Source organism: Prunus persica, chromosome G2 (assembly GCF_000346465.2).
Source record: "Prunus persica cultivar Lovell chromosome G2, Prunus_persica_NCBIv2, whole genome shotgun sequence".
Lineage (NCBI taxonomy): Eukaryota > Viridiplantae > Streptophyta > Magnoliopsida > Rosales > Rosaceae > Prunus > Prunus persica.
The window spans coordinates 16,631,842-16,702,914 of record NC_034010.1 but is presented as its reverse complement, the minus strand read 5'-3'; the positions used below and the strand labels follow the sequence as shown (position 1 = coordinate 16,702,914).

Below are 71,073 nucleotides of genomic sequence, written 5' to 3'. Positions count from 1 at the left end.
GTATCTTTATATTGATGACTTGATTTACACTGGAAATTATGGTGATATATATTTGATGAGTGTAAGAAGTCTATGATGAATGAGTTCGATATGACTGATTTGGGACTGATGCACTACTTTCTTGGCATGGAAGTAGTACAATCAGCTGCTGGAAACTTTATTTTCCAAAGAAATATGTTCTTGAAGTGCTTGAAAGGTTTTAGATGATGACTTGCAATCTAGTTGGAACACTAACTGAAATTGGATTGAAGTTGACAAGAGATCCCGATGGTGAGAGAATTGACAATACTTCAAGCAAATTATTGGAAGTCTAATGTACTTACTTCAACAAGGCCAGACATCATGCATGATGTTAGTTTGATAAGTTGTTACATGGAGAATCCAACTGGGATGCATCTCAAGGCAGTTAAGAGAATCTTTCGATAATTAAAAGGAACATCTGATTTTGGTGTTCTTTACAAAAGGGGTGAAAAAGCAATTTTCTTTGGCTTCACTCACATTGATTATGAGGAGGATATTGATGATCGAAAGAGCACTTCTGGGCATGTGTTCTTAATGAGTTTAGGTGTTGTTTCGTGGTCCTCAAAGAAGAAGCAAAGTGACATTATCCACAACTGAAGCTGAGTTTGTCGCAGCTGCTTTGTGTTCTTGCCAAGCCATTTGGCTTAGAAGAATGCTTGAAGTTCTTGGTCATCAGCAGTAAGGTCCAACAATAATATTTTGGGACAATGTTTTTGCCATAAAGCTTTCAAAGAATTCATTTATGCATGGGAGAAGCAAATATATAGATGTTTATTATCACTTCTGGCGTGATCTCTGCAAAGATGATGTGATTGAGTCAGAGTTTTGCAAGTGTAAAGACCAAGATGCTAATATCCTAACTAATCCTCTCAAACAGCCAGTGTTCAAGAACCTCAAAAGCATACTTGGAGTTTGCTCTTCACATGTCGTTGTTAAAGGAAGGGTATCAGCACTGGACTATAGATGAAGTTTAAATCTTAAACTGTTTTTTGCGTAAATCAGTTTAAGGGATGGTGTTAAAATTTGTTTTTAAGTTATTTATTTTTAATAATAGTTGTTGCCTATAGTTAGGAGATCAGTGATACCTAGACTATAGGAAATCCTTAGTTTGTAGGAGTCATGGTTAGTGTGGGTAACCATTTTATTTTTCATGCTTTCAATCGTGGATTGTGGCTCCACAAAATCTGCTAAATGACGATCATGTTACTCACAGCAGTAGCTTTAGTTTCCCTATTTAAATTGTACTCTTTCATTCAATTCAATTAATCAAGTTTGAAACTTTCAGCTATAGCTTTTGTGTTCAACGTTTAAGCAAGTCTTAGAGTTTCAGCTTTATCCAACACAAGGATCGAAGTATCTAGGAGGGTGAGTTTTGGGAGTGGGTCTGGGTCGGGTCAAGCTTCGAGTTGACCAGTAGGTGTGAAACGTCGTCGTTGTCCAAGTCCGAGTCAGAATTGGAAGAGATGACTAGGTCAAGGGGAGAGAGAGAGAGAGAGAGAGAGAGAGAGAGAGAGAGAGAGAGAGAGAGAGGAGGCATGGTGGGCTTTTTGAGAAGAAAAAAACTCTTTTTTTTTAGTACAAGCGCTAGTCTAAATTATAGGGAAGGGGGATTTCTCACAAACACACATAACTATGATGCCGTAGGGATTCAAACCTAAAACCTCTGGTCTGCAAGTCAAAGCCCTCTTCCACTGGGCTAAACCCCGTTAGCAAAAAAACTCTTAAACCTTCACTTTTGTGTTTTTAAAAATGGGGTTTTTTTTATAGTTGTTTTTTAGATAGTTTTTCGAAAAATGAGCCTTACAGAATACAAATTATGGACTTTGGACTCAAAAACTGTTTCTTAGTTACAGAAATTATCAAAGTAAAACATGGCCGTTTCTGCACAGCAACAAAATACCAAAGGGCAAAAGCATACAAGACAACTCAAAAAACTAAAAGGACAAAACCATGAACAACAGTAGATGCTGGTTTAATTTCCAACAATTTTATTTAGATAAACCAACATGGTGATACATAAAACAGGCTTGCAAATGCACAATCACCAGCTCTTATAGCTTGGTTTGCAAGATGGGCAGATCCAAGTTCAAAACTTGCCAACCAAAAAACATAGAACCTAAAACCTAATATATGAGGCAGACAGAAACTCTGTGTTTTCATAACCTTTTGACTGTGTTTCCTTCTTCACTTCTCCTCTCATATCTATGCAGATCCACATTTCTTGATTCTTGCCAAGCAATTGTCTTTTGGCCTAGTGTGTGGCAAGTACATCAATGGGCCGTCCGGATTTGTAGGTTCCATCCTGCATCACCAAATTACAGAAACATTAGAAGAACATACAGAAAAAATAAAAATAAAACAAATAAATAAATTGTAGTTTTAGTCATGGAGAGGAATTTGGTTGCAAGATGACTCACTTATAGTTAAGGAGGAAATGGTGAAGGAAGATAGCGATTTCCAGCTTAGCAAGATCATTTCCGGGGCACAGCCGGCTTCCAGCTCCAAAGGGAAGAAAAGTTAATGGTTTGGGCGTGTAGTTCTGAGCCAGCAGAGAGCAGTTAAACAAGTCAGATCTAAGATATAAATTACTGTTTGCCATAATTATCAGTACATCAAAAGTGCTTCTGAACTTACATCCCATCGATCAGGGTTGAATTCCAATGGATTTGGATATATTTCAGAATCATAGTGAATGCTCCTGAACCAGACCAAAACTTTCCAGCCCTTAGGAACACTATAACCTGAAATCAAAGCCATTAAGTAAATTTTTTAAGGTGGTTCCACATCAAAACAGATAAATTGAACAAATACACAAATTCTGTTTCCTCTAAAGCAAAACATTTAGAACCATGCACTCACCGTTTATATTGACATCTTTCTTTGCCTCTCGAAAAACGGTAAGGGAGAATGTTACGACACGAAGAGTTTCATCAATCACCTATGGAGTTTAAAAGGGTTAGCTGGAATATGATGGCATGGACTGAAAAAATGGAAGTGAATTCACTATGTACCTGGGAAAGATACTCCATTTCACGATATTCCTTGAACGTCATGCCCTTCTGTGTTGGTGGCCTCCTTTTTACAATCCCTTCTTGCTCTGCCTGCATTGACCAAACATTTTAGCAAATCAGAATTCATTAGAGGACTAAATCGGAGTGGATTGAGTATGGGCTCATAGTGAAGGCTAGAAATTACTATGTATGATGAATTGTCACATTGCACCAGTAAATAAGTCCCCAATATTAAAAATAAATTTGACAAAATAAAAGAACTTGATCCAAAACTACGAAAATTCATGCACCTTAGCTTTCTGGAAAAATTTTGGGTGTTTTTGTAGGAAAACTGCGGCCCACATCATTGTATGGCCAGAAGATTCATGGCCCGCATTCAAATACATTAACAGAACATCTATAATTTCCGCATCTGTAAGTTTTCTTCCATCGTCATCAACAACATCTAGCAGAGCATCCATCATATCTTTCTTCTTTGCCACGTAGTTTCCGGCCTTCCTTTGAGCTCTGCGGTCGTCCACAATGGATTGAAATGTAGAGACAAGATTTTTCCGAGCCTGAAATGAAAATGACTCGGTTAGATGCTAAAACAAAATGCAAACACTAATGTCCATGTTACGAAAACAATAATTCCCTCACCTTAAGTGCTTTATGGTAAGCAAATCCCGGAAGATTGATTGCCATGGCTCTAACTCCATAGTTAAGAATTGTATATTCCTTCTCCAGAGCCTCCATGACTGGCTCGCTCTCTGAGCTGAGAAAGATGTACATGATAATCCTGAAAGTAAGCTTTCTGAGTTGAGTTAAGAACTCTATTTCTCCCATTTTGGACCATTTCTCCAAAGATGATATGACCCTCTCTTCGATATACGTCGTGTACACGGACAATGCTTCATAACCATTGACTGGAGCTGCTGTTAGCTTTCGTAGACGTTTGTGTTCTTCAAACGATATACTAGTGAATGAGTTCTTTCCAATTAGTTCCTCTGTGGAAATAGGCCACCCGGGTTTAAATGCCTCATCATCTGTCAAAACTTTTTTACTTGCTTCAGGCGTTGTAACGATGATACTTGGGCTCCCAAACATGAAGGTTTTGTAGATTCCAGTACGACCAAACCTGCATTGTTCATTGATAAGGCAATCTTGTTAGATGTGTGCGAGTGTGTGTTTCACTTCTAACTCGAAGTGACCAAAAGTGGAGAGCATAAAGAAACTCTTCCATTCACATCATCAAAAACATTGGTATAACTGCCAACGGGTCTAGTCTAGTGGAAAATGGCCGTGTCCTGTAGATCAAAGGTTTCAAGTTCGAATCCTTACGGCATCATATTACCATATCAAAATGCCTCCAGCATTTTATTTTGTAAAAGAATTGAGGGTAATGGTTACCAGAATATCGACAATGTACTAGATACTGTAAATTGATATTACTAGATAATTCATCTGGCCTAGAGAAAGTAAAGAAAATACATATAATTGTAGACGAGAGAGAGAGAGAGAGAGAGATGTGAACCTGGAAACCATGGAGTTGAGGAAGGCTTCAGGGTTGGAGGACTTGAAAGCTCTGAGAAAAGACCACATGTTGCCAATGAAAGGCCAGCCCAAGTCACCAGGAGGGAGAGAGTACTTCTTTTCACCCAGCGGGGTTTCATACTACCAGGAATTTGCATTCTGCAGAAGCCATTTCAGGGCCACAAGAGCACCAAGGCTGCACAAAAGGACCATCCACATGGAGGAACCAAGCTCCCTTCCCACTCCCAAAACCAAACCCAACATAATTGTATACCTTTAAGGAACCAAACTCTGCTCTTTTACTTTGTTATCACTATACTCAGAGAGAGAGAGAGAGAGAGAATAGAAGAAGCTCAGAGTCTACTTGTTCTTCTCTATGTTTGCACACCATTATATATTAATACTTTTGGGCATGGCCCATGAGAGAACCAAAAGACGTGAAAAATACACTTAAGGAAATAGTTAGTTGTTTTACCAAACCCAAAAAAATTAAATATATGGATAAAATAAAAATGAAAACAAAATAAAGGATATGTGAATTGGAAAACAATTTGTGGTTAAATGACATGGTGTATAAGGTAGTCGGCTTTACTCTTTATCTATATTTGGTTTTGTCGTGTGGTAAATGGCTTTAACTCTTTTTATGTGTACCACAAATTTTTTTTTTCTTTCTTTATTTGTCTGTGTGGCTTGTTTTTTCATCTTAATGCAATGTAAGAAAATAAATACAGTGTATATAGATTATGAAAAGAAATAGTGTAATGTACATAAAATCGCATATGAGTTGCTATACTGTGTGTATCTTAAATTTAAAATGACTAAATACAATGGATAACAACAATACTCTTTCACCATTAAAGAGTTTGGATCTCACGGCTTTCATTCAAATTAAAAATGGTTTTTGTTTTGCCAATGTTGTCTAGCTGAGTGGAAAAGTATCTTACTTACAGATTAGATGTCTCAGATTCCAACCTTCATAGTACCCTGGTACTTAGCAGTATATGTGAAAAACCCCCTTAGACTATCCCTTGTTTTATCACGAGTGGCCTCGTTCCAGTTCTCAAATTTTCAAATTATCACTTGTTTTACTCAACAGGGTTATTTGATCTACTTTGATGAACCTAATGTGAAACTAAAAATAGAAAGCATATGACCTTGTTGAGTCAAGAACGTTAATTTTCTTTTGTCCATTGGCCAGATAAGGTATTTTTGATGAAAAATATCCCTTTTAAAGCTTGTCACACGACCAATTTTAACATAAGTTTTTTATGAATTGCGATGATAAAGAACAAATTGATCTACATGATTAATGCCCGCATTTATTGATTTAAAAATTTGAAAACTAAAATGACGGCTTTAAAAAAACTCATGGACCACAAGGCACGACACAAACTGCTCACATTTCAAATACTTCATCAGCACCTTTTTTGTTATTTGGGGGGAGGGGGGTGGTGTGGGGTGTGTGGTGTGGTGGTAAAATGAGGGGCAAAGCCCAAAAACACAACTACACAGGAACAAAACCGTGCCTCCAATGGCCAATCTTATCCTCATCTAAAATACTCAGCCAGCAGACTTTTTTACTAATGCATTGAGTTCATCACATTTTGATATTTTACTTGGCAAGTTCGGTGTCATTAACATACCCTTGGCAATCTCTAGGGTCGATCATCGAATTGTAGATTGTTAACTCTAGTGGTTTTGTCGTTCACTAAGAAAATCAATGAACTAAATCGATTCAGCCAGCTCCTATTTCAAATACTGATTTTAAGATACGAAAACTTGTTTGATATTGAACTCTAAAGCTATTTCTGAATCTTAAAAATTTGAAACCACAAAAAATTTAACCATTTGATATTGGACCACACGACCCGCACCTGCAGCTCTCCAGCAAAGTGTACATCATCCCCTGCCACCGGCTTTTCCGAGTGGACGATGACCGATAGGAACACGAGGATCATGCAGCTCACCATTTCAGCACCATGCCATTCTCGAGCGTGAGGTCGCCAGACGAGAGCTTGACTAAGAGGTTTCAAATGTTGTGGAAGGTGTTAAGATTTGTTTTTAAGTTATTTATTTTTAATAATTGTCGTTGTCTATAGTTTGGAGATTAGTGATACCTAGACTGTAGGTGAATCCCTAGTTTGTAGGAGTCATGATTAGTGTGGGTAACCATGTTTATTTTTCATGCTTTTCATCGTGAATTGTGGTATCAGAGCCTCCACTGGACCTGACCAAAAAAATCCCAAATAGCAGCAGCTTTTTTTGTCTTGCAGCAGCAGGAATCTATGGTGACTGACAAGCCAACAGAGAACTTTGTCCAGCCAGCCATACCTTGCTTTGATAGTCATTATGACCATCAGAGCATGTTGATGGAGAACTTTCTAAGGTCCAAAGAATATTGAGATCTTGTGGAGAGAGGATATGAAGTGCCAGAAGAATGACCACTACTGACACAACAACAATAGAAGAAACTTAATGATCAGAGGCTGAAATATTTGAAGGTGAAGAATTATTTACTCTAGGATATTGATCATGCTATTTTGGAGACTATTCTCCAAAAGCATACAACCAAAAACATATGAGAATCCATGAAGAAAAAGTACTAGGCTCAGCAAGGCTGAAGTGTGCACAACTTCAAACTTTAAGAAAAGACTGTTGGAATAAAAAAAAATCACAAAAATCACAAAAATATTGGAACGTGGGATTGGATAGGTGGGGGGGAAGTTTGGAAAAAGGTGGGGGTCTAAACCAATGAAAACGTTTAAGAGAGTTTAGTGGCTCCTATTTTTGGGGGAGCTGATTATTCAGTTTTCAGTATAAATATTCTGCACTAAAAAGGGGAAAAGGGGGAAGAGAGGAGGGAGAACACGACAGAAAGAAGAAAACTGTTGCAGGAGGAAAATTGCAGGAGCACAAATACAAGAGGAGACATTTTCACAGGTATATGGATCCTGTCAATTAATTCTTGTTGGGTGGCAACCCTCAAATCATTTTTCTTGGATGATGAATCTATATTGGGTGGCAACCCTCAAATCATTTTTCTTGGATGATGAATCCATATTGGATGGCAACCCTCAAATAAAACTCTTGGATGATAAATCCATAATGGGTGGCAACCCTTAAATCATGAACAACAAATCCATGAGAGGATTCCTGTTTAACAAAGCTCTGCCGAGCAAAAGGAAATTCTTTGAAATGGAAATGGTGTTTGGAGGGTTAATTCCAAAAATGTACAGAAAAAAGAGAGCGTGAATTACCTCTTGGGCTCTCTCACCACTCTTCTCCATCTCTGCTTAAGAAGGCCTTTATTTTTCTCTCTGAGCAAACTACATCAAAAAAAAAAATGTAAAGGATGTTAGTCATGAAGAAAAGAATAGGCAGAGGAAAAAATGGAGATCTGTAAAAAAGAGGGGAAAGAAAATAGAGGCCATGTTTTTCTGTCACAGCCTCTCTCCCTCTCTCTCTTAGATGGTCCTCTTGTTGGGCACACAATCACAACAGACAGGAAAAAATTAAAGCAGGAAAACAGCCCCGTTTCGGGAGGAGGGCTTGGTGTTGCATATAGCAACAACAAACAAAAAAAAGACAGCCACCCGAAAAAAAAAGAAAAAGGAAAGAAGGTGGCTGTACGCCACTTGGTGGGTGTCGCTGGGTTAATAGGAGAGAAAGGTGCCAGCCAAAAGAAAACATGGGTATAAAAAAAAAGGGAAAAGAAGCAGAACTTGGGAAGGGCCACGTTGGGGCAGCCCATGCATTGAATGCCCCATCTGTTGGTTTCTTAGCAAACAACCAAAATACAGATCATGATGTATGACAATAAAAAAAAAAAAAAAAGAGGTTTGCTACAGTCATAAAAAAAAGAAGAAGAAAAGTCAAAGCAAAAAAAGAAGAAGGAGGTGGCTGACGCCACTTTATTGGAGATTGGAAGAAAAGAAAAACAAAGACACAAGAAACTTGGTGTTGCAGAGGAAAAAAAGAGGAAAAAGACAAAAAAAGTCTGAAACCTCTTGATGTGTTGCGGCAGTTTTTCTTCTGGTTTTCTCCCGTTGTTTGCAAAGGCTCTGTACCGATTGGGACTTCGTGTACTTTTTTTTTAAAGACTGAACAGTAACAATGTTTGCTCTTAATTCGGACTGATCACAAGTATTCCAGATAAAGATGGGACTGCAAGGTCTGATTTTACTGAGAAACAAACTCTACAAAGAGTTGGATAGCTATCAGGTTGTTTCAATCGCCGGCTGGATCAAAGTTTTCTGGGCTCTTTGCTCATGGGTTAACTGACAACAAACATCAAATGCCCAAAATAGGATCATGGGCTGTCAAAAAATAATTGCCCATTAACTCTCAAAAGCCCATTTAATGTGTGATCCAAATGTTTGCCCATTAAATTTGCAGATGCCCAAATTTCCTATCATATGATTAATGGATTAATTCAACAATCCTCGTAGCCATATTTGGACCCAAGTGCAAATAATGTCAACTTTAGAAAATTAGTGCATTAATTAAAATTGCTCATTATTTTTCTCGGACATTGACAATAAGAGAAATGATACAACACCATCTAACTTTTTCCATGGATCATCTATCCATGCAAATTTCAATGAGATGAAATTCAAATCTCTCAAATACAAATTCTCAATTAATGGGCCACACTTACCCATTAATTTCCAATTTTTCTCATGAGTCATCTACCCATAAAAATTCCAATGGGATTAAATTCAAATATCTTAAACACAAATTCTTAATTAGTGGGCACACTTACCCATTAATTTCCAATTTTTTCCATAGGTCATCTATCTATGAAAATCTCCAAATTGTCCCAAAGACACAAATTCTCAATTAGTGGGCCACACTTACCCATTAATCCCCAAATCAATTTCGAACTACGTTGGTTTGATCCCTTTAAAAGGGTACATAGGCAATCTAGAGTTTCAATCTAGACGCAACCATCCCAAACATATTTCTATATCGAATCCCTGGTTTATTCAGCTAAATTCACTCAAACACTCCTCAATCAAACTCATTCAAATTCTTCGTTTTGCGATGAGTCATTTATTCATCATGAATCTTTGAACTACGAGTGGCTTGATTCCCGCAAGGATACGTAGACATCCTGAGGTTGGACTTGGGAGCAGCTGCAAAATCAAACACACACGTTCTGTTTCTTTATGATGGAATCAGTGGGTTTGCCCTTGAAGCAAGGGATTGTAATTAAGAGACTTGCGTCTCAAATGGGTCGAACCTAAAATAATAAAACCCCATTATTTAATTAGTGGTGGTGAAATTATATTAGGAAGATCACAATTTTCCTTCAACATAATTTTTGGCACGCCCAGTGGGACCCATTTACCTTTTCATCTCCAATCATAAAGTGACTAATGTTTGTTTTATTTATTTGTGTTTTTCACAGGTTAACAAAACCAGATACGATGGCACCACAAGTAACGATTTTCTTCCACAAAATTGAAACTACCAAGAATGCGTGCACCAAACGAGTAGGGTTCAAAAAGACTTTCATTGTTGGTGAGAGCCTCATCAAGTGCACTGTGCCAAAGCCTATTCAGAGGGCCAGACCTCAGGTCACTTCTAAGGTCGTCAAGACCCAATTGAAGAAAACTCCGTCCAAGAACGCTCTCCGAAATGGAAGAAAGAGGGCTGCGCGTGCTTTAAGAAAGAAAGAAGCAAAAAAGGAGTCTATTGAGGCAATCTTATCCCAGCTTTCTGGGACAAGCCCAATAATGACTGAGGGCAAGAACACCTTAACCACCCTGGCTGTGCCGACTCCCAAGAGAACAAATACTTCCCGATTTGTCCAAATCATGATTGGATCAATTCCAGTCAACCTATATCCTACAGATTCTGTTCTGATGACTTCCACCAACGAAGCTAGAGATGAAGGTCAAAAGGACGACTTCGTGAAGAACGTCGAGGTCCAAGGGGCTGAACCTCCATCAAGCCTTAGAGCCCATGTTGTGGAATCCACATTACAAGAGGTTTACCCATGTTCTCCTAAGGGTAAAAGCAGAGCCATCGTCATGAAAAAGAAGATGGTGAACATACCTCATCCACAAAGGAAACGCGTGAAAAAGGTGAAGATAACTGATGTTTCAAGGGATCAAATTCCCGTATCACAAGGGGGAGTCCCAAAACCTCAAGATCAGTCGAGGACCTACGTGGGTCCATTGACTCGTTCTAAATCCTGAAACATGGTTGGGATGATTATTCCCGAGTTATCCAGTCTAAGCTCAACCTTGGATTGTTATTTGCAATGGAATCCTCTCTATGATGATCCTGTATCTCAAACTCAAGAGAATGATTGTATATCATCCCAAGGGGCCAAACGTCATGAGGGAGTGGAAAGCATGCAAGTCATGATGACTGGTACTTCTAATACTGAGGACCAGTTACCTTTAATCCAAGAAATGATGCAAGACCTGCGAAGGGAAATGCAGCAGAAGTTGGCAGAAAAAGACGCAGAAATAGCGTTACTATCCGCTCGGCTGAAAGGAAAAAACATCATAGGTGAGCAAGACATGGGCAAAACAAATGAATCGACCGCCCAAGAACAACAAACAAAAGAGGAAAAAGCTGAAAGCTCTACGAGCACAATTTCTCCAAATGACATAAAGTGTTTATTGCTGAAGGAATTCGTGAGTTCCAATTGTCTATAGCACCTCCTATTCAAGGGTATCGAAAACCTTTCCCTTCTCACTATGACGCCATACCATTCCCGAAGGGTTATCAACGGCCTATATTTGATAAATTTGATGGCATAAGTAGCTCACCCCATGAACATTTGGCACATTTTTACTCAGCATGTGGTGAGACATCTCAGTCAGACGCTCTTCTGGTGCGTCAATTTGTCCAATCCCTAAAAGGGTCAGCTTTCACTTGGTATACACAACTGCCGCCAGGTTCTATTCTGACATGGGACGACATGCAAAAAGCATTTTTGGCACAGTTTGTCAGTTCAAAGAAGAAGGTCTCGATCATGGACCTAGCTCAAACTACCCAAAAGCCAGGGGAAAGTGCTAATGACTTCATAATGAGATGGAGGAGCCTCAATCTTCAATGCCCGGAGAAAATTACCGAGCAATCAGCCGTGCAAATGTGCCACAACAACCTCATACCAGATATTGCGACTTTTGTTGCCACTGCTGAACCCCAATCATTTGATGCCTTAGTGTCAAAGGCAAGCAATGTTGAAAGACAAATTGCTCGTCAAAAGTCCGCGACCCAAAAAATTCAATTTGGGGAGAAGAAAAATGACAAGAAGTCTGCAAAAGGAGAGTCATTGGCCACTTTTGTCAAAACAGAAAAGAGAAATGACAAAGGCCAAAGCAAAGACCCACCCAAAAGGCTTACTCTCAAAGAGCGCAAAGAGGTTAAATATTCTTTCGACGATGAGGATGTAGAAGAAATCTTTGACCAACTTTTGGCCTCCAATAGTATTGCTTTGCCAGAATCAAAGTGTCCTGCTGAGGCTAACAAGACAAATGACCCTAGGTATTGTCGGTATCATCGCCTCATCAGTCATACGCTCAAGGATTGTTATATCCTGAAAGACAAAATTCAAGAGCTCCTCAACAATGGTGGCTTGGTGATAGACTCTTCTCCCCAACATCATTCAGCTGCGGCAAATATGATAGAGGAAAAGCTCACACCTACCACTACACAACTAGACGGAGTGAAACTTGCAGGTATTAATACTGACAATGGGGGTACAATTGTACATGCCTATCCAAATGCACCGTGGTCTAGTGATCTTCAAATTCCCGCTCTTCATGAGCTTATGACTGCACCCAGTCTAGAGGTATGGGAAGATTCTTCGGCCGACGAATCTGCTAAGGGGTGGAAGACATTTGTTAAAAGAGCCAAGCACATGGCCAAACATTTCCCACCCAATCACAAATCTGTTTCTCGTCTTGGTGTCAAGATTCGAGGCATGCCAGCCTTGAAAAATAAAAGGAAGAAGAAGAAGGTGCAAAAAAAGGTTCATATCCCTCAAGAGGATGAATATGAGCAACCCGCAAGGGTCCCTGTCACACTCACTGAATTCTTGCCAGTTGAGTTCTTCTCGAGTGAATCTGAGGTTGAGGAAGAAATTATCCAATGCAATATGGTTTATGTGGGAGAATATGAGGTTGACACAGAGGTTGATGAGATTAACCTCCGCTCCGGTCGGAGCATCCCATCTGCCAATAAACAACAAGAAAATGAGGAAGTTGATCCCTTTAAAACCGAGAAGAAGTCAAAGGCGAAAGAGATTAAGGTCTCCTTGTCGGAAAAAGCTGTTGCAAGGGAAGTTCCACCGTCCTCTTCAAAAGCAGAAGACCTTAAGCCCGACACTAGTAAAACAAAAGAGCCTTCACAATCACATGCACTTAAGTATGATATCTTGGCTCATCTTAAGTGCATCCCCGCTCCTTTAAGTGTTTATGACGCTTTACAAATGTCGAGAGAGCTTAGAGAAGCACTTGTAATGGCTTTAAAGAGCCCGGATTTGTACAAATCATGTTTCAAATCAGTAGATGTCCACACAACTGAAACCTCGAAGTTTTGTGCATCGTGTCTGGCAGCAATTACCTTCGGTGAAGATGACTTCTTACTTGGATCCAAATTCCATAATCGACCTCCTTATGTCACTGGCGAAGTTGGAGGCACGATCATCAATCGAATCTTGTTAGATTGTGGTTCGGCTGTGAATCTTATCCCTTTAAAGACACTCCATGCTATAGGGATGAGTGCCCGACAATTATCTCCATCTATGCTGACTATTCAAGGGTTCAATCAACTTGGGCAAAAAGCCATGGGTTCTATCGCACTGCAAATGGAAATAGGGGAACTATATTCAGATGCCCTATTCCATGTGATCGATGTTGACACTTCATACAATGTTCTCTTAGGACGCCCATGGCTCCATACATATGGCGTAGTCCCTTCCACACTTCACCAGTGCTTCAAATACTCGATGGATGGGGAAGTCACGAGCGTTTCAGCTGACATGGACCCGTTCAGAGGCGAAGAGGTAAATTACTCTGATGCGAAATTTTACAGTCCACCAGGTATCTCATTCACACAGCCATCAAAGGTTGATAAGGAGGAAAGAGTGATTGTTGAAACAGGAAAGGCACAAAAGGTAGAAGTACCCAAACCTTCAAACGTAATTCGAGTGAAGCTAAAACCTCGTGGTACGTCATTCTCAAAAGTGGAAGAAATCCCGACTGCAAAGGCTCCCAAGCCAAAGATAATTGTCAAGACTTCAAAAAAGGAGCCTAGTGAAAAGGAAACAAGCTCCTCGAAACAAACAATGGAGTCACTGATGATGGCAAGCTACATTCGTCCTCTTCATAAGATCAATCAGTCTATCCCAGGGGACGATTTGGTCATTTCGACTACTTTTGGCAAAAACAAGGGCCTGAGTAAACGTATAGTTCTTCACAAAAAAGAATCATTGCCAGAAACAACATTTACTCCATTAAAGATAAAACTTACAGGCCGTAAAACAAAGAAAAGCAATGCTGGCCTCACAGTTCAAAATGAGAGTGGTGTGCTCAAAGTGTTTCTTCGAAGGCCACAGCTGGAAGTTTCCGAGTCCGAGATACTCACTAATATGGAACAAGCTATGTTTAGAGAAGATGAGGTGAATATAAGACCGCTCCGCGTCTCTGTGTTCAAACGCTTAGGGAGCAGACAGCCATCCCGCATCTCAGTCTTTCACCGCTTGGAAAACCCTTCCAATTCTCAACAAGGGAAAGTCCATAATAAAAGGAAATGGAAGGTTAGGAGTCAAGAGAAAGCCGTGATCGAGAAGGTCAAAAGGGTGAAAATAAAGGATGACCTTGTCCAAGTCAATTGCACCTCTTTCAAAGAAGCAGTGGACCAAGATGATGATCCTCAAGATATCGAGGGATTCATTGACATAGTCCAACCAGCTCCACCCCAAATGGAGGAGGGTGGTTAAGCCACAATTGATGATCTGCAAGAAATTAATCTTGGTACAGTTGACGACCCAAAACCTATCTTTGTCAGTACTTCGTTAATGCCGCAAGAGTTAGAAGAATACACACAACTGTTGCAAGAGTACCGAGACGTATTTGCATGGAGTTATCAAGACATGCCAGGCTTAGACCCAAACGTTGCAGTTCACAAACTTGGGATACCTAACGAGGCTCGATGGGTGAAGCAAGCGCCACGCCGTTTTTGGCCAGAGCTAACAATCCAAATAGAAATTGAGATTGACAAGCTTATTGCTGCCGGTTTTATTCGAGAAGTCCACTATCCCACTTGGTTGTCCAATATTGTTCCAGTCCTAAAAAAAACTGGGGCACTGCGTATATGCGTGGACTATAGAGATGTCAATGACGCATGCCCAAAAGATGAGTTTCCGCTCCCAATCACAGAATTATTGGTAGATGCAACAACCGGTTTTGGTGCTCTATCGTTCATGGATGGATTCTCAGGTTACAACCAAACAAAAATGGCTCCAGAGGATCAAGAAAAAACTGCCTTCCGCACTCCAAAAGGAATATATTGCTACACTGTGATGCCTTTTGGGTTGAAAAATGCTGGGGCAACTTACCAAAGAGCTATGACAACAATTTTCAATGACATGCTTCACAATACTATTGAGTGTTACGTTGATGATTTGGTGGTTAAAACCAGGAAAAGGGAACATCAATTGAGTGACGTAAAACGAGTTTTTGATAGACTCCGAAAGCACCAGTTGAAAATGAACCCCTTGAAGTGTGCATTTGGGGTAACTTCAGGCAAATTCCTTGGCTTCATTGTCCGACATCGTGGAATTGAAATTGATCCCTCAAAAATTAAGGCAATCCGTGAAATGCCTCCCCCTCAAAATTTAAGGGAGTTGCGAGGGTTGCAAGGGAGACTAGCCTATATACGACGGTTCATCTCAAATCTCTCTGGAAGGTGCCAACCATTCTCGAGGCTCATGAAGAAGGATGTTCCGTTTGTATGGGATCAAGCATGTCAAAATGCCTTGGAAAGCATTAAACAATACCTATTAAATCTGCCAGTTCTTATGGTGCCAATTAAAGGGAAGCCCTTAATCTTGTGTATTGCAGCGTTAGAACGCTCGTTGGGGGCATTGCTCGCTCAACACAATGATGATGGAAAGGAAAATGCAGTCTACTACTTGAGTAGAACACTCGTAGGGGCAGAACAAAATTACACCCCTATCGAAAAGGTCTGCCTTGCATTAGTGTTTGCTGTCCAGAAACTACGACACTACATCCTCTCTCATAGAGTCATCTTGATTTCCAAGGCAGATCCGCTCTGATATTTAATGTCCAAGCCTGTGCTCTCTGGGCGAATAGCCAAGTGGTCACTCCTCCTCTCTCAGTTTGAGATAAAATTTGTGCCACAAAAGGCGATCAAAGGGCAAGCTCTTGCTGATTTCTTGGCTGCTCATCCTACTCCCGACAACATGGAGTTACCTGCAGATTTGCCTGATGAGGAGGTGTTCACAATAGAAGCACTTACATGGCAACTATATTTTGATGGGGCAGCAAGAAGAAACGGAGCTGGGGCAGGATTAGTATTCATCACGCCGTCTGGGGGCTTAATCCCATACTCATTCTCCTTACTAGCTTTATGTTCGAATAATGTGGCAAAATACGAGGCACTCATCATTGGCCTTGAAATTGCCCTCGAGATGCATATTGATTGTTTGCAAGCATATGGTGATTCACAGTTGGCCGTCAGACAGTTGAATGGTCAATATGCAGTCAGAAATGCTACTCTCGTCCCATACCATGAAAGGGCGAAGTATCTCATGTCACAGTTTCAAGACATTCATGTTAGTCACATCCCGAGGTCGGAAAATGATAAAGCTGATGCACTAGCTAATTTGGCTGCATCGTTAACACTACCTAGCGAAAGGGATATCCAAGTCACCGTTGGGGAACGTTATTTACTACCCCCAGCTATAGAGAGAATTGAAGAAGTTGTGGATTCAAACGTTATTACGTCCTCCGAATATGACGAGGAACCGGATGATCTTGATTGGCGCCATCCCATAATCGAGTATCTACTACTTGGCAAGTTGCCAAATGACTCAAGGAAAAAGGCTGAAGTCCGACGCAGAGCCACTCGATTTCTGTACTTAAATGATACCTTGTACAAAAGATCATTTGATGGTATGTTGTTAAGGTGTCTGTCAAAATAAGATGCAACTAAGGCCCTTCATGATACCCATGCTAACACTTGTGGTGCTCATCAAGCTGGTCCAAAACTTTCGAACCAACTGAAGAGATTGGGTTATTACTGGCCAACAATGGTCCGAGACTCAATAAAATTTGCAACCACATGTAAAGATTGCCAATTACATGGAGACTTTATTCACCAACCTCCCCAACAATTGCATCCGACAACTTTGTCTTGGCCATTTGAAGCTTGGGAATTAGATGTTATTGGCATGATAAAGCCTAAGTCATCACGTCAACATCAATACATCTTGGCCGCGACTGATTACTTCTCTAAATGGGCTGAAGTAATTCCTTTAAAGGAGGTACGAGCAGACGATGTTACAAACTTCACATGGAACCACATCATCTACCGTTATGGGGTTCCATCGAAGATTATATCTGACAATGCATTGTATTTCAAATGCAAGTCCATGACCAAGTTGTGCGAGAAGTATAAGTTTCAACACTCGTTCTCCGCGAGTTACAATCCGTCGTCAAATGGTCAAGCTGAAGCTTTCAATAAAGTATTGTGCAATATCCTAAAGAAGATGGTCTCAGGAAACAAAAGAGATTGGCATGAATGCCTCCCTGAAGCATTATGGGCTTACAGGACCACCATACGCAACTCAATAGGATGTACACCGTACAATTTGGTGTTTGGTTCCGAGGCTGTTCTACCGTTAGAAGTCCAATTGCCATCGTTAAGGGTAGCATTACAGCTAACAAACCCCGACGAGAATGCAAATGTGAGACTGGCAGAACTGGAAGCTCTCGATGAGAAAAGATTGGCGGCTCAACAAAGACTCGAAATATATCAGGCTCAGGTGGCAGGGGCATTCAACAGAAAAGTTAAGTTCAGATCTTTCTCAATGGGAGACTTGGTTTTAACTGTCCGAAGACCCTTCGTCATTACTAGGAAAATGCATGGTAAGTTTGAACCCAAGTGGGAGGGGCCCTACGTCATTACTAAGGTTTTCTCCAAGGGTGCCTACGAGTTATCAAACTCCAAAGGCAAGTGCATATATCCTTGTGTGAACGGGAAATTCGTCAAGAAGTTTTACGCCTGATGTTTAAAAAAAAAAAGCTCGTTAGGCTGAAAACCTGAAAGGGCTCACCAAAAAAAAAAAAAAAAAACCCGTTGGACTGAAAACCCAAAAGGGCTGTTCAAGCAAAAGTTAGGGTAAATTAAAAAATGCTCATTGGGCTGAAAACCCGAAAGGGCGGCCCAAGCAAAAATTAGAGCACCAAAAAAAAAATTAGGCTTTGTGGGTTGAAAACCCGAAAGGGCGGCCCAAGCAAAGAACTACAGTTGACTTGATCCCTAAAAAAGGAGTGCATAGGCAGTCTAGTCTCTAAAAAGCTAGATTCAGTCACAAGACCCAAAATCCCCCTTCATTACCTCAATTCAAGGAGGGTGAACTACGTTCGGCTTGATCCCTTCACAGGGTACGTAGGCAAGCTAGCCCAAAAGCTAGATGCAGCCGTAAACTATCATGAATTCATTCTTGTCCACCGATGGTGTTAGCACGTGGTTAAACTGTTGTATACTACGCAAAAACTCCAACTTCGCACGAGTATAAACTGTGAAATAGAAAAGCAAAATCCGACAAAATCTTTATTCTGAAAATTGTTCTTGGTGGAAAAACTACATTACAAAAGCAAAAGAATACTGAAGCAAATGCCTACCTACAAATTCTTGGTGGATAAACCATACCACAAGAACATTTATTGAAGGGAAAAATCATGCTAAACAAAAAAAATAATAATGATAGTAGGCTCATCACTTAGAGCTCGCTACAAGAAGAAAACAGGGCATTGATTAGGCGGTGGATCTCTCGCTCTTGAGCCTTCATTGACAGTCGAGTGCTCTCGATCTGAGGAAGTAGATCTTCTTTAGCATCAATTCTGGATTGTTGAAGCTGTATTGCTTGTTCATTCTGATGCTCCAAAGAAATCTCCAAGTTCATCTTTTGCATATTAAGGGAAGTTTTCTTAGCTTCATGCTCTTCCCGCATCTGGCGAACTCTCTCTTCTGCTTCCCTGATGGTAACTTCCTTGACATCCAAGTCTTCAATCTCTTTAGCAACCTCTGTAAGTTCTACCTCAAGAGCCAGCTTGGTGTTTAAACATTCCTCGTGTTGGCGGATCAAATCATGAATCACATCAATATTCACATCTCCTAAGGCTTCAATATAGGCACTGCTCTTGGAATGTCGCCTGGCAAGCTCAAAAATCCAATCCACAAGCTGGGCAAACTGCTTAAATGCAGTTTCACCACACCCAAGAATGTCAACGATTGACCCCAAAAGTCGAAGGGCCTTAATGATCTCAGAATGGTGCATATGAAGTTGAGCAGGTGTCTCTGAGGAGTAAAGTCTGCTAAAGATACCTTCAATTTCTTTACTGATAAACTCCCGCCTATTCTGGTTTACCTGATTCCCAAAAATCTGATGAACAAAGTTCTCGACTAATACCAAATTTTGGAGGGGTCGCACAATTGCTATAGGCCCAACACTTTCAGGAAACTGATCATCAGCTGGGCTATTATGAACTTGTTGAAATTCAGACACTTCAGCCAGGAAGTCTGACCCACTACCATCCATGCTGGAGTTAGCACTCTCATGATGAATATTTTCCTCTTCACCTGAAGAAATGACTTCAAAGGCTGGGTTATCCACGTTAATAGGCTCCATTTCACGAGGAAAAAGGATGTCGTCAAATCTCATTTCCCCATGCACCGGATTAGAACTCTCTTCGTCAAGAACATGGCTAGAGCTTCCATCCTCAACCTTGTTGTGATCTGCATGTCGCGCCCATTTGTGGTGTGAGTCTCGATTAATCCTTTAGGATTGGTGCATCAAGTGATTAACCCCTGAGAAATGTTCCCCTTTAGCATTGGGAATTCTCTTCTTGTGTCCTCTGCTCGAAGAAGCACCACGAGGAAGTGAAGATGAATTAAAGCCGCTTTTGCTCATGCCGGTCGAAATACTTTTCAAATTATCAATCACAAAGACGTGGTCCCTCCTTGGGACATGCCTGTCTACCACTGAGAAAATTTTTGACACAGAAAAACCCATATAAGGTGCACATACAGTCATCCACCATCTACAATACCACCAAGAGCATTCCCCAATGCGGGTGGAGCGCGGAATATAGAAACGCGCTGTGGTATCTTTGCGCAGAAGGACTGCTTGGGCTCTCGCCAACTTCTCAATCCCGCATCCCTGCCTCTCATATACACTAGATAAAAGTTTGTTCTCCGGAACTCCTTGATCAAAGCCAAACTGGCGAGCAAATCTATTTGGGTAGTAAGGCTCCAACCAAAGATCGCCACCTAACCTTACAGGAAGTAGTGCAGAGCGCATACAAACCAAGAATTCAAAGGCATCGTCCACAAGGCTCTCTGTGTCTCAAAGAATGCAATCTTCTTGTGCAAGGAAGACACTGGGACGATAAACCATAAACTCACTCCTGAAGATGATTCTAGCTTGATTAGAGCTGACATATTTGGCTTCAATCTGACTATACCTCGCTAGAAGAGGGTAATGTGTTGGAAAATCATTGTCACTCCGACGGTCGATCATATCAGGAAAGTGCTCCCCTAACCATCCAATCACATAATGAATGGGAAGATATGCATTTGCTAAACCAGGACCCCTACGATGAGTAGCAACTCTACCGAGGGCATGATAAATAAGTCCCAACACTGCTGGAGCAAGTGAAACTCTAAACCCTCTCGCCATCAAACCTGCCATATAGAAACATTCTGGCCTTATAACATTATCAAGGGGCAAAACAAAACGGCTAAGCCAAAAGGCTAAAAAAGCAACCAATTGTCCTTCAAGTGAAATGTTCAAGGGAAATTTGAGGTCTTTGGCCTTATGTTTGGGAACTATGTTATTTTTATTCCCCGCAGCACCATATATGGCTTCCCCTCGAAAGAAATGCTCAATCCATTGATCGTGGAAAACTTGCCCTTTCTTATGGAAAACACATAGTTGAGCATGGATTTTCAAAAGTTCACCAATGGTTGAAGGATACAAGTCTTCACGACATAATTCTCTGTTTAAAGGAATAAATTCATCATAGGGGAGACCCAAAATTGGTAACCCGCCAATAACTTTTAGGTCGTATAAGGAAATGCCCATTTCACCGTTCCCATGATGAAATGTGTTGGATAAAGGCCCCCATAACTCGCAGAATGCTCTCCAAACATTAGGGCAAAAATCATAGGAGTACCGAGAAATGGCCACAGCCCCATATATATCAGCTTGACGAAGGACATCACTAAAGTCACTCAAAATAGACTCCGTCCACTCCAGTACAAAGGATCGAAAGTTAGCCCGACCGAAAAATTTGAAATTGCTTCCCCATGAAATTTTGTTACGAAGCATCCTGTGCATAATCGGATAAAATTCATCTCTAGGAAGACACTGCTTATCTCCTTCAATCTTATTGTTTACTTTCATCAAAGAGTGGGCTAGAAAACATGGGCCCTTTGCTTGAGAAATTTGAATAACTCGGTCTTCTTCATGGGGGTTGAGTTTGAGATGTCCACTACTCACGTGATCTGTGGTGAACCATGTTGTCCGACTCTCAGGAGGTACCATAAGCCTGATCGAATTCAGAGACAAGATCTCATGTCTTGGGGGCCAAAGGCGATGGCCCTACCATATTCATCGGAAGCATGTTCCTTGTGAAGATTTCCATAAGCATGCATCACCTGAAATCAAAGGTAAAAATATATATATACATATATACATATGTTAGCTTATAATGCTAGTTAAAGGCATCTCAAGCTTTGCACGCGTAAAAGTGCCACACGCACAAAGCTTGAGGGGGCATCTGTTGGAATAAAAAAAATCACAAAAATCACAAAAATATTGGAACATGGGATTGGATAGGTGGGGGGAAGTTTGGAAAAAGGTGGGGGTCTAAACCAATGAAAACGTTTAAAAGAGTTTAGTGGCTCCTATTTTTGGGGGAGCTGATTATTCAGTTTTCAATATAAATATTCTGCACTAAAAAGGAAAAAAGGGGGAAGAGAGGAGGGAGAACACGACAGAAGAAGAAAATTGTTGCAGGAGGAAAATTGCAGGAGCACAAATACAAGAGGAGACATTTTCACAGGTATATGGATCCTGTCAATTAATTCTTGTTGGGTGGCAACCCTCAAATCATTGTTCTTGGATGATGAATCCATATTGGGTGGCAACCCTCAAATCATTTTTCTTGGATGATGAATCCATATTGGGTGGCAACCCTCAAATAAAACTCTTGGATGATAAATCCATAATGGGTGGAACCCTTAAATCATGAACAACAAATCCATGAGAGGATTCCTGTTTAACAAAGCTCTGCCGAGCAAAAGGAAATCCTTTGAAATGGAAATGGTGTTTGGAGGGTTAATTCCAAAAATGTACAGAAAAAAGAGAGCGTGAATTACCTCTTGGGCTCTCTCACCACTCCTCTCCATCTCTGCTTAAGAAGGCCTTTATTTTTCTCTCTGAGCAAACTACATCAAAAAAAAAAATGTAAAGGATGTTAGTCATGAAGAAAAGAATAGGCAGAGGAAAAAATGGAGATCTGTCAAAAAAAGGGGAAAGAAAATAGAGGCCATGTTTTTCTGTCACAGCCTCTCTCCCTCTCTCTCTTAGATGGTCCTCTTGTTGGGCACACAATCACAACAGACAGGAAAAAATTAAAGCAAGAAAACAGCCCCGTTTCGGGAGGAGGGCTTGGTGTTGCATATAGCAACAACAAACAAAAAAAAGACAGCCACCGGAAAAAAAAAAAAAAAAAAAAAAAAGAGAGAAAGGAAAGAAGGTGGCTGTACGCCACTTGGTGGGTGTCGCTGGGTTAATAGGAGAGAAAGGTGCCAGCCAAAAGAAAACATGGGTATAAAAAAAAAGGGAAAAGAAGTAGAACTTGGGAAGGGCCACGTTGGGGCAGCCCATGCATTGAATGCCCCATCTGTTGGTTTCTTAGCAAACAACCAAAATACAGATCATGATGTATGACAATAAAAAAAAAAAGAGGTTTGCTACAGTTATAAAAAAAAGAAGAAGAAAAGTAAAAGCAAAAAAAGAAGAAGGAGGTGGCTGACGCCACTTTGTTGGAGATTGGAAGAAAAGAAAAACAAAGACACAAAAAACTTGGTGTTGCAGAGGAAAAAAAAAAAGGAAAAAGACAAAAAAAGTCTGAAACCTCTTGATGTGTTGCTGCAGTTTTTCTTCTGGTTTTCTCCCGTTGTTTGCAAAGGCTCTGTACCGATTGGGACTTCGTGTACTTTTTTTTTAAAGACTGAACAGTAACAATGTTTACTCTTAATTCGGACTGATCACAAGTATTCCAGATAAAGATAGGACTGCAAGGTCTGATTTTACTGAGAAACAAACTCTACAAAGAGTTGGATAGCTATCAGGTTGTTTCAATCGCTGGCTGGATCGAAGTTTTCTGGGCTCTTTGCTCATGGGTTAACTGACAACAAACATCAAATGCCCAAAATAGGATCATGGGCTGTCAAAAAATAATTGCCCATTAACTCTCAAAAGCCCATTTAATGTGTGATCCAAATGTTTGCCCATTAAATTTGCAGATGCCCAAATTTCCTATCATATGATTAATGGATTAATTCAACAATCCTCGTAGCCATATTTGGACCCAAGTGCAAATAATGTCAACTTTAGAAAATTAGTGCATTAATTAAAATTGCTCATTATTTTTCTCGGACATTGACAATAAGAGAAATGATACAACACCATCTAACTTTTTCCATGGATCATCTATCCATGCAAATTTCAATGAGATGAAATTCAAATCTCTCAAATACAAATTCTCAATTAATGGGCCACACTTACCCATTAATTTCCAATTTTTCTCATGAGTCATCTACCCATGAAAATTCCAATGGGATTAAATTCAAATATCTTAAACACAAATTCTTAATTAGTGGGCACACTTTCCCATTAATTTCTAATTTTTCCCATAGGTCATCTATCTATGAAAATCTCCAAATTGTCCCAAAGACACAAATTCTCAATTAGTGGGCCACACTTACCCATTAATCCCCAAATCAATTTCGAACTACGTTGGTTTGATCCCTTTAAAAGGGTACATAGGCAATCTAGAGTTTCAATCTAGACGCAACCATCCCAAACATATTTCCATATCGAATCCCTGGTTTATTCAGCTAAATTCACTCAAACACTCCTCAATCAAACTCATTCAAATTCTTCGTTTTGTGATGAGTCATTTATTCATCATGAATCTTTGAACTACGAGTGGCTTGATTCCCGCAAGGATACTAGGCATCCTGAGATTGGACTTGGGAGCAGCTGCAAAATCAAACACACACGTTCTGTTTCTTTATGATGGAATCAGCGGGTTTTCCCTTGAAGCAAGGGATTGTAATTAAGAGACTTGCGTCTCGAATGGGTTGAACCTAAAATAATAAAACCCCATTATTTAATTAGTGGTGGTGAAATTATATTAGGAAGATCACAATTTTCCTTCAACAAAGACTTCGAGACTCTTCAGATGAAATGAGGAGAGTATGTTACTGATTACTTTGGGAGAGCAATGGGAATTGCAAACAAGATAACAATCCATGGTGACAAGCTCGATGATGTGGCCATTATTAAGAAGATCCTAAAATCTATGGCTCCCAAGTTCGATTATGTTGTATGCTCTATTGAAGAGTCCAATAATACTAACGAGATGTCAATAGATGAGCTGCAAAGCTCCTTGTTGGTCTATGAGCAAAGGCTAAACTGAGTTACCTCAGATGAGCAAGCTTTGAAAGCTTCTACCGTTGCTAAATCCTCAAGTTCAAAAGGAAGAGGTCGAGGTAGAGGTAGAGGTGGTCGAGGTAATAAAGATGAGGGCAGAGGTCGAGACAACAGAGATGAAAGCAGACACCGTCAGAATTACAAGAGAGATGATGATCACTCCCAAAATAGAGAAAGAGGACAAGTCCAAGATTGAGTGCTATAGGTATGGCAATTATGGGCATTATCACAATGAATGCTACACAAGGACGCCTAAAAACAAAAAACAGGAAGAGAAGTTGAACTTTGCTGAGAAGAAGGAAGAAGAGACGTTGTTGATGGCCTATCATGTCAAGGAGGAGCTTGAGTCGAAAGTTTGGTGTAGAAAATGTGTTCCTTGTATTTCAATAAGTGTGAGCAGTACAGATTTTCTAAATACAGTAGGAAAGTAATATATGCCAAGATTTGTGTTGACACCCCCTCTCCCCTTGGCAAACGAGACATCCCTGGATGGACAAGTTGGAGCAAATGAGTTAATGGGGCGGCTTGTGAAGTACCTTAGTGAGAATATCCATCGGTTGGTCGACAGAGGGAATAAACTGAACTTGATGGCTTCCAAGGGCAACCTTCTTACGAAAAAAGTGATAATCCAACTCAATGTGGCGGGTACGAGCATGAAAAACCGAGTTTGTAGCCATATAGGTGGTACTAAGATACCACAGTGAAGAAGGACAGGAAAGTGAAGTCGAACACCAAGCTCATGCAATAAAGAACATAACCAAGTTGTTTTGGCACAAGCATGAGAGAGGGCCATATATTCAGATTTGGCACTAGAGCGAGATACAGTAGGTTGCTTTTTGGAACACTACGAGAGAAGATTAGTGCCAAGAGAAATCAAGTAACCCGTGGTTTTGCAGCGAAAGTGAGGGCAACCTGCCCAGTCGGCATCTGAATAGGCACAAAGAGAAGCATTGGCGAGTTGAGGAGAGAAAGTGATGCCATAATCCATGGTGCCTTTGAAGTAGCAGAGAATTCATTTTGCAACAATGAGATGGGTTGTGGGTGGAGCATTCATAAACTGGGTAACTGTGTTGACAACAAAGGAGATGTTAGGCGAGTAAGAGAAAGGTACTAGAGACTGCCGACAAGCTCACAATATTCAGCGGGATTGGAGAGCAAGCTGCTGTCGATTAGAGATAGGAGAGTCATGGCAGCCAAGGGGGTAGATGCCGGTTTGGAGTGAACAAGAGCAGTCTTTTCCAAGAGATCATTGGCATATTTGAGTTGACTGAGATGAAAAGAGCCATCCTGGTGAGAGACTTGTACTCCAAGAAATTAGCTAAGAGGACCAAGGTCCTTAATGTCAAATTAGTGAGCCAAAAGATGAATGAAATCCTGTAATAGAGATGGGTCACTGCATGTCACAATAATGTCATTGACATATAGTAATAGAAAGATGGTATGAGAGGCATGACGAAAAATAAAGAAAGAGGCATCGGCTTGGCTGCGAGAGAACCCAGTTGTGAGGAAGAAGTGACTGATACGCTGAAACCAAGCCCATGGGGCTTGCTTGAGGCCATAAAGGGCCTTATGTAACTTATAGACATGGTGTAGGCTTACCGAGTCAATATAGCCAGGAGGTTGAACCATGTAAACATCTTCCTGAAGAACACCATGGAAAAAGGCATTTTTGACATCCAATTGCCGAAGAGACCAACCACGAGAGATAGCAAGGCTAAGAACAATGCGAATTGTGGCGAGCTTGACAACAGGACTGAAAGTTTATGCATAATCAATACCGGGTTGATGGTGGAAGCCTTTGGTAATAAGGCAAGCCTTGTACTGCTCAAGAGAACTGCCTGAATTAAGCTTGATCCGAAAGACCCACTTGCAACCAACCAAGTTTTGAGAGGTAGTAGGAAGGACCAACGACCATGCATGTTTCATTCTTGATAAAGGCATTAATCTCTTCGGTCATTACATCACACCACTTAGGATGTCGAGAAGCCTGTGAAAAACAAGTTGGTTCAGAATGATCAAGAGCAACCAGTAATGCACGGGGAATATGATATCTAACAGTGCCGTCAGTTCGTTGTTTGGGCTTGTGAATGCCATCTTGAAGGCAAGTGCGGATGCGAAGGGGCAGAGCAACATGAGGAGAGTGAGAGGCGTTAGTAGGAACCGGGTCTGTAGAAGGTTGCAATGGAGTTGGATGATCCAATATGGTAGGGACAGAGAGGACTGGCCCATGGAGGCTATTAGGGATTACAGGAGGCATTAGTGCTAGGGCAGAAGTGCTAGCATGGTCTGGTGAGAATCGGGATGGGCTTAGAAAAGCTTGTGGACCTTGTGGGACAGTCTAGGTAACCAAGGCAAGATGGGTTGGGCCAGTCACGGGATTGTATTATGCAAAAAGATGGGGCCTAAATGAGGAATTGGTTGCTAGAACAGAATTGGGAGGAAGAGGCTGGGAGACAGGAGCATCAATAAGATGAAAATCAATGTCGACATATGCCGTGCGCTATGGTACCTGCAAATTATTGAATGGAAATGTTTGTTGGTTAAATAAAACACAGTGTAAATACATCCTGTAGAGGAATCTCGACACATATAACCTTTGTGATTTGGACTGTAGCCAAGGAAGACACACTTTAGGGTATGGTTTGTGATTTGGACTAAATTGATTCTATAGGTTGAAACAAGCAGCATGAGCTTGGTACAGCCGCATAGATGCATATTTTGCCAAACATGGCTTCCAAAAGTGTCCATATGAACATACTTTGTATGTTAAGGTTGGTGATGAAGGTAAAATGCTCATCCTGTATCTTTATATTGATGACTTGATTTACACTGGAAATTATGGTGATATGTTTGATGAGTTTAAGAAGTCTATGATGAATGAGTTCGATATGACTGATTTGGGACTAATGCACTACTTTCTTGGCATGGAAGTAGTGCAATCAGCTGCTGGAAACTTTATTTTCAAAAGAAATATGTTCTTGAAGTGCTTGAAAGGTTTTAGATGATGACTTGCAATCCAGTTGGAACACTAACTGAAATTCGTTTGAAGTTGACAAGAGATCCCGATGGTGAGAGAATTGACAATACTTCAAGCAAATTATTGGAAGTCTAATGTACTTACTTCAACAAGGCCAGACATCATGCATGATGTTAGTTTGATAAGTTGTTACATGGAGAATCCTACTGGGATGCATCTCAAGGCAGTTAAGAGAATCTTTTGAGAATTAAAAGGAACATCTGATTTTGGTGTTCTTTACAACAGGGGTGAAAAAGCAATTTTCTTTGGCTTCACTCACATTGATTATGAAAAGGATATTGATGATCGAGAAAGCACTTCTAGGCATGTGTTTTTAATGAGTTTAGGTGTTGTTTCGTGGTCCTCAAAGAAGAAGCAAAGTGACATTATCCACAACTGAAGCTGAGTTTGTCGCAGCTGCTTTGTGTTCTTGCCAAGCCATTTGGCTTAGAAGAATGCTTGAAGTTCTTGGTCATCAGCAGTAAGGTCCAACAATAATATTTTGGGACAATGTTTCTGCCATAAAGCTTTCAAAGAATCCATTTATGCATGGGAGAAGCAAACATATAGATGTTCATTATCACTTCTGACGTGATCTCTGCAAAGATGATGTGATTGTCAGAGTTTTGCAAGTGTAAATGTAATGACCCAAACCTAAAATTCATATTTAATTAGTAATTTCTTATGCGGAAAGACAATTTTGCCCTTGCAATAAATTATGAACTCAAAGTTGACGTTTTGACCGAAAAGGAATTTGACAATTCCACATACGCCGTTGCATAGAGCACAATGACACGAGTTCATAGACACGAAGTGGACTCGAATCGGAGTTTTAACGAAGAAAATACGATTAAAACATCACGATGGGCAAAACGGTAAATTGGAAAACCAGAATTTTTATAAAAACCTCAGCTTTCTCTCTCTCTCTCTCTCTCTCTCTCTCTCTCTCTCTCTCTCTCTCCCTCTCTCTCTCTCCTTCCCGCAACCCTCTCCCGCGCCGTCCTCCTTCTCTCCTTCGCAACTCTAGCCACCGGCCACGCCTGTGGACGGGGTCGGTACCAAACTAACCGGGACAACGTCCTCTTCCAACCCCAGCCAGCTCCTGCCTCCAGCCGCCGTGGTTTCGCCGGAATTTGGAGAAGAAGCGGCTGACGTCGCCCGATCTTCACAGCCGCCGATCTTCCTCCTCCGGCCACCGTTTCAGTCGAGCCAGGTATGGATTTTGAACCTCTCGAGCTGTTCTAGCTGCCTGTTGGGTAGGAATTAATCAGTTCTCAGTGTAGCTATTGGATTTTTGAACTTGAAGTTCCAGCTGGTTTTCGGCCTCCGTGTTCGGCCACTTCCGGTCAGTTTTTGGGGTTAGTCCAAGAACAAAAGTGGTTCCAAATATGGTGTTATACCTAGGGTAGGATTTTGGAGCCTTGGTTTTGAGATTTTCCGGCGATGTGTAATCGCTTTGGACACCCATTGCTGCCGGCGCGTGCGGCGGTGCGTGGGCGAGGGTGGTACCATGACACTGTGTTCTGATGTGATCCTTAGGTCGTCACAAGCGCATAGGAATTCACGGATCTCAATTTGGATACCGTTTGAGCCTCGAACGGATTTTTCATATTGTGCGATTATCGGGTTCAATACTGTTGAGCCGTTGGATCGTAATCAATTTTAGATATGTTATTCGAGATAATTTTAGAAACGTGTAGGATTAGACCGATCTAGAATCGGAGTCCCGGATACACCGAAAACGCGAACCCTAGGGCTAGGGTTTAGAAATTATGCGATTACACGATCGTGATTAATTCGACCATCTGATTGACACCAATGCCCTCGGGACATGTGTCCTAGATATATTGCACCTTCTAGTGGCATCCGGATCATATTGTGAGGTCATGGACCCGTGGGGTTCCGGATTGACTTTTTGGACTTTAGCGCTTTTTGAGTCCCAAGATACCGCTAAACTATCCCACGTGGAAGGAAAGCTTTTATGGGCCTAGGGATCACTTTAAATTGATGCACGTACTTTTAGGAGCCGGGGTAGGGTTTTTAATTTAATACTATCTTGTATTAATAGAATATTATGGTCATTGAATCAGGCACCCGGGCACCAGTTGACCCGCATGAGGGACCTTCAAGAGGTCTAGCGAGCTTAGACTATCAGTGAGTGGACTCTTTGTTTTAATAAATGAATTTAAGCAGTTTAGTTTCAGTTATAAGCTGTTTTATTTTGTAAAATATGTTATGTTGCATGTTGCCGAGTGATATTTCTTTAAAGCTTATAGGAACAGATATTCTCGTTAATTAACAGATAAATGGCAGCAGAATTTAAAAGATTACAGAAAGTGAATTATTCAACAGTTTTGCTTCAGAAACTTTATATTTTCTTCAATCACCTTGTACCCAGTTATTAAATGTTGCCTTCGGATTATATTTGTTGCCTTCGGTTTAGTCAGCATGCTTGACAGTTGCCCCACGAGTTCCTTGGTACTCGAACTCGTGTGGAGCCAGTAATGCGGATAAAGGTGGACTACGGTCCCCTAAATCCTGCGAGTTGCGGCTCAGACTGACCTCGTGTCACTGAGACCTGCGAGTATGTGTCACCCATGGTGATGCAAGAAATTGACGAATATAAGGATTTGACGGAAATAGGGGTGCACCTAGGTGATAGTTTTCAACTGTTTTCAAATGTATAGTTATATACATGCATTGATTTCAGAAATAAAGAAAATAAGCTAGTTTGTATAACTGTTTTTACAGTGGGGTTAGTATGTTCATATGGTATTTTCTAAATTTTGTTTTTGGGTCCACTCACCCTTTTTGTTGTTTTGCGCCCCCAGGCAGTAGACGTAGACGTGCACAAGAATCCACCACCGGGCCACTTCCCATCTTCCGCACCTTTCTTTTGATGTAGGATTTGTATTTTGTATAAAGATTTACTCTTTTGTAAATTCTTCATAGTCGCTCTGATGTTTTGCCCTAGACTGAGCTTTGAACTCTTGGCATGTGTATATATATGTATGCTGGCAGTTGGTTGTATATATATACTTGTTTTGACAGGTGTAAATGTTTTGGTATTGAGCCAGTTACAAGGGAAACTCTGCCGGTTTTTCAGTAGAAGTCAACCTTGTTATTTTTATCATGTTTTATATAGAAGGGCAAATAGGTCATTTGTGCCCGACATTCGCCAGGTGTCGGACACGCACAGGGTCTGGCTCGGATTCCAAAGTGGAATTTGGATTGGGTCCTGTCAGTAAAGACCAAGATGCTAATATCCTAACTAATCCTCTCAAACAACCAGTGTTCAAGAACCTCAAAAGCACACTTGGAGTTTGCTCTTCACATGTCGTTGTTCAAGGAAGGGTATCAGTGTAATGACCCAAACCTAAAATTCATATAGGTCATTTGTGCCCGACATTCGTCAAGTGTCGGACACGCACAGGGTCTGACTCGGATTCCAAAGCAGAATTTGGATCGGGTCCTGTCAATCAGCACTGGACTATAGATGAAGTTTAAATCTTAAACTGTTTTCTGCGTAAATCAGTTTAAGGGATGGTGTTAAGATTTGTTTTTAAGTTATTTATTTTTAATAATAGTTGTTGCCTATAGTTAGGAGATCAATGATACCTAGACTATAGGGAATCCCTAGTTTGTAGGAGTCATGGTTAGTGTGGATAACCATGTTTATTTTTCATGCTTTCAATCGTGGATTGTGGCTCCACAAAATCTGCTAAATGACGATCATGTTACTTACAACAGTAGCTTTAGTTTCCCTATTTAAATTGTACTCTTTTATTCAATTCAATTAATCAAGTTTGAAACTTTCAGCTATAGCTTTTGTGTTCAACGTTTAATCAAGTCTTAGAGTTTCAGTTTTATCCAACACAAGGATCAAAGTATCTAGGAGGGTGAGTTCTGGGAGTGGGTCTGGGTCGGGTCCAGCTTCGAGTTGACTAGTAGGTGTGAAACGTCGTCATTGTCCAAGTCCGAGTCAGAATTGGAAGAGATGACTGGGTCAAGGGGAGAGAGAGAGAGAGAGAGAGAGAGAGAGAGAGAGAGAGAGAGAGAGGAGGCATGGTGGGCTTTTTGAGAAGAAAAAAACTCTTTTTTTTTTAGTACAAGCCCTAGTCTAAACTACAGAAGAGGGAGATTTCTCACAAACACACATAACTATGATGCCGTGGGGATTCAAACCTGAGACCTCTTGTCTGCAAGTCAAAGCCCTCTTTCACTGGGCTAAACCCCGTTAGCAAAAAAACTCTTAAACCTTCACTTTTGTGTTTTTAAAAATGGAGTTTTTTTATAGTTGTTTTTTAGATAGTTTTTTGAAAAATGAGCCTTACGGAACACAAATTATGGACTTTGGACTCAAAAACTGTTTATTAGTTACAGAAAATAAGTAAAACACGGCCGTTTCTGCACAGCAACAAATACTAAAGGGCAAAAGCATACAAGACAACTCAAAAAACTAAAAGGACAAAACCATGAACAACAGTAGATGCTGGTTTAATTTCCAACAATTTTATTTAGATAAACCAACATGGTTATATATAAAACAGGCTTGCAAATGCACAATCACCAGCACTTATAGCTTGGTTTGCAAGATGGGAAGATCCAAGTTCAAAACTTGCCAACCAAAAAACATAGAACCTAAAACCTAATATATGAGGCAGACAGAAACTCTGTGTTTTCATAACCTTTTGACTGTGTTTCCTTCTTCACTTCTCCTCTCATATCTATGCAGATCCACATTTCTTGATTCTTGCCAAGCAATTGTCTTTTGGTCTAGTGTGTGGCAAGTACATCAATGGGCCGTCCGGATTTGTAGGTTCCATCCTGCATCACCAAATTACAGAAACATTAGAAGAACATACAGAAAAAATAAAAATAAAACAAATAAATAAATTGTAGTTTTAGTCATGGAGAGGAATTTGGTTGCAAGATGACTCACTTATAGTTAAGGAGGAAATGGTGAAGGAAGATAGCGATTTCCAGCTTAGCAAGATCATTTCCGGGGCACAGCCGGCTTCCAGCTCCAAAGGGAAGAAAAGTTAATGGTTTGGGCGTGTAGTTCTGAGCCAGCAGAGAGCAGTTAAACAAGTCAGATCTAAGATATAAATTACTGTTTGCCATAATTATCAGTACATCAAAAGTGCTTCTGAACTTACATCCCATCGATCAGGGTTGAATTCCAATGGATTTGGATATATTTCAGAATCATAGTGAATGCTCCTGAACCAGACCAAAACTTTCCAGCCCTTAGGAACACTATAACCTGAAATCAAAGCCATTAAGTAAATTTTTTAAGGTGGTTCCACATCAAAACAGATAAATTGAACAAATACACAAATTCTGTTTCCTCTAAAGCAAAACATTTAGAACCATGCACTCACCGTTTATATTGACATCTTTCTTTGCCTCTCGAAAAACGGTAAGGGAGAATGTTACGACACGAAGAGTTTCATCAATCACCTATGGAGTTTAAAAGGGTTAGCTGGAATATGATGGCATGGGCTGAAAAAATGGAAGTGAAGTCACTATGTACCTGGGAAAGATACTCCATTTCACGATATTCCTTAAACGTCATGCCCTTCTGTGTTGGTGGCCTCCTTTTTACAATCTCTTCTTGCTCTGCCTGCATTGGCCCAACATTTTAGCAAATCAGAATTCATTAAAGGACTAAATCGGAGTGGATTGAATATGGACTCAAGGTGAAGGCTAGAAATTACTATGTATGATGAATTGTCACATTGCACCAGTAAATAAGTTCCCAATATTAAAAATAAATTTGACAAAATAAAAGAACTTGATCCAAAACTACGAAAATTCATGTACCTTAGCTTTCTGGAAAAATTTTGGGTGTTTTTGTAGGAAAACGGCGGCCCACATCATTGTATGGCCAGAAGATTCATGGCCCGCATTCAAATACATTAACAGAACATCTATAATTTCCGCATCTGTAAGTTTTCTTCCATCGTCATCAACAACATCTAGCAGAGCATCCATCATATCTTTCTTCTTTGCCACGTAGTTTCCGGCCTTCCTTTGAGCTCTGCGGTCGTCCACAATGGATTGAAATGCAGAGACAAGATTTTTCCGAGCCTAAAATGAAAATGACTCGGTTAGATGCTAAAACAAAATGCAAACACTAATGTCCATGTTACGAAAACAATAATTCCCTCACCTTAAGTGCTTTATGGTATGCAAATCCCGGAAGATTGATTGCCATGGCTCTAACTCCATAGTTAAGAATTGTATATTCCTTCTCCAGAGCCTCCATGACTGGCTCGCTCTCTGAGCTGAGAAAGATGTACATGATAATCCTGAAAGTAAGCTTTCTGAGTTGAGTTAAGAACTCTATTTCTCCCATTTTGGACCATTTCTCCAAAGATGATATGACCCTCTCTTCGATATACGTCGTGTACACGGACAATGCTTCATAACCATTGACTGGAGCTGCTGTTAGCTTTCGTAGACGTTTGTGTTCTTCAAACGATATACTAGTGAATGAGTTCTTTCCAATTAGTTCCTCTGTGGAAATAGGCCACCCGGGTTTAAATGCCTCATCATCTGTCAAAACTTTTTTACTTGCTTCAGGCGTTGTAACGATGATACTTGGGCTCCCAAACATGAAGGTTTTGTAGATTCCAGTACGACCAAACCTGCATTGTTCATTGATAAGGCAATCTTGTTAGATGTGTGCGAGTGTGTGTTTCACTTCTAACTCGAAGTGACCAAAAGTGGAGAGCATAAAGAAACTCTTCCATTCACATCATCAAAAACATTGGTATAACTGCCAACGGGTCTAGTCTAGTGGAAAATGGCCGTGTCCTGTAGATCAAAGGTTTCAAGTTCGAATCCTTACGGCATCATATTACCATATCAAAATGCCTCCAGCATTTTATTTTGTAAAAGAATTGAGGGTAATGGTTACCAGAATATCGACAATGTACTAGATACTGTAAATTGATATTACTAGATAATTCATCTGGCCTAGAGAAAGTAAAGAAAATACATATAATTGTAGACGAGAGAGAGAGAGAGAGAGAGATGTGAACCTGGAAACCATGGAGTTGAGGAAGGCTTCAGGGTTGGAGGACTTGAAAGCTCTTAGAAAAGACCACATGTTGCCAATGAAAGGCCAGCCCAAGTCACCAGGAGGGAGAGAGTACTTCTTTTCACCCAGCGGGGTTTCATAGTACCAGGAATTTGCATTCTGCAGAAGCCATTTGAGGGCCACAAGAGCACCAAGGCTGCACAAAAGGACCACCCACATGGAGGAACCAAGCTCCCTTCCAACTCCCAAAACCAAACCCAACATGATTGTATACCAAACTCTGCTTTTTTACTTTGTGATCACTATACTCAGAGAAAGAGCCTACTTGTGCTTCTCTGTGTGTTTGCACCGCCTTATATATAAATACTCTTGGGCATATGGCCCATGAGAAAACCAAAAGAGGTATAAAATACACTTCTGGAAATAGTTAGTTGTTTTACCAAACACAAATAAAAGTTAATATTGTGATATATGGAGAAAAATAAAAACAAAATAAAGGATATATGAATTGGAAAATAATTACATGGTGTATATGGTCGGCTTTACTCTTTATCTATATTTGGTTTTGTCGTGTGGTAAATGGTTTTAATTCTTTTTATGTGCGCCATAACTTATCGGTTTTATTTTTCTTTTTTTGTCTGTGTGGCTTGTTTTATCATCTTAATGCCATATAAAGTAGGTTCAAATTGGGTGATCGGCATTTTTGGTAAAGATCCTTCTATGGAAGAAAATAAATACAATGTATATAGATTATGAAAAGAAATAGTGTAATGTACATAAAATCGAATATGAATGTATCATAAATTTGAAATCACTAAATACAATGAATAACAACAATACTTTTCCGTTTCAAACATAACAGACAAGCAATAAGGATAAACAATAATGCATAGGGAGATATGGTAAATCATCGACATGGTAATTACTTAAGATTGAATATATTGTGAGGGTCAATGGTTTTTTTTTTGCAAAGGACCCACTTAGTATAGTAGTTTGGAGTAATTACTCTCTCAAGCAAGGTCTTTGATTCAAGTCCTAGCATCCGTGTGCAATGTATGTGAGTTTAGTATACTATCATTCCTCTTAATAGGAAAGGTTCTAAAAAAATATTTCTTTTGTAACACATGCACTGAACATTGTGAATGTGTTGATAAAGTGATTTAACTAACACTTACTATTAGTTATATGAAGTGTAAAATTGGTGAGTACTACACAATTTTTTATTATTATTATATCATTTTTTATTTCGTTAATGTTTGTAACCATGGTCATTATCTAATTTGCATTGCTCACATTTTCTCTTATTTGATGTTGACAGGACCCGCCCTGAGATTTCCCCAAAATCGGGGCGAATCCCATCTTTATTCCGACATCACCCCGATGCCGGGCCCACTTACTAGAAATCGAGACTCACTACCAAAATTTTGGCAGAGTCTCCCTTGTGAATTGAACAAACCAACAAAATTCAACCTGCATAAAAATACAGAATAATCCCAACCAGCAGCATGCTTTGAAGCGAATAAACAGTTTACAACAAAATGGCCTCCGGCCTCACAATTCAAACCCTAAACAGGGGCGATAACAGAGCATGTCTAAGAACTTCAATTACAACAAAACAGAGTACAAAGGAAATAACATGAAGAAAGAGTCCTACGATGACTTAAGGCTCGGAAGCGCACGATCTGGCTCTACTGCGGAGCTCAGTCAACTACTGGCTGGGGGGCGCAAAACAGAAAATTGTGAGTGGACAAAAATAAATTCAGTTCAGTGTAAACCAACGTAATATAACCCCACCGTTTAGAAAATCATGCAAGAAATCCCATGCATCTCAAAACCGTCATACTCAAGTATATATATATATAATATATATCAAAACAAATCAATACTAGATGCCAAGTCCAAAATCCATAAAGAACGCTTTTACAAAACCCACCATCCAAAAACTTATAAATCCCACAACCAAACTCTCGAAAACGTACCCATTGACACGACCGGCAAGGAAGTATCCACACCGAGAAACAAGAATGAATGAATAGATATAAATATATAATATAAGAGATATCTATATAGTATAATTATAATCATCACCTAGTTGTACCGGGGAAACAATCCAACTGGGGGATTGTTTGACTAGTCACCCTGGCAGAGTCCTCGTGATGAGTCCTCAATCCACCATGTGACTAGGGAACGAGCCGTCCAACTGGGGGACCAACTCTCAGCCAGAACGTACCGTCGATAACCTTAAAACCCGTACGTCTGTGATCAGTCCTACGCACGCAGACTACCCAATTAAGGGTCTACAGCAACATCCCGTCAAGGATGCCCCGAGTACCGACAATTCCAAGTATCTCAAGTCTCCGTATCCAAGTTCCAAATCAGGGGAGGTACATAGGGTAGTGCTTATAGCACTCCAAACTGACATTCTATACTCACCACTTTCCACAATCTCATCTCAACAACCCAAGTACCTCACACACAGCCAAATATATATAGAAATTCTCAAAATCCATATATTCATACTCAAGATACTCAAATTTGTCAAAACCCAAAATATATTTTCAATGCCTTATAAAAATATCACTTTCAACAATTTCATAAATAATATATTCAAAATACCATTTAAAACATCTTACATAATATTTCCCAAAATCCATATAAAATATACTTTCAATACCCAACTATGCCAAAGCACTATATAAACATCAAATTCAACTCATGAATATAATATATTCAATAAATCATTAAAAACATTATGCATAAATCTTTCATCAATAAAACCATGCACAAGATTTGAAAACAAAGTCTACTCACAAGTAGTCCCACGCTGCTTGACCTTGAGAGGGTCCCACCTGCTGTGTATGCGTAGTCGGAGTACCTGTTCCAAGTGACGGCACAGCTCGCGACGGCCGAAAACGTCGCCGATGACGTCAGCAGTTTCGGCTGTTTTTCCCGTCGTTGCCACTGCCGTTCGCCGGGTTTTCGATCGGAGGAAAGGGGTGGACTAGGTAGAGGAGGAAGAGAGGAAGCTTTTGCAAGAAACGGCGCCTGAAATGGAGGTCGGACGGCGAAGTTCTCGCCGTCTGAAATTCCGGCGAAAATCGAAACGGGGGAGGGGGTTCAGCCGAGAGAGAGAGAGAGAGAGAGAGAGAGAGAGAGAGATCTGTTATTTTAAACCCAAATTTTGAAATATTTACTGTTTTGCCATTGTCGATGTTTTGCTAGTAACTTTTTCGTTACAACTCCGATTCAAGCCTACCGCGAGTCTACGAATTCGTCTCAAAACCACCTACTTAGAAATACCAGTTACTGCCCCAAACACTTTCTGGACAAGAAAATGACCAATTTACCCCTACTCTAAGGGTAAATTCGTAAATTCACTTAAATAATTTAAAATATGAATTAAATTTGGAGTCGGGGTGTTACAGATGTAGTCGGTATTCTAATAAAGTAATGTGTTTTCTTTTGTGGTGCGTTTTAATGAGGCGGTTTGAAAATATTAGAGAAGAAAAAAAGTTCAGAATTTCTTGTTCGAGTTCAATGTTGAAAAAGTTAAATATTTTCTTCTCAACATTGAAAGATGTCTTATGTTCAAATTCCCCCACCTATTGATTAAAAAGAAAACAATAGAGAATTTCAAAACATAAGTATTTAGAAAACTAAGATTTATAGTTTTAGATTTTGTAAAAATCTCTTTGTTTACACCGATTAAACATAACGTAATGTAGAGGCGGAATTTATATGATAATTTTTTTTGTATGAATTCCCTACAAAATGAGTGGCTGTGATGAGACAAGCATTTGCGTGAGGGTGGAGGCAATCGTGGTGGCGGGAATGATGGTACGCAATTTTTTTTGTACTTACATGCTAGATAATTAAAAATTAACATGTTCAAGTTAACTAAAATTTATCATTCAAGATAAATAAATGATATTAATTCAAATTTTCAATACAAAAAATTTAAAATTTAAAACTATATTACATTCAATTCTAATGAAAAACTCCAAATCCTAAAAACTAGACTTTTACCTGTTCCAATGTTATCTTAAAGAAACTCGAAGTTATCTAAATTATTTTTTTTTATATATATTAAATGAATATACAAGAAATATATAATATATTAAATGAAAATTCTTAATGTGTGCTTTTCCTCCATGTTTTGTCTTTGTGCCGTGTAATATCATATACTTGGCTCAAGTAACATCACACAGGTGCCGTGTTGAGAGTTACATCAAGACACTGAATTGTGAATATAGTGTATTTATTTTAAGAGATATTTAGTGATATACCCATTTTTAGCATTAATATTATAAATAAACCCTACACAATTGAATTCCTATAAACAAACCCAAAAAAAACCCAAAAAATGATAGCTGGCCTTATTGAATTTAATATTGATTATTAAATTACTTTGATGCCCTATTGAGTGTTTTGGGTATTTTTATGAGATTTTGGGGTTGGGCTTGTTTTAAGAAATTGATGGCAGTTTTGTAATTTATAAGAAGTTAAAAGCTTTTTTGTTATGTTGTAAATGGGCTTTGGGTGTGTTTCTAAGGTCCATTTTATATATGATATTTTTATAATTTGGGCCCCCATATTGGGTATAATAGTGAATCTCCCTTATTTTAATGATGGTGGTGGTATTGTGGTTGTGACAATGTTGGTGTAAGGGTTGTGTAAGGGTGGTGTACGCAGTGGTGCTGAGATAACAACCACCACCTCAGCTATATTATTGTTTATCTATATATATATATATATATAAGAGCATCTCCACCGTTGCAACTTTAGCCAGCAAGAGGCTCATTCCCTCGATTTTGGACCTCCAGCGCAGCATTGCAGCCCGGGCAAGCCCTGGGTCTCATCAGCCCGGGCAAGCTCGAGGGCAGATTTTGCCTGGACTTCAGCCCAAGGGCGCTGAAGTCAGTGAGTAAAACAAAATTCAAAAAAATTTTAAAAAAATGGAAAAAAAAAAAATCAAAATCAAAATATTTTTTTAAAAAAAATGCCAAAAAATTATGGATGTTTTCCTTATAAATACATAACAATTTCATTCACTTTTCCTATACATACATAACAAGTTTATATTTTGTTGCATATTCTTTTTATTTTCTTGCCCTTGCCCTAACCTTTTGGGGTGGAACCAAAAAAGGCAAGGCTGCCACTATTCACGTGAATAGTGGCAGCCCTTGATTGCCCTTGCCCTTGCCTTAGCCCTTTGGGGTGGAGATGCTCTAAAGCAAAAGGTAAAGAATGGTAAAACATTCAAAATAACAGAAAATGCCCTTGGTTAACGTAAACATTACGAATTGAAATTATTAATTAAATGAAGATAATATGGTAAATTCACACTTTTTCATATTATAAAAATAAAAATAAAAATAAAAATCAAATAATAGATCCTATTTTTATGGAACACAACTACTCATTATATTTTTTAATTCTAAAATAAATTTAAATTTTTTTTATAAAAATGACACAAAATTTGAAGAAATTATTTATCACTGTTGAGGCCCAAAAAATCCAAAGTTGAGTCCAAATATATTTCTAACCCAGTACAACATTTAACTAGAGAATAAGCCCAACTGGGGTACGCAAGAGTTTGTCGTGTACACTTGCACAAGTTATGATCCACGTGCCACGCCAAGCAAATACGCAACCCGCCACGCAGAAAGGTCGTAACAAGCCTGTAAAATGTACTGGCTCTATGACCCCGTGCTTATTATCCCGTCGAGTGTCATTTGGCTTACAATACAGCAAAGCTCGAGCACAAGCAAGCCAAATAACACGCAACGCTAAGCTGAAAACCTTTATCTTGGCACCAAGCCACGCTACAAGCTTAAGTAGGCCCAAGCCACACAAATGCCTAGGGCTTGCTGAGCGGGTTATGGTATGGATGATTATGAGTATTCACGAGGCTCATTGATGATCTAAGAAATTGAAGTTTTGGGTTGCTTGGGAGCACCAAAACTCAAGCCCATTTCTTGAGCCCAAACATATGGGTAAGTATTAAGTGTTAGTTCAATTAGTGGGGGGAACTTGCCTTCTTTAATTCTTTTTTAGTTCAACCATCAAATTTGTCCACCCCCATCCCATGGCTTCTCTCTCTCTCTCTCTCTCTCCTTCCACCCATCCAATATCCTCAATCTTGATCAGATCAACTAAAAAAGAAGGAGAAAGCAAGAGGATAAAAATAAAAATACAATTTTTTTTTCCATTAAAAAGAACGTAAATTTTTTTGTTTTGCCCCTTAATTGGGTTAATCATTTTATTAGTCCCTGAACTTAGACCCGATTTGTATTTGAATACCTCAATTTTCAAAATGGTTCTCATGGTCCTTTAACTTCACTTTCGTTAGGACATATGGTCCTACCGTCAATTTTGTTAACTTTTCTGTTAAATGCATGGGCAAAATGGTATTTTTATATCAAAATTGATTTAAATATGAATAAAAAATTAAAAAAAAACTATAAAAATTAAAAATTAAACTCTCAATTTTCCCCTCTATCCTGATTTCTACTCCCCCCAAAACTTTAATTTTTTTTGTTGGTTTTTTTATGGTATTTTCTTTTATTGTTACTTTAAAGATATAATTTTTTATTCATTTTTTTTTTGTAATATAAAAATATCATTTTGTCCCTGCATTTAACAGAAAAAATTGACAGAAGTAACGGTGGGACTAGTTGTGCAAACGAAACTAAAGTTAAAGGACCACGGGAATCATTTTGAAAATTGAGGTACTCAATTGCAAATCGGGTCTAAGTTCAGGGACTAATAAGACGATTAACCCCCCTTAATTTGACAGAAAAAGTAACCAACACTGCTAACAGAAGTGGAGTTCAAAGGCTAGAGCAATCATTTTGCAAATTTGAAAATCAAATGCAAATCGAGTCTAAATTTAGAGACTATAACAACTAAAAGCCTAAGGACAAAACTAGAATTTTATGTGTGGTCAAAAACACATTAAACACTAAAAAAACATTAACTTGTACTAATTGACAAATACATAAGTCAATTGTTCCAAGCATAAATAAACCTAAATCACGTGTGCTAAATAAAATACTTAAAACACTTTGTGCTTTGCCTAATAATTTTTCTTTGAATGCCCATTTCTAAGAAAATAAAATTCTTTATTAATTTCTAATTATTTATGTAATTGGTACTTAGATGAAGGGGGTAAATTAAAACCCCAATGGACAGATGTATGACAATAATGATCAAACAAACCTGGAGACAATATGACTAGTCATATCAAATATTCAAATCCCTGCAAGCCTAAAAGATAACTACATGACAACCTAGACACTCAGAAGGACCCGTCAATCTAGGCATTCCATGTGCTAGCAACAACTAGAGTGATAGGTGTGTGAACATTCATCAACATTTCAGATATAACACAAACAGTATGACTAGGCATATAAATTAGAGAATCACACTCAAAATGTTTACCCAGAAACCCACCATTAGGAAAAACTGGATATCATCACTCCAATTAGGTAATCTACTAAGTTAAGAAGGTTCTTATAGAAAAAGTAATCACACGCTCAAGCAATCCTAGGTCTATTTAGGAAATGAGCATTACCTCTATGTGCAAGCTTCTTCTCCAAACTTAGTTGAGCTAGTATCTTGTCCTTCATGGAAATGACAGCTTGTCCATCAGCTCCTTTACCTAATGGCACTGCAACTCAACTCTGGATTGACAGATCGATGAATATGTAGATTCAATGAATAAAAGATTGATTTCTTCAAGAAAACCATTCTTGAAGAAATTAATCCAAGAATCTGATATGAATGAGAATGTGTTTAACTATCCTAGATGCATATTTTGAATAACAATGAAGATTTCAAAAATAATTTGAAACCTCATACCTTCACTCATCTTACCATTTGCAGTGAAGAAGAAGAAGATGACTCTCTTTCTCTGTCTAAAAAATGATGAATAAATGAGTGAAGAAGGATTTCAAATATCAAAGCAGATTTTAAAACCATTTTTCAAGATCTCATTTTGGAAACCTCATACCTCACTCATCTCACCATTTGCAGAGAAGAAGAAGACGTGACTATCTTTCTCTCTCTCAAAAATGATGAATGAATGAGTGAAGATGAGCATATTTTAAAAACAATTTTTCAAAATCTCATAATGAAAACCCAGACTTCACAGAGAATGAAGAAAAGCAGAGAAGAAAGGCCATCAAAATTCTCTTTATCTGTCAAAGTGATGGCTACAGTGTTGTAACCTCACTTTTTACCCAAAAAGAAATCTGCCCTAAATTCCCCCAGCTGGCAGCCACTCATTGGCTTCACAATAAGACAAAAAAGTCATCAGGACAAAAAACCTATAGCTGGTAACACGTGAGAAATTAAATGAGCTAGCAGTGAGCTGGCAGTAACGGATGATTAGTCATCACGTTGACTCAATATGTCCTAATATATATATATATATATGCAATGCACGATTTACCTTTGAAGATCTTGATTGCATCGTGCCACTGTTGATCTCAGCCACAGTAATCATTTGAAACTAGACTATCCTAGTCCAATTAACCTAGAACTTGATGAATTACATGTGCAATTACAAAGTTGTCAAGGGAAGCTAAAAGCCTTAGCTGAACATATCCTAACAATCTAGAACAAGGGTAAATTATGAGAATAAATTAAGAGAATAAATCAAGAAACACACAACAAAAAGAAGCATGAAATATAGTAAAAAAAGCTCAATTTGATATAGCATGCTACAGAGTGTAGCTTCATTCTGAATTACGTAGCTTCATTCTGAATTACAAACTTGCATCTACCATAAAGAATTGCATAATGAACAACCAAACTACAATCTAGGCTATATTAATTGAAATTTTCAAGATAGACGAAGAAGCCCCCTTGGTCATCGAAATCCGCATATGTCCGATCTTTTATGCAAATTTCGATGGGGTTGTCATGCCTCTCTTGTCGGTCTACTGACAATGTAATTTTTATTATTCTTGGTCGATTGAATGAGGTTTCTCGCTTAAATTTTAGGTTTTAGCTCTCTAGTTTTGGGATAAACTTAGGAATTTAACCCCCTCATCATTTTCTAAGGTTAGATTAGTTGTGCATGTCCATTTTTTGCACTCGAGTTTGATCCTCTCAAATAAATTATAGTAATTTGTTGAGGCCCAAAAAATCCACGGTTCGGCCCAAATATATTCCAGGCCCAATGCGATACCTTACCAAGAAGAAACAAGATTTGGGCACGCGAAAGTTCGTCATATGCACTTGCACACATGCCATGCCAAGCAAGTAAACAACACGCCACGCTACAAGCCTAAGTGGGCCCAAGCCACTCAAATGCCTAGGGCTTGCTTGAGTGGGTTGTGGTATGGATGGTAATACGTTGTCATGAGGCCCATTAATGGGCCAAGAAATGGAGGTCCTGGGTTGCTTAGGAGCCTCAGAACCCAAGCCCGTTTCTTAGGCCCAAATATGTGGGTAAGCACGAAGAAGAAAAATAACCCATTACCTCAGCCAAAATAGCCCATTACCTCAGCCCAAAATGGTCCATTAAATTAACCAATATAGCCCAATACTTGATGAGATTAGCCCATTTATTTGGTAAGTTGACTTGTTATCTTAGAAGGCCCATACAATTAGAAATCAGAAGCAGCAAAAGCCTCAACCCCTTGCTAAAAAAACAGAAGCCACGAAAGGAGCAAGATGTCCACATATGCAAAGCTGCTGGAAGGCTCCAACACATGGGAAGGAACAAGTTCCAAGGACAAAACATCCGAAGAACCAAGGGATATTAGCGTGCAAGCTGCCAGGAGGAGAGGCACCCTTCGAACCAGCATGTATATGCATTTGCTTTCCTTGATCAGATCTAGCCATGGAAGGAGGAAGGAAAGAAAAAGGGAAATAGCTAAGAATGGAATTCTCTACTAAGGCAGCTGCGGGAAAGGGACCTTGAGCTCCCAAAATCCCTGATTTTGTGCAAAGGAGCAGAGTAGATTTCACCAAAATATGATGATTGAAGGAATGAGGGGGAGAAAGGAATGGAAAGACTTGGCAAAATAGGATAGAAGCCATTAGGGTTTCTTGGAAAATGTCAGCTTCCAGCGGCTATAAAAGAGGCATCTTCTACCCAACAAGCATCAACCACATCCAAAGAGCAAGCTTCCTCTCTTACTCCCAAAACCCAACAATTTCATGTTCAGCCCATCTTTTCCCTTAGTTTTCCCTCTTGGCAATCTGTTTAACACTTGACAAAGTCTCTGTCAAGCTGTCGGAAAAACACTTAAGCCACAATTTTCTCTCTTTTTCTTCATGCTCAACCAAACCTCTCTGTAAAATCATTTCTCTCCTACCTTAATACCCCATCTTTCCCCTAGGAACACTTAATTTTCTCTTCAATGCTAAACTCATGACAACTTTGCTCCTATGCCACAAGCCTTTCATGCCAAGCTAAGATTCTACTTGTAAGCACTAAGAATTTATCTGTAAGCGGCCATTATTTTCGTTGGTGAAGGTAACCAAAGTGTTTCCTAAGGCTTTACTATCCTTTCGAAATATTTTGGGGTCTGATCTTTGAACTCAGACACAAGGGGGAAATTTCAGCCATTTTGCTCTTTACGGCAGCCCAGCCCATTTGTAGTTTCCGGAAGAAAAAAGCCCATGCATAATTTACTATAAATTGTATTTAAAAATAATGATCAATGATCTATTATTAGAATAGTAAAAAATCCTAGCCGCTCTCTCATTTAGTGAGTCCCAAAGAAAAACTCCACATATGAGGATGAGGAAGAAGCGTCATTGTCCCTACATTAGTTTTTTCTTTTTGGTTAGTGAATAAGTCCACTGGGACATTGAATAACAAGCCCCTTATGGTGATTTCTTCTGAGCCATGCTCATATTGAAGTTGCCCATCACCCCTTTTAGGCGTTCTCAAACAAATCCTTCTCCCAAAATCCGCTCTCTAACACTACTCATGTTGTCTAAATTTGGGTCTACATCGTCTTTGACGGAGGTTGCTACAAATCACCCAATTTTTCTTTGTCAATATAGTGTTTTTTTGTTTATTTGTTTGCTCTTATGCGCAGATAGATCGTTGGAAATCATGTTTTCCCCAAATCTGTTACGGATGCAGTGGTGGGTGCATGTGGCTGCAACGTCGCTTCTTTAGGTGATGTTGGTAGGGCTTGTTTAGGCTTATGGGTTGCTTTAAGAGAAAAGGTGTTACACAAGGTGATATATAAAATGTAGTCTCGTAGCATTTTCCATTAGATTATCAACAACATTCTCTGAAACCATTTTTAATTAAGAAAGCTAGTTCCAAAATTTTCCATAACATTCCACGGAGAATTATCATTATTATCAACAACACATTTAAACGAACTTCCAATTAGGAAATAAATTAAGTTCGGACAAGAGAAAAAAGAAACTAAGTTATTGAGTGGCAAACCGGATTTCCACGTCGTTTTGGTGGTGGTCAAAGGAAGAAGAGGTTGTTGCGGTTGGTTGTGTGAATGATCTAATGGATAATCTACCACAAGGAATGAATAATATTTTCTCCAATGATTCAATTATCAAAGGCAGTTGAACCACCTCCGCATAAATTCCCACCAACACAATGCCTTGAAAAACAAAGTAAGACTAAAGTTTCATCAATTAATTACTCTTAATTTCTTACTTTTTAAACATTCTAGATGGTTTTTTCTTGTACCTATAAACTATTTCCAAAGTGCATAAATTTACATTAATTTACTTGTTTTTGAAATCCCTCTTTGGCTGCACATCAAAGCTTTGCTGCTAAAATGGCAGCAAAAGATGGAGCTAAGGAGAAAGACAAAGACAAAGAAAAAGATGAAAAGAAAGAAAAGGAGAAAGATGGTGGAGTAATCAATGCTGTTTACAAAGTCAACCTGCACTGCCGGCAGTGTGGACGTGAGATCAAGAAGCCACTTATGGCTACCCCAGGTATCCAATTGTTCCTTTTGTGTTCATTCCGCATCATGGTTTTCTCCACATATATAAGCCAATTTAAAAAATTAAAAAAAATTGAACTTTATTACTTATGAAGAAATGAGAAGAGGTAGAGCATGTACGTACTTTCTGCTTAGACAATATAAGATGTTTATTTTATCAGACCGTGAATCTGGATCATTAATCATATCCTTAATTATGTGGGTTTTCCTTTATATTGTATATATCGTTCATATATTTGAGGCAACTGATGATGGTGCGTTATGTAAACAGGGGTTCACAATGTAGAGGTAGATATGGAGAAAGGAGAGATAAAGGCAAAAGGCGTTTTCGACCCAGTACAAATTCAGAAACGGCTAGAGAAGCTTTGCAAGAAAAAGATTGAGTTGGTATCACCCAAAATTCAGATCAAGGAAACCCCCGTTATAGAGAAAAAAATAGTGAAGGAACCAAAAGAAGTACGCTGCTCACTCTCACCCATATGCTTAAACAATATATTGCTCAATATATTACCACTATTGATAGAAACTGTTTACTGAACAGTCATGGCGGCCTCTGTTTTTTTTTTTTTTTTTAAGTTTGCTTTTTAGTTATACATTACTAGTACTGGTGATCTTTTCTAGTACTTGGTTTCCTAATCAAATTCTTAGGTTTGCTTAGCAACTCCCAAATAGATGTTGCCCGTTTATCCAACATCAGAATTTAGAAGCCTTCCATAGTAGTTTTAAAGATCTTGGGTTTCTTACCCACTACCTATTTGATTTGGGTTGAAAACTCTAAAGTGTTGGCTCCAATGGCTTCACCTACTCCGCCGTCATCACTCCTACTCCGTCACTGCTTTTGCTCAAGTAGCACAAGAGGGGGCGTTGTTGAGAGTTTATGTGAGAAGCCTTGCGTAGAAAAGATCTTAGGCCTCTCCACTTGGATGCTCTAAATTTTATATAAGAATAGATACGTAGGATGATGAGTTGCTTGAATTGAGAGTTTAGAAAGGAAATGTACCATATGATGATAGAATTCAAAGGGAGTGAAGTGTTTAAACTTATTCATCAATTGGTTCATTAGGGTCGGTCATCGTGTTCGTTATGCACCTTGGAGGTCCTGGTTAGGTTCACAATATGCACCTTTTTTTAGTATTAATTAAACCTTAACTCCCTCATTCATATACCCCTAGTATCAAAATACTAGGGGTATTTTTTATAGCTGATCAGATATATACATGAATGTAATTGATGAAATGCATGCATGCACTAGCTAGATAGTTAACCAATTTTGTTTTGTTTGATTCCAAAGCCTATTTCACGGACAATATTGGTGAAGGTAAACATGCATTGCAACAAATGTGAGCAAGATCTGAAGAAGAAGTTAATAAAGAGAAAAGGTAAGTAAACAGATTTCAAAGTTTTCTTGAAGATTCGTACGTATTTCTATATTTAGGGTATTTCTAACAAAGCATATATGTCAATGATGTATATTCTAGGTATTCACAATGTTAAAACTGACATGAAAGCACAAACTCTGACAGTGGAAGGAACAATCGAGCCAGAAAAACTAGTATCGTATTTACGAAAAAAGGTGCACAAACATGCAGAAATTGTGCCCCCAAAACCAGAGAAAAAGGAAGAAACAAAAGAGAAGGAGAAGGGTGCCTCAAAACCAGAAGAGAAAAAGGAAGAAACAAAAGAGAAGGAGAAGGGCGCCTCAAAACCAGCAGAGAAAAAGGAAGAAACAAAAGAGAAGGAGAATGGCGCCTCAAAACCAGCAGAGAAACAGGAGGAAAAGAAAGAGAAAGAGAAAGAGAAAGACAGTGGTGAGAAATCTTCTGAACCAATCACCAGGGTCGTAGAAGCTAAGGAAGATATGCAGGTGGTGGAGGTTAAACCAAAAGAGAGCAACGCTCCATATTTTATTCACTATGTCTATGCTCCACAAACGTTTAGTGATGAAAATCCAAATGCTTGTTATATAATGTAAATAGGTGGGGATAGAATATATATGCACTTTGGATTTATTTGGAACTACTTTTTATGTATATAGTAGTATGGTTGAATTCAAGAAACAGAAATACCCATAGATTAAATTGGAAAATGCATTATATGATGGAATTTTCAGACTAAATAAGGACCATAGATATGTTCAGAGTATTTGTCCCACATAAGAAAATTAAGAGGGATTTTCCACGAGCTATTTCCACATTGTTAATTGATTTCTGGGTAGAACTCAAATGATTATTTCACGATGATAGTTTGGGCAAATATTACTTTCCTTCTTTTTTTCAAATCGCTTGTCTAAATTATAGGATTGGTAAAGTATACAAGGCTGATCATTAGAATATTGTTGATTCTTGGGATGGACAACATAGCTCGATATATACATAGCTTGTAATGCATGCAAAACATCAAACATGTATTAAGAAATGAAAATCAACAAAGAAAAAGGTTTTGATAAAATAAAATAAAAAGACAGAAAAGAAAAAGGCAACAATGGCTTGAAAATCAAGAAACCGATATGTGCTGGCCACGCTATTCAGATTTAGGAATTTTGTTGTACAGAAAATGAGTCCTGAATTCAGTCACAGAGTTAGCTAGCTGATCCACTCAAGGGCACAACATGAAAACTTAAAACAAAAACTCTTGCATCAAACAAAGCAGTCGAATTTATGTCTTGATGAGCAAAGTAAGACTATATTTTCCTTTCTTCTTGGTCTCTGCTACTGCCAAATAAAATTTTCGTTTTCGGAATGAACAAAACAAATGGAAACCTATGTATTTCAAAAAACAAATAGAAAAACAACGACAATAATAATGATAAATATACTAACTGGGGGTTCCCCCGAGTAATATTTTTGTTTTCTGAAAGAAAAGCCCTCCAAGAATATGTACCAGATATAAAACTAAGGAAAAATTCTTGAATGGAAGAACCTCTGAGATATACATAGAGTATTTTAGGAAAAAGAGAAAAGTGTAAACAAAAGAACCCTCACTATAATATATAATATGGTTTTAAGAATAACTAGAGCAACTGGGGTTGATGATGTCTAAGAGAGCACTGTGCAATATATTAGGATGATTTAATTTTAAAATATATATATTTGATTGTGCAGGTGGAGTGGTCAGATGTGAGAGCCTTTTTTAATTAGGGAAGGAGGAGTGGAAAAGCAAGTGTCGAACTTTCATTATGAACATGGGGTTATACCACTGAAACTATGATAGCTTTTGCTTTCTTATATTCATATTTGGTTGTTTTCTTTCTTTGTTTTGGTGTAAGATTGGAGAGATTGTATATTTCATGTGCTAAGATATATGCAGTTGGGGGGAGAGAGAGAGAGAGAGAGAGAGAGAGAGAGAGAGAGAGAGAGAGAGAGAGAGAGAGAGAGAGAGAGAGAGAGAGAGAGAGAGAGAGAGAGGGAGATATATATATATATTTAGATCATATAATTATATATCCTTGGGAGTGGAAAGCTTGACATAGCTTTATATATATACATACATCCTACATATAGAAAAGGCAAAAGTTAATCATTTTCATGACAAAGCTCCAAAGTCCAGAAGACAATATTATACACGATTAACAATCATATAGTTTATAACTCGATCTGTATTAATCTTATGGATTATAATAACAATAATTTATCATCAAATGTTATGTTAGATTTTGCGGTACTTGAAACATAATTACTTATCAACAATATTATCATAATTTCAGACAAGTTTTATTTTATATCAATCGAAACCTACAATATTCTCTGAAACCATTTCTAATTAAGAAAAGAGAGTTCCAAAATCCAACTTCCATCATCATTCCATATGGAGATGATCATCAACAACAACACATTAAAAAAGCACTTAAAATTAGGAACCAAATTGAAGTTAGGACAAGAGAAAAATAAAAAAGAAATTAAGCAAGAAAAATAATTGTACAAGATGGGGGATGATTGATATTGATTTAAGGATCGATTCTCTGACCTTGGTCATGACCTGACCTATAGCTAGCAAAACTATCAATAAGGCGGCCGCCCGGCCGAGTTTCCTCCCCAACTATCAACCTGCAGCTGATGAGGCATGTTATTGAGCGGAAGATTGAAGAAGGGAAGCCCCGAAGACGGATCTGGAAAGGGGTTGGTTACTCCTCCACCGCCGCCGCCGCCACCACTGCCTCCGCCGCCCGAAGACTGCGGCACAGGCTGCTGCATCTGCAGCTGATCCTCTTCCTCCAAGGGCAACCTCTCATAGGCTACGTTGGTAAACGATGAGGCTATGACAATAACAGGCCCAGATGCTATGAGTGCTCCTACAACATTTCCACCCATAACCTGGCCCGAACCACCAGCCAAAAATATGGTCAGGCTAGTGGCCCCGGGTGGCGCAGGGGGCGGTAGAAACGAGCCTGTCAACGACAGAATCTCAAATCTGCCGTGCAGCGTGACAACTGCGCCAGCCGCAGCTGGTTGACGCAGGCTCACGTTGGTTACCATACCACTCCCACTCAGCACACAAATCCCTCTCTGCCTTTTTCTGGCATATGTTCCAACGGAATCAAACACATCACAGCCACTGCTGACCTCCAAAATATGAGCTCGCAAAGTGTTTGCGCTCTCCCGAGTTATGATCACGGGTGGTTTGGGCTTATTCCTTGATCCTGGAGGTCGACCTCTGGAGCGTCGACCTCCAGAATCCCCCGAACCAGGGTTCGGGGTCACAAGATCAAGCCCTTGATGATGAGGGTTGTCATCATCGACGTCGTTTTGGTGGTGGTCGGAGGAGAAAAGGTTGTTGCGGTTGGGGGTGTTGTGATCATCATCAGAATCCGGTGGTCTTTGGAGGTGGAGGTCGGGGATTTGGAGCTGCTGATGAACAAAGCGAGATGCTGAGCCCAAGTCTAAGCCAGCCATACACAGAGAGCTAAAGAGAACAGAAAACAAGAAAAATATAGTAAAATATGTGGATAATTTTAATATAGAGAGGTTCAATATTTTATGGGTTTCTTGAGAAAGGAGAGCCCCATAATTTCAAACCCTAGAACGAATAGAAAACAAAGGGAATCGAGTGCAGGGAAAGGGAAGGGTACGAGTTTAGAAGAGAGAGGTGGGAGGAGGAGGAGAGAGATATCATAAAGTGGCAAACGCAGCCATTCTCAACATCTAAAGTATATAAATATAAAAAATAATTATGTATGTGCATATAAAATAACAGAGATAAAATATTTCACTTCTTTAGTAACTTTTTTTTTTTTTTTTAATTGTTTCAAATTTTAATATGTGAGTTGAATTTTCTGTGTTAACACTGAGTGTGCTTGAAAGGAATACTCTATTGAGAGTATCTGAAAGAGTAATAATTATTAGAGTGGATCAACTGTTTTGTTTATGGTTTATTATATATTATACCCACCAACAGTTTATAGTTGATCAATTGTTATTGATATGCTGAAAGAGTAACTATTATTAAAGGATCCATATTCATGGCCACATTAATTCATCAATTGTTATTTAAGACTTGATATGCTGAAAGAGTATATTGTTGTGATCATGATCACATTATGCAGGAATTGATATGTAACTTCTTACATCAGTTATTATTATGAATTGTTAACTCACATCTCATATTATATATATAATTTGTTCATGAGATGTTTTTGTTGAGAAAATGCAATAGGGTTAACCTTAAAACACAATAAAGTACAGGCAACCATAGTGCTAAATATGAGTACAACATTTCCAGTGACCGAACAAAAAAATATTTAGTTTGGTCTAGAGAGAATTGCGCTTAAACATAAAAAGGCTTGAAACTCTGGTTCGGCAAACAAAAGCACATATACTCATACTTACAATACAGATCCACCGTGTGCAACGATAAATCCATATCGAAAAGTTGAAAAAGTAAAACGCAAACTTCAGCAACTCCTAAAGAGTGAGAATCATTAGATTACACCAAACAAAGAAACAAGAACACCACTTAACATTCTCTCCGGCAAACCGAAAAGACTCGTAGCACTATACTGGCTAAACCCATAGTGTCACACCAACTAAACTTTATCTAACACAAACAGTCAACTTTCAATTTTGCAACTTCAAATCCAGAACTCACAACAAAAACAAAACAAAAAACAAAAAACAAAAAAAGTGGCAACAGTCACCATTATTTTGTGACATTTGCTGGGGTGATTAAATGTGCCACTTTTTTCGTAGTGACTTGAGCAAAACCTTGTGTACGTGGACCAAATGACAACTACATCCTGGTGATTACGGTGATTTGCAGTGAATGCTTCAATAACATAACAAAAACAAAAGAAGCTGGGTCGGCAGCTACCACAACCCATCCATCCCAACAACAAGAAAATCACAAACACAATCAAGTAAAAGATCCAATAGCAACATAAAGCCACCAATAACCTACAAAAAAACACACAAAACAAACAAACAAATTCCAAGATCCAAACATATATGGGCAAGAGGACCCACAATCTAAACGGAGACGGAGGAGGGAGAGAGAGTTAGAAAGATGACAATGGAGAGAGGGGAGAGGGGAAAACTAGGAAAGAGAAGGGGAAGGGAGGAGGGAGAGAGAGGAGAGGAGAGGAAAATTAGGGTGAGAAGCCACCGACCATAAGCATTTTACTCAATGAATACTGATGTTGGCTCAAGGGAAGTAGTGATTTTCTCTCTCCTTCCTTGTTTTTAAGGACCCTTCCTATTAAGAGGGGCAATAGTAAACTAAACTCACACATACTACACATATGTTAGGACTTGAACCTAGAACATTTTCTTGGAGTGAGCAATTGCTTCAAACCACTAGACTAGTGGGCTCTTTGCTCTCTCCCTCCTTTGGTTGTTAAAAAGATTATTGAAATTTAAATGCACTTAAAAAGAACTGTTTTTATCTCATTACTCTCTCCTTTTTATCATCTCACTATTAGCCTCTCCATGTAAATAATAACCTCTTTCCATCCCAAAATTCTAAGAGAGAAAAGATTCAACTGTCACCCACCTTGGGGTTGGTGGCCTCTATACCTCTCCTCTTTCCATTCCCTCCCTTCCTTATCCTCCCAAACCTTCCCCTCCCCTATCCACCTTCTGCTCCTCGGCCATCCCCTCCAGACCCTCCATCTTCGGCGAGAGAAAATTGTATAAATTTATTTTCTTATTTATTGATATGTATAAGAGTGCTGATATTTCCACCCACTTTATCTTCCCACTAACCATATAAATTTCAAAAAACACAATCCTATCTTTTCACCCACCATTAGTCTTAAAATACCCTTTAATTATTAATTCAAACAAATTCTCTTTTCTGTTAACTTGTGAGTCATTTAAATTTAATCCAATGACTGCAAAGAGCAATTGTTTGATCTAATTGGAGAGATTTGACGACCAAAACAAAACTAATAGAACATATTTTCAACATGAGCGTATGATTATATTGGAATTTTCTCCGTGGGAGGAGAAGACTTTTGCCATGTCGATCATTGGGATTTGCTGGCCTCCTCCTACAAATGGGAAGAGTACATGACGACTGGAGTTTTTTATGAAGAATCTATCGTTTTGGCTCAAAACTTTTGGGGTTGGGGTTTTAGGATGGAGACAAAATAGGAGGGAGAGGTTGAGGGGTGTTTTGAATTTGACGTTTGATCTTTGTGCTTTGGATTTTTTTTACTTTTTTTAATTTTAAGTTTGAGGCAATTGTTTTATTTTTTTTTTAATCATTTTCCATAAGTCCTTAAAAGTCATTTTATAAAGGGGTAAATTTATCTTTAAAATTTTGAAGATAAGGTGGGTGGAAAAATAAGACAGGTGGGTGGAAATAGTAGCACTCTATGTATAATTGTATGATTATAGGATGTCTTTATGATTTTTGTAAGTATTTGTGATTAGGTGAATTTTATAATATAAATATTGTATATAAGTAAGAGTTAGGACCAGTTTGGGAATATTGCTGTCAATTAAAAAAAAAGAAAAAAATTGCTTCTATTGTGCTTTGAAAATAATCTGCTGTAAAGTAAATCATCTCCATGTTTGGTAAACAATATTTTGAAAGTGATGTTAGTATAAAAAACATTGTCAAAACCGCCGTTTGCATAAATTTTAATATAAAACTGTTATAACATGAATAATGACTTAAATAGACATGATGTGTTAAGTGCTAATCATGAGGTGGCTGTGGTGATGGTGAAAGAGATGAAGTTTAAAGTGGTGGTGGAGGTGGTGGTTATGGTGATGGCAATGGAGATGTTAGTGGAGGCGGTGGTGGTGAAGGTGGTGATGATGGTGGTGGTGATGGTAATGAAGGTAGAGAATGTGGTGGTAGTGGTGGTGGTAGTGATGAAGGTGGTGGTGGTGGTAGACGATATCATTTAAAAAAAATTAATGATGGTATTATGAGAATTGAAAAAATTCATTGAAGGCTCATCTCTACTTCTTTTTTTTCTTTTTTTCTTTTTTATAGAAACAATGGTAAGAACTCTTGCATGGTAAGAACTCACATGTTAACGGTGGCCTCGTTAAAACTTTTTTGGAAAAAATAAAACCTCGGGATAGGAAAGAGACTACACAGAAGAGTCAAACAACTTATACAAAACAGACAAAACTAAAACCCAATCACATAATCCTTAAAACGCATCCCACCACTACGTTGGTACAGTCAAAAAAATTCTCCTATAATTTAAAAAAATATCATAATTCTTCGTACAGAGTACTGTGAATATATAACTCACGTAATAAAGAGCATGCATCCATATGTATCCATTGTCATGTATATGATTCCCCTATATCACTTTTATCCCCAAATAAAGAAAAAAAGCCATGACCAACACAACAATCTTTGCCATCACCACCAATCTCATGTGTACTATTGCCAACACAACTGCCACCACCATCTCAATATGCAGCATATAAATATATACACGCAACTTTTGATATCAAAATTCAAGCTAACACATAAAATATGATAAGAATTAGGAACAATTCATAAAGGGAAAAAATCACTTTTGGTCCCTATGGTTTGTCAATTTTATCATTTTAATCCTTTGTAGTTTTAATTTTGTCAACCCCTGTAGTTTGGTTTTATCACAATTCAAGGATACATCTAAATTTCTATCTAATTCCATCCAAAATACCCCTTCATATAAGAGACACATGCTTATTTTATCAGACGAAAAATTGGATGTGTCCTTAAATTACAATAAAATCAACCTACATAAGTCAAATTACCGTAATTAAAACTACAAGAACAAAAGTGATAATTTTTTCAAACTACATGTAGCCATTATACTAGTACTAGCTCCGAAACATACCTCACACAATTTATTTTATTTGTTTTACTGTTGAACTATAGCAAGCCACAGTATTACTAAGACAATGGATATAGATTGTGTGTACAAGAAAAAGAAAAAGGATTGTAATAAAAGTATTTAGTTGCTTCTGAAATGAGATTAATTAAGCCGACACAACACAACACAACAAGAATATTATATTTAACAGACAGAGAGATCAAGGCCTCTCCTTTCTCTCTTGCTTAATTAGAAAATCCAACAAAGCTCACACACACAAATTCAAAAGATAATAAATTACTCATGGCAACTCAGGATTTTATTTTTTTTTTTCCTAAGAAGAGAATCCAAATTAGGATCTATCCTTAATCTGTTTCTAATCCATGTCATTTGAACTAATTAAACTTTTGGGGAGACTAAGAACTTTTGGGGAGAGAAGAAATATATATGGTGAAATGTCACTTCAGGTGTCTCAAGTCAATGCTTTCCTTTCCTTAAAATTAGGTCCCCTCTTATATAATATTTGAAGTTTATTGTCCATGAGCAAGCCTAGCATGTTATCAGAATTAAGAATTAGAAACTTTGTTGTTTATATAAGAAGCGTCCGATATTATTTAATTTTTATAAACAAATTTCAAACATTTTTTTTAGAAATTATCAAAATTTTTATTTTCTATCTTTATTATATGTTGGATAAAGCAGAAAGTAATATTTGTGTTGGATAAAGTTTTAATGTGTATGTAATTTTCTATGTATTATATGTGAGTGCTAGCTACTTATAAAAAAGGTGTCTATCACATCGCAACCTGTTTTATATGCCATTCATTTGTGGTGCACTAGCCATGATGGATTCATGGAATCGAAGTATATGTGCCTTGAAGTTTCAACACGACAAAGATATGCCTAATAGTTATTTTAGATCTACTCATTGTTTTCTTGAATGGTTTTTTTATTTATTATAATATAAATCTAAAATTAGACTGCATGACTAGTATCTTTGCCAATTAGGGGAGTCTAATACTACATTTATATCTTTTCTCTTAACAAAGTGATATTTCAAACTACTTCAATGTATGAGCAGGGAAATCGAACTCAAGTGAGCATGTACACTGCCTTGGCTCACTGACCCAACCCGCATGAGCTTATTTATTTATTGTCTAAATTTACTTATTACACAAAACAATAATTTATGGACTTTCCTTGTGCGTTTTTATTTCTTATATTAGGACTCTAGGTTATTTTCTCTATTTAACAATAGTAATTCAGAGTCTAGAGGAAGACACTTTGAATATTATTATAGTTTATGCTCTTTCAACGTTAAAGGTTTTCTTGCGTTTTATTATTTTCTTGTGTTTTCGTGTATAGTGCGGTTATTATTGATGTGAGTGATTGCTGATTCGCATCACAAGTTGCGAATTTTCTTGGATACACTTATGTACTAAGCACATAAGCAGTATCCAAATATGAATTAATTTGACTTGATTAAAGGAGTTAAGCACAAACATGGAATTACACGATTGGAACACCACCTCTAAACACAAGTTTCCATCCTTCAATCATTCATATCCATATAATCTTCATGATCATGGTCATAGAGAAACAGTGCAACAAAGGAGAGTGGGAAAGTTTTTTTTAATTTAACTTTTACAAAAAAGAACCACCATTGAAAAACACAAGAGTGAAACATGTATTATAAAATTGGATAATGTGTCGAGTAAATAAGTTTTGAGTCCAAGATTTTGGTAAGTGCTCCCCCACGAATTTCGGTCACCATGTTCGAAAAGCTGTCACAAAAGTAACACCAAAAAAAGTACTGCATTTACACTAGAAAAAGCACACATAAAACATAGATAATTCAATAAATAAATAATAAGCTAGTAAATAATAAAATAAATAAATAAATTCATATGTGTGATATGAACGAAGAGGTTTCCCAAAAGGACGAAAACCTACCTTGGATTTTGCTCATCCAATCCCATCTGTTCTTGGATGCGAGACTTGACCAATCCCCAATATCATTCCTGTCGACATCATATTTCTCCATCATCCCTTCCCTCTTCCACTCCCCAATTGACAAGGTCATCTTTATTTATTAATTATTTATTTATTTATATGTAGATGAGTACGAACACATATATACATATATACACATATACATACGCATCTACGTGTAACAACGTTTAGGGACAGTATTGCGGATATTGATAATTTTATTCAAGCTTTCATGTGGAAAGGAAATGTTATTGTCAAAGTAAAATAATTAAATCACTACTCTGCTTCAATTGGCCAACCGAAATCGACCCATTAGCTAACTTTGCATAATTTTAAAGACTAAAATGACCCGTCAACACTCAACAATAAGATGGCTAAATTAGTTGGGAGGAGCCTCTAAAAGCATGAGTCTTGCCTCTAATATAGTAGAATTATTATAGTAGCAAGAAGTGTTTTTACTATTGAATAAGCATTAAATTAGTATTCAAGTGTATTAAAGTATATCTAATTTTATCAAAACATAGCAACTACACCCAATTGAGGTAAGGGATAGAGATTCCAAGTTCGATTTTCGTGTTAACAAATAATTCAGTTAAAAAAATTTCGAATTCTCTGCTTATAACTTATACTTTTGGATACTGTTTTTCGTTTCAATGTAATGTAACATAAATATTGCTTCATTTTATTCATTATAAAAGACTTTGGATTAACAAATTTATTCACAAATCGAAATTCAAAATAATTGTCCAAGGCCCTCTTCAACATAGAGTTAAAATAATATTTTTCCAACTTTGACTGCTTCAACAAGATTATTAAGCACTTAGCATCTTTTAATAATTGTTTAAGGGCAAGTGCTCCTCATGGAACCTAATGACATGCAAATTTGTCGTTTAGGGATTAAAATATTAACAACTTTCATTGATTATCTCAACAACGACAATATCATCGACCAATCAAAAAGCGTCTACGGACACAAGAAAAGTAATTAACAGTAGCCTAATGTCTCATCAAATCCGAGGTCCCCACCACGTTGTTGTGATTATCAATTATTTTATTTGCGACCTAATCTCGTCGTATGAAATACATAATGTTGTGGGATTGTCAATTAGATCATGGCTCCACCTAACTTCGTGGCCATTTTAAAGCAAGTCCAAGGTTTTAATTTTTTTTTTCTCAAAAGCAAATAGCACTCGATTTTTTTTATTTATTATTATTATTATTATTTAGAAGCGATATGAGATTTATGAAGTACTTTTAAAATGGATCAAGACACTCACAATAAAGTTACACCACTATAATATTAACGCTAACCACAACCAAGTATCGAAGTCATTACAATTTCTACATTCTGTGTTTAAGTTATGTGACGGTTTTTTTCTTTATTTTTTCTTTAATAGATTGTATGTGTCATTTTTTATATGTCCTTATTTGTTTCATCTCAAACCTCATTTATTTTCGAACATGTAAAGTGTTTTTACATGTTTTATTAACACTTTCAGAAAAAGGAAAATGTTTTGGTAGTGTTATCCAAAATAGTTTAACTTGTTTTTCAGTTACATACGTTATTTAAGGTATTTTGGATGTATCTAATTGGTGATTCCACAAGAATTGACTCGAAGTGCATATGTTTTTTATTTTAAGAAAAACTCAAAATTTAATATAAATTTATAGATTTCTAGTAATTAAAAATGCTATCAGCATAAGCGCTTTTAAGCAAAAAGTGTTTTCTACAAAAACATTTCTAAACAAAAGTGATTCAAGCAATTATAGTGACTGTGAATGATTGTATAACGTGAGATTCATTTTGAAATTTGAATATCAATCAACAGTTATCAGTCATCTACATGTGCACGACGGATTAATGCTAACCATACTCCAAATCATAATACTTAAATAATAATCAACTACACTTTCGGTCAGACATTATATTTAAGTGCTGGCTGCTTTTAAATTAAAAACACAGAGCTTGTAATTTTTTTATCCAATTGTTAATTAGATCAACTGTATACATGAAACATACTTTTTTTTTCATAACCCTTTGAAGATGAAATATATTAACATATATCTAGTTTCCTAAAGAACCAAACCGTTACTATTTTTCTTATAAAGAAAAACAGAATTGACATAACAAATTAGTATGCTAAAATAAGCACTTTTTCTAGTTTAAATATCCTTAATCTAGTGATTAACAAGACTTGACATGATGGAAAATCCTCACCTGTGGGAAGATTCCTTGGGCAATCATTTATGAACAAGAACATCTCTAGTATATAAGTCATAATTATGTATTTTATAATCAAAATTTGAAGACTAAAGGCCTAACTTAGATCATCTTACTACAAAGTAACAATTTTTTTTTGTGTTCTCTTATCTTATAGTTTCCAGCAATATATAAGAGATATTAAACAAGAAAAGTAACAAGGTCAATGACTTTGTATAATTACCTGGTTTCAGGATTCTACAAATTAAAAAGTTGTGTTTGGTTTTTTATGTTTCCTACGTGCACTTGAATTTTGAAGGTCAATTATTAGAATAATTATACCATGTTTTTCTTCCTCAAGTTGTTGGGAAACTTTATAATATGAAAATGGAGGATGTTAACTTTACCCAAAGAATCAAAGAGTTCATTTCAAACACATAAAAGTGGCCATTTGTTTTTTCATTCTAGCTAAAAGATGGATGTATATATATATAATAAGTGCAAAATAAGACTATAGATCCACTTGGGTTGTTTATATGAATCATGTTTTGAGAGATTCACTATTATACTCAATATATGGGCCCAAATTGTATAAAAACTCTACATGAAATGGGCTTTAGAAACACACCAAAAACTCATTTACAATATAACAAAGAGGTTTCGAACTTCCTATAAATTACAAAACTTTCATCAATTTCTTAAAACAAGCTCAACTTTAAAATCTCATAAATAAAAAACTCAAAACACTCAATAAGGCATTAAAGTAATTTAATAATCAAAATTAAATTCAATAAGGCGAGCTATCATTTTTTGAATTTTTTTTAGGTTTGTTTATAAAAATAAAATAATGTAGAATTTATCTATATTACTAGTGTTAAGAATGGGTATATAACTAAATATCTCTTTATTTTTTTGCCTAAAAACAAAAAAAAAAATTACACCACGGTTCCGAATATCGTACACAACTTTTTAAGGAGATAGATGAAGGTAAATAAGAAAACTAAGTAGAAGGATTATCTAAAGTGTGTCGATGATTAGCTAAAGAGTCTGCCACCATATTTGCCTCACAAAAGATGTGCCAAATATCGATGATTGTATTTCTTTCTTCTCCTTTTGAATCAGAGAAGTAATTCAACCTAAGTATGTTTGGGAAGTACAATACCAGTTGGTAGATCTTCAATGCTAATAAAAGTGCTGGTCGACCTTTTGTTTCATAAAGTTTATATGGGTTGGCTTGGGCCCAATGTGCTGTTTTTCTTTTTTTAAGCTCTTCAACAAGGAAGAGAAAGCTTGTACTTGGGTACAAGGATCAAAATTTTTTAACTCATAGATTAAGCAGAAAGCAAAAGACATAAGCCCCAAAAGGGCCCAAAGTACAAAAGCCCTGCTCCAACCTGCAGACTTTAGAAATTTGTTTTGGTCAAAGGACTTTAGAATCAAGCAAAAGAAGAAAGCAAGCAAACTCATATCGGCACTTGATATGGCATCAAAGCAAAGCCATGGAACCTATTACTCAGTCTACTCTACTTGGTAATTAAGGACAATCTAATCCAATTTACTGATGCAATAGAAATTTTCAAGCATGCGCAAGATACAATTTTTTTTAATGATGTAAATTATCTATTTTTTGAGTTTTCATCCGAAGATCATTTAAGGACTTTTTCTTAAAAAGTATTTACTCCAAACCACTAACTTATTAAACTCGCACACACCACGAATACAACGATTTGAACTCAAGACCTTTCTTGAAAAAACATTTACTCCAAACTATTACACTAGTGAATCTTTTTTGCGTGACCTATATTTGAATGGAAACTAGAAGTATGAAACTACACTTTGTGATGGGCTCAAAAACATGATTTGCACCATATCAAGTTACATAGTTCTACCATCACGAGAGGCCCAACAAAAACCAAAATAAAACCTCAAAAGTTCAAAATCAACCCCAAATGCGGGAGAGAGTTTGAACTCGAATGCAATATATTGGACATCTGTCCCAAAAGTTTATGTAGTTGATCCAAAGTTGATCCAACGTCGTCCTATTTTTTCAACAAAATCAACCACACCATAAATACCGCTGAGGAAAAAAACTTGAAAACAACCTCTCCGTGTCTCCATTTTTACCTTTCCAAGACATAGAGACAAATTTGATGTGACAACTTAGAGCATCGAGGACAAATCTTATACTGCCACGTATAAAGTCATATTTACTGCCCTCCTGTGCTTCTCTTCTCGAACCACTCCTCGATGCCCCCCCAAACCAGACGCAGACTTGCTCAATCTGTGAAAAGAGGGAGAAAGATGGGTAGGAGAGCTGCTTCAAGGAACGAAGAAATGGCTCACATGGTAAACTCCTCTTTATACAAAAAATAGATAAAATTTCACCAACACTTTATTTTTGTTTTTGTGTTTAAACCCATGCTACATTTTTGTTGTGCATCCTCTGTATTTTTTCAAGCTGTCTTGACTATTTTGTTGTATGGCTTAGTTGTTTTATTTCACCTGTCTTTGTGAAATGTCATGTTTCAAGCTGTCCTCATGGGGAGTGTTCATGGTGGCTAGCATTATATGGTTTTTATTTATTTATTTAAATTTTTTATTGCAGTAATTTTTTATATTTGCAATTGTAAATGCAATTTGGTGCTCTTTGGCTGAGGCATTGTCAAGGTACTTAGCAACTGTGTGAAAGGTTAATGGAAATCTTGTATTTAATTGAAGTTCTTGTTTTGAAAAATAAAATCTGTTTTCCTCAGTTTGTGTAATATTTTACAAGATCCGCTGTGTATATAAATCATTGATCGTTGTGAAGCTTCTGCTTCTGCTTCTGCCTCTGCATGCGTGGATGTGGTGTGCTTTTGTGGCTTTAAATTTGATACATTTGCCGTTGCAATTTTTGTTTGCATTTGCTTTGATCAGAAATGTTGTTACCTTCAATGAAAGTGGCTTCTATTATTTTGAGTAGACAGTGAAATAGATCGAACATTTTTGACTTAATTCTACATTTCACTAATTATTGATCATGGTATTCAAATCAAAGCCTCAAGGCACAAATCCCTCACCTGAAAGAGTGGAACCGCGGCCTGAAGCTCCGCGTTTGGAGATGATAGAGCAAACTAACTCAAAGCTTCCTGAAGCTCCACGTTTGGAGATGATACAGCAAACTAACTCAAAGCTTCCAATTGAAGAACAAGGTACCAAAACATCTAGGAAAAGGCCAAAGCGCTCTGATGCTGTTGTTAGGCGATCTTTACGTATCCAAGACAGTATTGTGCCTACTCAAAATCAGAATATGGAGCATGTGATTGAAGATACAACCGTTAGCGAAGGTGAAAATGAAGATGAGCAGCCTGCTCTTAAAATGCACGGGTCAACCTCAGGGGAGAAAAGCTTGGAAGAAAAAGTTAACTATCTTGTACAACTGTTGGATACAATGAACTCAAAGGTGATGCATTCTTCCAGGGAGATAATTAGCTTTTGGGTGTAGTTAGTTCTATCCAGTTGCATTACTTATTTGAAGCCTTTTTTTTATGTTCTTTTACGGTTGGTTGTGAAATCAGGCAAGGAATAAAAACTCCGACTTCTGCGAAAGCCCAGCTTCAATGTACAAAAGCTTGTATGCAGATTCCCAAAAGGTTATTCTCATTAATATATGTACTATCATGTTTTTTCATCTGTCTAATCTGCAAGGTTTATATTATTTCCTTTTATATGCAGATTAAGGCGTTAGAAACTGAAAACCATCAACTTTCTTTGAAGTTGGAAGTTGCTCTTGCCAAACTTGAAGCAGTATGTCAATTAACTTGGCTATCTTGAGCTTGTATCTATAACAATAGACATTATTTTCCAGTTTAAATTTATATGTGTGCATCCCCGCTTTCTTTCTATTTGTGGGCCATTATGGATTTGTCAGTTTTCATATTAATTTATTAAGTTTGCATCATACAAGTAGGATTAACAAATTGTAGTTTACTAAACTACATATACTCTGTAATCCAAAAAAAAAAGTAAGTAAAAATATGATAAAATAAAGGAGAGTTTTGTTCTTGACCAAAAAAAAAGAGGAGAGTTTTGTTATGTTCTTTGCATTATAGACCTTTGTATTTTTCCCCGAAGCAGTGGGGTGATCTGACTCTTTGAATGCTTTGGTTGGTGTAGTATGAGAATGGGACTCGTGCTTTCTCTGAAATGGCTGATAAATTGAAGGATTTGATTTTAGTCTCAAATTTGGCAAAAGCTACTGAAACTGCAGTAAATCTGTCATCTCAAACAGCACGTGGAGCTTGTTCTCGAAAAAAAAAAACAGCACTTGGAGTTGTTGATCCTCAGGAGGACGTGCTCTCACATTTAATTAATCCAAAAGGGCCAACTGTTGAAGGACCAAAAATTGCTGCTAAGAGAAAGAAATAAGAACGTGAAGGAAATGGAAGGTACTGCTGAAGTTCACCAATTAACGTGATTAGTTTAACCAATCTTTGTTAAAAGGTGAAACCTGTTGGTACTTTGTTTTATTTTTCTTGAAACTGAGGGAATGTTTCATGGAAAACTTATGTGTAATATGTACATTTGGTTTGTGCATCGTAGACTTCAGTGTCAATGTGATGTATGTTCGTTTGAACTCTGACTATGAGCTTGTATAATGCTTAGTTATTCTTCAATCATCTATTTCTTTATAGTTTCGTCTATGAGATTGACAATATAGTGTGCAAAAAAAGGTCAATTTATCTTTCATTTGCAATATGCAATGGGGGAGGCAGTTTTCCTCTGCTCCCTATAAATATTTCATTGTTTATCAATCTGTTATACAAGTTGGGTTTTGCTGATTGGTTTAGCTAGAGTTCTGTAGCAAAGGAAACATGTTGGAAACCGTGCTTTATTTGTTAGCCATTGAGGGATTGTTCATGTTTATTTGTATGTTTAGTTTGTGCATTTTAGATTTTGATATCAATGTGATGTGTGTTTGTTTGAAGCAAGTTGTTTAAATGTTCCTCATGTCACCTACTAGTAAATCTCCTATTGCTCGATTGAGCATGTTTGACTATGCCAAATTAAGAAGGGGGCAATTTCTTATTTCTTTTCAATCTCATTTGCAAGCTGATAGTTCTTGATTGAATGGTTAAGGTAATTTGAATGCTTTCCAAGGGAATTGGTCTACTGAGAATCTGAGATGTTATGCGTTTCATACTAAAAATTCTCATATGCTCGTCGGTGATACATGTTTTGATTTATATATGCATCCAACTAGTTAATATTTAATTATTGCAACTGTTTATAATGTTCATCCTAGTTGGCCTCACAGGCTTGTGATATGTGAATTGCTTTAGCCTGCAAATTCACATGGATTGAGTGATGATGGTTCCTATGATTGTGTGGTTAGTTGATAAAGCATGAAAAAATTGCTAGGCATAAGATTCACTGATGAATGATGTAATTTTTTTTTTAGTACAAGTGATAGTGTAAACTACAGGAGAGGAGTTTCTCACACGCACAACCAAGATGGTATGGGAGTTCAAACTTTATACCTCTTATGTGTAAGTCAATGTCCATTTTCACTAGACTAGACCCTGTCCGCGATGAATAATGTTTTATTGTTTGGAACAATAGTTAATTCTAAACCCAAATGAAACAGTATGCAAAACTAGGCTGCACTGGCTTTTTTATCTTTTTTTGGTGGGTAGCTAGCTAGCAGGCCTATTGTTTGGGCCTGTCGAAAATGTGGATGGAATATGGAGACAATAAAGCATTCTGGATTTAGTTCTATGTTTACACCAAACGGTAGAATCTACTTAGGACACAATTTCATCTGTCTGCAGAAGATAACATTTAAAATTTGGTTTGCACTAGACTTTTCCTGTTGTTCTTCTGAAAGTTGAAATCAAACCAACTAATTAAAAGAAAAAACTTGTGTACTGATAATAATGTTGTGATAATCACAAGAGGTCAATTTTTTTCTTTTTCTTTTTAGAAATTTAAAATAATAATAATAATGTCTGGCATGTTGAAAGCTCATATGCTCCCAAACAATAAGTGACAAAAACAAGATTTACAATTGTCAGAAACCTGTATTTAATTTGCTCCTTGAGTCTTAGTATATAACTATATTCGGCTGCTGCATGTTTAATTTGACCACTCGAATGTAGTTCATCACGCCATGAAGTCATTTTTCTTCATGAGATTCATCGACCTTCTTTGTAGTTTCCATCCAGAATTCCAAAATCATCTCACGTCAGAACCCATCACCATCACAAATCCAAAAATCCACCAGTTCGTCGTCATAATGTCATCAGATACCAAGTAGAAGTTGCAGACCAGCTCTGCAACACAATGTCAAGCCCTTCAATAATCTCCCGCTCTTCCTCCTTCCCACGCCTCAAGAAAACCTGGCCTTCTCAGTACACTCTCCCAGAAGACGTCCCCCATGCAAACCGGTCTGCATGCTCAGCTCCCACATTGAAAATTGCGAGTGTCAAGCTCTCTTGGGGCAGGAAAATAAGAAGACTTATTGGGAGGAGGGGGAATTCAGAATTGACCGAGCAAAGCCTCGAGGTTTACAATAAGACACTTGTTGCGGAAAATGTGGTCAACCATCACAAGAGGGTAGGGCAAATTAGTCTGGACGACTATTACAAGGGTGAGATTGATGATGAAAGAAGCTCCAAGTATAGTCCCTATTACATCAGGGGACTGACGTATCCGAGCATCATTGTCCCTAAGGATCCAATTGCTAATACTCCCGGGCACGAAAGCAACAGCTCTGCTGTTACTTGGACCTCAATCTCCACCTTCTTTTCGGGATTCAAAGTGCGAGAGTGGAGCTCTTGCCTTGGTTCTAGAACCAAGGAGTACAACAAGAATCTTCGGCCTGAAATGTACACCACGATCAAACCCTCCACGCATTCAACAGTTAATGCTTCACCGAAGAATTCAGAGACGTCTTTGGTGGAGGAGAGCATAGAGAGGAAGGAGGTCATGAAGAGTAGCAATGAATATAACAAGGAGAAGCCATTGAGGGAGAGAGTTAGAGCAGCTACTAGACCAAAAAACGAAATAAAGGTGATGAATGAAGCTCAGAAGGAGTATGCGTGGGCAGACAAATACCAACCTCTGTGCTTAGAAGATTTCATATGCAATAAAGACAAAGCAACTCAGCTGCAGGCTTTGGTATGCATAAACAGCACACATCAAGTACTCTGATTATTTTTTATGTACTTTCTTTTTTCTATGTATGATATATTAATTTATGCATTCAAAATAAAAATACAGGCCAGAGGAGGAGCATGTGGGCATTTCATCTTTGAAGGACCACCGGGCGTGGGGAAGAGAACGATGATCTGGGCTATGCTTCGCGAGGCATTTGGACGTGACACAATACATGTAAAGTATCATGATAAGATTCACTATATTCCTCTTAATTTATTTAAAATTTGTATTAATGCTATTATATTTTTCCATGTTCCGTGAATTTCTCAGGCCAGGGAGGAATTCAAGGCATTTAGCTTGAAGGTAGTTTAATTTCAAGTTGCTTTAATTTATTAATTGATTTCAGAACATTGACCAATTAATCATAGTACACACTTAATCAAGCTTCCTACTTAATGTCTATTCAATCACCCTATTACAAAATTTACACCACAATTGTGATCTTAATATTTTATGAAATCTATTTGCTGCATGATATAACACACATTGACCTTTTACTCTATTTTACTTTGATTTCATAGGGTGAAATGGTTGGTAGTATAGAAGTACATGTAAAGCAATCCCCTCAACATGTAGAAGTGAATCTTTCTGAACTGAAGGGCTATGAGAAGCATGTGATTGTTGAACTCATGAGGGAAACACAGGACAAGACGACCAACAAAGCTTTGCCCTGCGGCCTCGACAACTGTCGAGGTATATACGTATATATTTGGATCATCTGTATAAAAGAAAAAATAAACACACACATGAAGTTGGCCTAGTTCTGAAATTAAGGCTTAGTACTTTAAATTCATGCATTCTTTGATTGCCTATTATTTATCTTTCTGCAGCAATAATCTTATATGAGGCAGACAAGCTATCTACAGATGCCCTACTTTATATAAAGTGGCTATTAGAAAGGTATAAAGGGTGTAATAAGGTCTTCTTCTGCTGCTCTGATGTCTCAAAGCTTCAGGCAATCAAATCACTTTGCACTGTCGTTGAGCTTTTACCACCTTCAAAGACTGAGGTGAGGAACTAACATTTTTGGTTTTTTCGGCTTCTTTGAAAAAGAGTTTGATTATAAGCTTCTTGTCTGCATTTTCAGACTGTTGCAGTTTTAAAGTTCATAGCTAAGCAAGAAGGCATAGATTTGCCACAGGAATTGGCTGAAAGGTTTGCTGAAAATTCTAAGAACAATTTCTGTCTAGCCATTCGATCATTCGAGGCTACATGGAAGAAATGGTAATTAAGAAAACAAAAGTTGCTTTTGTTTTTGATTTGTTTAGGTTTATCTGTTTTTCTAATTTCCAGTTAGGTATACTACCATTCCTTGTACTAATCTACGCATGCTTGGTGGTGTGCTCTGCAATGGTGTACATGCAGCTATCCTTTCAAAGAAAATCAAGTCATTTTGACAGGTTGGGAAGATAATATTGCAGATATTGCCAAGAATATGATCGAAGAGCAAAGCCCAAAACAGTATGCTCTTTCGACCAGTTGCATGCCTATTTTACTTGTTATATAAATTCAATATGTAGTGAGGGCCGGTCCTATACTAGGTTATCGTAGGTTAGAAGCTAATTATCTGAGGTAGAAATTATTGTATGGGCCGGTTATATATAACCTGAGTGTCACAATATGTATTGAATCTTGTGTGCATGTTGTGAGGCGGAGGTACAGAGATTCTTCGCTGTGAATGGAGCTTAGCCTAATTTCTTTATAATAAGTTTAGAGTTGTGATTAACATTTGCAAGTTGGGATTCAATTGTCACCTACAAAAGAAAAATTGAAATCGTTCCATATCATTTGGCAGGCTATATATAATCCGTGGAAAGCTTCAAAATCTTATAGTGCATGGCGTATGCCCCGAATTCATATTCCAAGTAAGCATTTTGTTTCCCTTTTTATTGGTGGCATGCTTCTAACTGAAGTAATAGGTACAATATATATACACCAGTTAGTAAAACATACTGCGCTGACCGCTCATTTGGCCACACTGTATGCAGTCCCTGGTTGCAGAGCTGAAGAAGCATTTGGATGATAGTTTGCAGGATCGAATTGAGAGTATGTACGATGAATACAACGTATGAATACAAACTTTGTAGGCCAAGTTTTTTTTAAATTTTGTGATAAGTTTTGAATAATGAGTTATTAATGTGTTGTTCTCTTGTATCATGCAGAGGAATGACGAAAATATGTTTGAGAGTGACAAATATGATCATGAGGAAATGAGTAAAAGGCTTAACGATCATTCCAGAAAGTCTATTAAGCAGTTCTTGAGGATTGAAGGTAAAACAACTTGTTTCAAACTGGTTTGGTTTGTGTTAGATATATAAATGCATTATGCATGTGGGAAACGCTCTCTGCCCAGACAGTCTGACAAAGTAAGATGCTAGATTGTTTTGTATTTAGACTATCGATCACATTGATGTTTGAATACGCGGTCTAGAATCGGTCTGGCAACAAAAAAATGTAGTTGTATCACAGTTAATTCTTATACCTAACATAAGTTTTTTTCTCTCCCAGAGTTTATAGCTAAATTCATGAGCTGCTATAAGGGTTGCACAAATACGAAATCTTTGCCCCATGACGGTCCAACATAAGGAGACTTCTTATTGGCCAGCCAAACAAACTCCCAGAAGGAATCATGCATCCTAAGATTTCCCCTGTGGGGGCCTTTTTCTTATTACAGATATGATCTTAGTACATGGCTAAAACTACTTATCGAATAGTGTTACAACTAATAAGGTGATGTGACAAAAATGTTTGTCATGGACATTTTGATGAGAGTAAAAACAGTGCTATTTCCTGTATGATGTAAATTGATAAGACATGGTTTTGTTTTAAGCAATGTATATTACCAGTTATATGCACACAAAGAGACTTATCACTTTTCTTGGCCATTCTGCCTTCTGTTGTAAATAATATTGGTGAAGCCCACATAAAGAGAAATGATGGAAGAAAAATGATGGTGTTGAGTATGGTAGTCAAAAGAAGAAATGATGGTGTTAGAAGTGGGATGATTAGTCAAAAGATGAAATTATAATGTTGGGGAGAAATCATTATGTCTCCATTAGAAGTCTTTTACTTTGCCTATAAATAGGCTTGCTCATTCACTTGTAAGACACACCAAAATGAAGAGAAGAATGAGTGAGGAAAGAAAGAAAGGAAGAGAAGGAAGAAAGAGGGTGAGTGAGTTGAGAGGAAAGAGAGCAAGAGATAAATTCTCCAAGAGAAAAAATTGAGTGAGCCATACTTATTGTAAACACTAAAGTTGTAGCCCTATTATTTTACATAGTGAAAAGTTACTACTGCTGCTCTCCGGGGTCGTAGGCATAGCCGAACCTCGTTAAATACTGTGTCTCATCTACTTTACGTGCAGCTCAATATTCGCACATATCCCAGTTATTTTACAACACGTTATCAGCACGAGAAGCTCTCAGGTTTATTACCCATACAAGCACGTTTACTTTATCGCAAATTTACTTTTACTTAAAGTATGATGTGGAATTAACCCTCATACTTTATGAAATTTACTTTACCGCACATTTATTTTATTTACTATATGGTGTAGGTTTATTACCCATACAACAGTATTTATTTAAAAGGGTGGTGCGGGTTTATCGTCCACGTCTTTCTTTTTATTTAAAAGTATGATGTGGAATTAACCCTCATACTTTATGAATTTACTTTACCGCACATTTACTTTTACTTAAAGTATGATGAGGAATTAACCCTCATACTTTATGAATTTACTTTACCGCACATTTACTTTTACTTAAAGTATGATGAGGAATTAACCCTCATACTTTATGAATTTACTTTACCGCACATTTAATTTTATTTAAGATATGGTGCGGAATTAACGTCCATATAGCAAGCAATTTA

The 71,073-nt window shown here is 37.9% G+C and overlaps 6 protein-coding genes across 7 annotated transcripts; 3 read left to right on the top strand and 3 right to left on the bottom strand.

Annotated features, from left to right (window-relative positions):
• Positions 2,078 to 4,805, bottom strand: LOC18784550 (ent-kaurenoic acid oxidase 1). Its single transcript, XM_020558069.1, has 8 exons — positions 4,546 to 4,805; positions 3,672 to 4,149; positions 3,323 to 3,589; positions 3,033 to 3,122; positions 2,881 to 2,959; positions 2,656 to 2,762; positions 2,439 to 2,560; positions 2,078 to 2,323 (listed from the first exon to the last, which is right to left on the bottom strand). Exons 1-8 carry the CDS (start codon positions 4,611 to 4,613, stop codon positions 2,224 to 2,226), a joined length of 1,311 nt encoding a protein of 436 aa, XP_020413658.1. The 5' UTR covers positions 4,614 to 4,805; the 3' UTR covers positions 2,078 to 2,223.
• LOC18786970 (ent-kaurenoic acid oxidase 1) lies at positions 31,980 to 34,892 on the bottom strand. Its single transcript, XM_007217868.2, has 8 exons — positions 34,609 to 34,892; positions 33,735 to 34,212; positions 33,386 to 33,652; positions 33,096 to 33,185; positions 32,944 to 33,022; positions 32,719 to 32,825; positions 32,502 to 32,623; positions 31,980 to 32,386 (listed from the first exon to the last, which is right to left on the bottom strand). The coding sequence occupies exons 1-8, from the start codon at positions 34,869 to 34,871 to the stop codon at positions 32,287 to 32,289; spliced, it is 1,506 nt and encodes a 501-aa protein (XP_007217930.2). The 5' UTR covers positions 34,872 to 34,892; the 3' UTR covers positions 31,980 to 32,286.
• Positions 46,323 to 48,730, top strand: LOC109947719 (heavy metal-associated isoprenylated plant protein 4). 2 transcript variants are annotated; one of them, XM_020558618.1, is made up of 4 exons: positions 46,323 to 46,547; positions 46,827 to 47,011; positions 47,847 to 47,934; positions 48,079 to 48,730. In XM_020558618.1, the coding sequence occupies exons 1-4, from the start codon at positions 46,385 to 46,387 to the stop codon at positions 48,525 to 48,527; spliced, it is 885 nt and encodes a 294-aa protein (XP_020414207.1). In that variant the 5' UTR covers positions 46,323 to 46,384; the 3' UTR covers positions 48,528 to 48,730. The 2 variants fall into 2 exon arrangements, with proteins under 2 accessions (XP_020414207.1, XP_020414206.1); XM_020558617.1 differs by having other exon boundaries at positions 46,327 to 46,547; positions 48,034 to 48,730.
• On the bottom strand, positions 50,244 to 52,042 carry LOC18786050 (AT-hook motif nuclear-localized protein 23). The gene has a single exon (XM_007220366.2). It carries the CDS (start codon positions 51,442 to 51,444, stop codon positions 50,554 to 50,556), a length of 891 nt encoding a protein of 296 aa, XP_007220428.1. The 5' UTR covers positions 51,445 to 52,042; the 3' UTR covers positions 50,244 to 50,553.
• On the top strand, positions 62,115 to 64,683 carry LOC18787285. Its single transcript, XM_020556280.1, has 5 exons — positions 62,115 to 62,352; positions 63,044 to 63,448; positions 63,564 to 63,638; positions 63,721 to 63,792; positions 64,162 to 64,683. Exons 1-5 carry the CDS (start codon positions 62,254 to 62,256, stop codon positions 64,411 to 64,413), a joined length of 903 nt encoding a protein of 300 aa, XP_020411869.1. The 5' UTR covers positions 62,115 to 62,253; the 3' UTR covers positions 64,414 to 64,683.
• On the top strand, positions 66,328 to 70,081 carry LOC18786793 (replication factor C subunit 3). Its single transcript, XM_020557326.1, has 11 exons — positions 66,328 to 67,164; positions 67,267 to 67,377; positions 67,474 to 67,506; positions 67,725 to 67,896; positions 68,034 to 68,212; positions 68,291 to 68,427; positions 68,569 to 68,664; positions 68,999 to 69,068; positions 69,192 to 69,269; positions 69,366 to 69,474; positions 69,712 to 70,081. The coding sequence occupies exons 1-11, from the start codon at positions 66,328 to 66,330 to the stop codon at positions 69,786 to 69,788; spliced, it is 1,899 nt and encodes a 632-aa protein (XP_020412915.1). The 3' UTR covers positions 69,789 to 70,081.

Excerpts from the sequence above, each read along its gene's own strand:
- LOC18784550 (XM_020558069.1), bottom strand. The coding sequence starts at position 4,613 with ATGTGGTCTTTTCTCAGAGCTTTCAAGTCCTCCAACCCTGAAGCCTTC. Across the intron at positions 3,123-3,322 it reads AATTTTTCCAGAAAGCTAAG|GCAGAGCAAGAAGGGATTGT; the intron begins GTGCATGAATTT and ends TGGTCAATGCAG. Across the intron at positions 2,561-2,655 it reads TCAACCCTGATCGATGGGAT|AACTACACGCCCAAACCATT; the intron begins GTAAGTTCAGAA and ends CTGCTGGCTCAG.
- LOC18786970 (XM_007217868.2), bottom strand. The coding sequence starts at position 34,871 with ATGTTGGGTTTGGTTTTGGGAGTTGGAAGGGAGCTTGGTTCCTCCATG. Across the intron at positions 33,186-33,385 it reads AATTTTTCCAGAAAGCTAAG|GCAGAGCAAGAAGAGATTGT; the intron begins GTACATGAATTT and ends GGGCCAATGCAG. Across the intron at positions 32,826-32,943 it reads GAAAGATGTCAATATAAACG|GTTATAGTGTTCCTAAGGGC; the intron begins GTGAGTGCATGG and ends CTTTGATTTCAG.
- LOC109947719 (XM_020558617.1), top strand. The coding sequence starts at position 46,385 with ATGGCAGCAAAAGATGGAGCTAAGGAGAAAGACAAAGACAAAGAAAAA. Across the intron at positions 46,548-46,826 it reads GCCACTTATGGCTACCCCAG|GGGTTCACAATGTAGAGGTA; the intron begins GTATCCAATTGT and ends TTATGTAAACAG. Across the intron at positions 47,935-48,033 it reads GAAGTTAATAAAGAGAAAAG|GTATTCACAATGTTAAAACT; the intron begins GTAAGTAAACAG and ends TGTATATTCTAG.
- LOC18786050 (XM_007220366.2), bottom strand. The coding sequence starts at position 51,444 with ATGGCTGGCTTAGACTTGGGCTCAGCATCTCGCTTTGTTCATCAGCAG.
- LOC18787285 (XM_020556280.1), top strand. The coding sequence starts at position 62,254 with ATGCCCCCCCAAACCAGACGCAGACTTGCTCAATCTGTGAAAAGAGGG. Across the intron at positions 63,639-63,720 it reads TGTATGCAGATTCCCAAAAG|ATTAAGGCGTTAGAAACTGA; the intron begins GTTATTCTCATT and ends TTTTATATGCAG. Across the intron at positions 63,793-64,161 it reads CTCTTGCCAAACTTGAAGCA|TATGAGAATGGGACTCGTGC; the intron begins GTATGTCAATTA and ends TGGTTGGTGTAG.
- LOC18786793 (XM_020557326.1), top strand. The coding sequence starts at position 66,328 with ATGTCAAGCCCTTCAATAATCTCCCGCTCTTCCTCCTTCCCACGCCTC. Across the intron at positions 68,665-68,998 it reads GAAGAGCAAAGCCCAAAACA|GCTATATATAATCCGTGGAA; the intron begins GTATGCTCTTTC and ends ATCATTTGGCAG. Across the intron at positions 69,270-69,365 it reads GTATGTACGATGAATACAAC|AGGAATGACGAAAATATGTT; the intron begins GTATGAATACAA and ends TGTATCATGCAG.